The sequence below is a fragment of the Amblyomma americanum genome, chromosome 6, assembly GCF_052857255.1.
Source record: "Amblyomma americanum isolate KBUSLIRL-KWMA chromosome 6, ASM5285725v1, whole genome shotgun sequence".
Classification (NCBI taxonomy): Eukaryota; Metazoa; Arthropoda; class Arachnida; order Ixodida; family Ixodidae; genus Amblyomma; species Amblyomma americanum.
Window position 1 is genome coordinate 55,399,359 of NC_135502.1, and position 66,353 is coordinate 55,465,711.

Sequence of the window (66,353 nt, forward strand, 5' to 3'; positions counted from 1 at the left end):
CTTGGTACGTAAAATTCCTCAATCGAATCCTTTCTCTTGGTCCGTAGCGAATAAAAATTAATGTTATTTATTTTATATTTAAATATAGTCACGAAATTAATTAAATTTCAAACGCATGCACTGTCACGCCGTAATTATGGGGCGGAGTATGTACCTTCCCAGAAAATTGATGGCGCTGCCGGTGCTCACTGCGACCGAAAAAGACGGCGATAACGCTGGGGCATGGACAGCTTTTGTTCAAAAGCTCACTCAGTTCAGAACTACACTCTGCCGAATTTGTCTCAGGAGAGCAGGGTGTTAGGCTTATGCTCTATTTTAGATCGGGTACGGAGGCAATCAGAGTTTACAGTGTGCGATAGCATAGGCACTTCTCTGAGCCCTTGGTGGAATGCAGAATGTTCAAACGATTATAGGCGGCGCAAGGCAGCCTGGAAGAAACATCCATAATCAATGTCCCCGGAATTGGATCGATTATAAGTTTCTTGCAGCTACCTTCAAGCGCACAGTCGCTAGGGCAAAAGAAAAATATGATGAAGAGAATTATGACCATCTATCAAAATTTAATAACAGACAAGCCTTGTTTCACTTTCTGAGGTCAAGGAACAGGCTGCCACTGCCTCACAACATTCCCTCTAATGTGCTGACTCCAGTAGAGCTTGCCAGGTCATTAGAAGAAATTGGCAAAGGCTTGGAACACCGTTTTTCGGCTGCGCTCTCTCGCCCACAACTGCTTGGGAATCACTATGATGATTTCCTTAATGTCTCGGTTTCTGAGCTCTCCCAGGTTATAAATCGGTTACCTTCTGCAGCTCCTGGTCCTGACCGTGTCACCTCTGCGATGATTAAAATACTGTTCGACGAATCCCCCAATGCTATATTGGAGCTGGTAAATTACTCTATTAGAACCCCATGGATCCCGGATGTATGGTGTGTTTCCAAAATTATCCCGGTGCTTAAAAAGCCAGGCGAAGGGTTGGTCTTAGACAACATTCGACCAATTTCATTGACATCGAATCTGGTGAAATTGGTTGAACGCGTGCTGTATGGACGAATCATGCCCATTATTACTGAAAAGGGACTACTTAACCCCTGTCAGATTGGTTTCAAGCCTGGGTGTTCTATATGGTGTGCGCATACTGAACTCGAAAGCCGTGTCCGACTAGCGCGCCGGCGTCGACAGTATGCTGCGCTGGTAACTCTAGACATCTCGAAAGCATATGACAGTGTCGAACATGGGCCTCTGATGTACAGACTACGGGCTCTGGGCTTGCCAAGTTATTTTGTGGAATGGGTGTCAGCTTTCCTGGCTGACAGAGAATTTTATTGTTGTCAACGCGGAGTTTCTACAAGGAAATTTCATCAATCTAGAGGTGTGCCTCAAGGTGCAGTTCTCTCCCCTGTTCTATTCAACCTCTTACTCAGTTCGATTCCGACTTCCCCTGACGTGACTACGTACGTGTATGCAGACGATATAGCTTTCTTTGCTGCTGCGAGTGATTTACATTCTGTGTATATGGTTTTACAGTCATATTTAAATTCCCTTGACCGATGGTTATGTGAATTACACTTAAGTGTCTTAATGTAAACAAGTGCGCTTTGTTACCTTTTCCGGTTACTCAACAGGTACACATTTCATTGTCTTATCGTCATCATGTCATTCCTCAGGTATGTTCCCTAAAGTATCTCGGGGTAACTTATGACTCCTCTCTCTCTTGGCGGTCACATATAGATCAGATTGCTGCGAAAGGGATTCGGGCGGTAGGCCTTCTGCGAAGGATTAGTAGCCCTCGCTGCGGTATGCGCAGACATGCTCTTCTGCTGATTTACAAAATGCATATCCGGCCAATCTTGGAATTCGGTTGCGTTTTGTTTTCTGGAGCAGCTGCATACAAACTGCGCCCACTTCTGCTCTTAGAGCGAGAAGCTCTGCGCCTGTGTTTGGGTCTCCCTAAATACGTGGCAAACAATGTTTTGTATCTGGAAGCGCGGGTGCCGTCTCTTACTGCAAGGTTTCGCCTTTTGACAGTACAAACGTTATTAAAGTTTTGCAACTCGGAGCAGCATGCATCCGAGTTGATCTTCCTAGGGCAGCGAGCGGAGTTCTTGGATGTCGGATGGTCTCGCCTTCAAACTCCCCAAATCTGTTTCGTTGAATCTTTGCTGGGCCCACTCAACGTGCGAATACCTGAAATTGTTCCGGTGCGGTCCATCCCCGCAGCTGTGTCTATCATCTACGATGACATTTATCCATGTAATGCAAAATTACTGCCTTTCTCATGGTTAAATGGTATGTTGCAGGGTTATTTGTCGACCTTCAGCTCACATGTTGCAATTGCGACTGATGGCTCGGTGTGTGCAGAAAAGGCAGGTGTAGGTATTTACTCCCAGTCCCTTGACTGGTCTTTTTCTCTCCGTCCCCAAGATTTCACTCCTATCTATCTGGCTGAGTTTCTAGCAGTGGTTCTCGCTCTGCGCAAGGTACCAATTACTTTATCAGCAGTAATAATAATTACGGACTCATTATCTTTATGCACTTCCCTCTCGGCGTCCACTGAATCGCAGATCTTTCGCATACTAAAATTCCTGATCCCTCCACACATCACATCAATTCGATTTCTTTGGGTTCCTGAGCACAGGGGTCTTCTATTAAATGAATCAGCTGATGCTTTAGCGAAGGCAGCCCTGAGTGGACCGATTGTTGACCCGCTTCCAACAACTGCTTACATCACGGCGGCACGCTTTCGACGGTACACTGTAATGAACGAATTGGGCGCATCAGCGCTTACTTCCTTAGACGACTTCCAGCACCTACTGTTCCCTTGGAGAAGCTCAGTCTGGCGATCACGCAATCTTGAAGTTTCCTTCACGAGGCTTCGTTGCCGGGTGCCGCAACTAAATTTTTACCTCTACAGGCCTGGTCTGGCGATCTTCCCATTGTGTCCGTATTGTGCGGAGCCGGAAACAATAGAGCACTTTCTTCTTTTTTGCCGTCGCTACTCATCGATTAGGAGGCGAATATTAGAAGTTCCAATACAGAATCTCAGTTTGCGCCTGTCTTCTGCGGTTGTTCTGTCTCTTGGCGCTTCTATGATTGGCCATACCAATGGGAATGTTTGCTCTGCCGTTCAAAATTATCTCCTAGAATCAAAACGTCTACCATCATGAGCTTTCGTCCTGCCCATCCCATTCTCAGCTTCTGTATTTCGGTTTTTACAACCACCTACAGTAATCTCTACCCCTTCTTTGCCTAAATTTTAGTTTGTATGACCCCCCTAACCTCCTGCAACCACCTCGGCTACGGAAACTGTGCGATCCAAATTTTGGTAGGTCATATCATGCTTGCCACATGCAACTAGTCATTTAAATAGTCACCGCCTGGTTATGGCCAATCCCCCTGGTGGGTATGTGCCATTGTGTGACAACAACAACAACAACAACAGCTTTTGTTGCCTCCGGCCGTCGCTGTTTTGCTACTGAGCAATCATTTCAATCAATCAGTCAGTCAATCAACCCGATACCACGCAGCTGGCAATTCGACCTCTGCATGGCTCTATACGCAGCCGTTGCCGCGACGCCACCGTACCCCTTCTGGTCTGAGCGTTACCTTCGTGAAGGCAGTCGCCGCCGTACCGTGACCAGCGCTCCACCTTAAGGGTATGACGCTATAGCTAATGGGTGAAGGCCCATATATGCATCGGCGTTTCGCTACTTAACATTCATAGATCCATGGGAGTCCTCGTATCACTCCTGGCGCGGTGGTACAGCGGTTAAGTGTTGCGCTATCACCCTGGGATGGCATATGCTGCCACCAGCGGAATTTGTGCGATCCAGGCTACTCTTCCTAAGCAACTTCGAACGACCAACCATGAATTTAACCACTACCTGCCAGGTTGCATGAGGAGGCCATATTTTATGGGTGCCATCGAGTGTTAACATACACATACACGCACACGCGCGCACACACACACAGATGGGTTTTCGCTCAATGGGGCAAGTAAGGCTTACGCCTGCTGTGTGCTGTGTGTTCTGTCTCGGTGATGTTGCAGTAAGATTGGCTGTCATCCACATAAATCGAAGGGCTCGCCACACCTACATCTAAATCCTGACGGCCGGCGGGAACTTGGAATTCGCATATTTTCGTCCAGAAAAAGCCCCCGCCTTGCATGACTGCACTCTATTCAGTATATCTGTCCATCATCTATTGGCCATACCTTTAGCGCCTCTGTGCGTGCCTTTCAGTCAGTTATTGAACAGAGTCCCGCGCCTGGGACTACGCAAGGAAAGGTTACACAACCCGCAACAGGCGGTCTCGATATGCAGTCACCGTCCATCGTCCACCTTGGTCTGTTGTTCTTCGCCAGCCGTGTGTATACAGCTGCGTCGTGGCGGACCCAACGAACCGTGACTCGCGCCAAGCAAGGAGGCTTTGCGTGCCGCAGCTTCTCTGTCTGTCTGGCGTTGTCTGCTTCAGTAAGACAGACGTGAGGGATGGTTGGCTCGACATGATTCTGTTGAGCATCGCAACGGAAAGAGGGGCAAAACAGGCAACAACACGTGCGCTGAACACAGCGCATAAGTTCTTACTTTGTCGCTCATATTTCGGCCTGTTTTGACACACAGTATATAGTTTATTGACTCAACCATGAGTATACGCTAACGCACGTAGACGCAAGGAAGTACTTGCTTGCCATCACGCGTGTCTCATGCATCATGCAACAGGACTTGGCAAGGCGAGCGTTATGCGCCGGCTCACCAACCTATCTCGCTTTCGTTTTCCTTGTGTTATTTCGTTTTGTTTTTCCTTCCGGTGCCCATTCAAAGGAGTTGCGTAATGCTTATTTCCTCGCCCACGTGCGGAACGTTTTCGGGGTTCCTCTGCTGGCCCAGATCTCCTTCGCTTCCGGAGCAGCGTGCCCTAGGTGGTAAGACCCTAATGCTTTCCTGTGAACGCTTTGCAGATTGAGCTTAACGACGCCCAGCGGACCGCTTCATCAAGGTGAGGCAAGCACCCCAGCGTTGACATCCACGGCGCAATCTTCTCCGGACAAAGTGACGCCGCAGGGACATTCAGAGCAAACGGCCCCTGGCCTCGGCGGTGTAGGCGTAACGCTGCTTGCGCGGCGTCTCGGCAAGAGGTCTTGAAATGGAGTCAGCGTTGATTTCTCGCACGCTGGGGACTGCTGCCGCGAGGACGCCGGCTGTTGGCATTATACATCGCCTGCGCTGACGGCAAGACGCATCGCATTTCATTATGAAGCAATCGTTTTGAACTTGCTCGCCCGTCGTATGATGAAGCACTCTGCAGCGTGTTGAATTCGTAAGCAGGAAGGTTTAAGAAGGGAGCGGAGAAGAGCACGGGTAAGAGCTTCTTCAGCAGCGTGCGCAGAAATTTTTATGACCCTGACAAATCCACAACCGCTTCTGGGCATTCTTCTAGGCCTCCCTTAGGTGTGACGGAGTTCAATGTATGTAACCGGCTAGACTAATTACTGTTTGTCCTGCGCAGTACGCTAACATAAAGGTCATTATGTAACCTATGTTACGTCAGCCAACCTACCTCAGACAACCTACCTATACCTGAGGTGCCTGTTTTCAGCCCAACAAACGCAGGCAGGTTGGTTGCCAGTATTGCCCCAATCAAACGCATAAATGCGCTGGCCCCCGTTTTTTCTACGACGAAGGTTCAAGAAATGCACTGTCCAAGTACGAAACAACCTAACAACCCTCACCAAGCACTGCCCTTAAATCCATCTCTGACGTCACGCCACCCACCACCGTCACGAAGACAGACGGTAGGAGGAGGCTATGAAGAAAGCAAAGCCGTGGCAACTGTGTGTCTCCGGTGGACACCTGAACCGCGCGTTGAGTGAAGTGATGATGGGAGTGCAAAGCGCGGTAGAGAAAGAAGAGCGGTTACAACAAATCCTACTTTTATATCGTCTCTGAAGAAGAAAGGGAGTAACGGGTAAAAGGAGCGCAAGCTGCAGCATGCGAGGCCCGTTCTCTCTATGTACAGCTCGTCAGTAGGCGGGTACGCAATCGAAAGATAAGATTGTAGCACATTATTTCGGCGGTTATCTTGCCTTCTCATTACATGCCCTGCCCAAGCCCATTTCTTCCTCTTGATTTCGACTAGGATGTCATTAACTTGCGTTTGTTCCCTCACCCACTCTGCCCTCTTCCGGTCTCTTAACGTTACACCTGTCATTTTTCTTTCCATGGCTCGCTGCGTTGCCCTTAACTTAACCTGAACCCTTTTCGTTGGCCTCCGTGTTTCTGCCCCGTGGATGAGTACCGGTAAGATACAGCTGTTGTGCACTTTTCTCATGAGGGATATTGGTAACCTGCTATGCATGATCTGAGAGAACCTGCCATATGCGATCCACCCCATTCTTATCCTTCTAGCTGTTTCCCTCTCCTAATGCGGATCAGCTGTCACTACGTGCCCTAAGTAATTCTTTACCACTTCCAGCGCCTCGCGGCCAATTGTGAACTCCTGTTGCCTTGCTAGACTGTTGAACATTACTTTGGTTTAGACCCATCGTTCTGCTCTTCCTGTCTAACTCATTGATCACGATTTGCAGTTCTCCTTCTTAGTGACTCAGGCCATGTCATCAGCGATTCGGAGATTATTTAGGTATTGTCCATGAACTCTTATCACCAACTGTTCCCAATTCAGGCCTCGGAATACCTCCCGTAAACAGGCGGTGAATATCATTGGCGGTGAGTAGCATTGGATTCCAAGTGAAGGCAAGCCTAGCAGGGGCGCCAGAAGGTTAGGTGGGCGGATGAGATTAAGAAGTTTGCAGGCATAGGTTGGGCGCAGCTGGCAAAGGACAGGGTTAATTGGAGAGTCATGGGAGAGGCATTTGCCCTTATGTGGGTGTAGTCAGGCTGATGATGATGATGATGACATTATTCAAACTTATAATGCATTCTTCGCCCAACTCACTCGTGGCCTGGACCATAGTGCCACAACTCACTATGTGCCTTCATATTCAGATGGCCCTAGGGACAATGGCTGGAAGTGTAAATGTGAGATGTGTAAAAATGCCTTGACACGGGACTTCTTTTATTTCGACTTACGAATTCTGCCATTAAAGTAAAAAAAAAAACACAAACCTATAAAAGAAACAGAAATCCCCTTCGAGTTCGACATATGCATTTTCGACTTTATAGTTTTGGCTTAGCCATTCAGCAGAGAAAGTCAAGCCGTGCTCATCCGAACCAGAGGAATCTGATCTGGCCATCCGTCGCCTCCGTTCTCTCTTCCCTCTCTCGCTTTTCCTCTCATTCTCTCCCCTAAACATGGAGAGGGGAATATTCCTCTCTCCAATTTGCTACCTGCCAGATGTGGCAGGTGGCCGCCACCTGGCACGGTTGGAAGGTAGAAACTGTTTTTACTTTAACTGAATTATATTAAATAATGCAGTTGAATTATTAAGTTGATTAAATAAATGAATTAACTAAATTAATTCAGTAAGCTAATGAGGTCCTACGGCTGACTCCGTAATTCCATGGTAGAATGCAGGGCTAAACCAAAGGCTGTACGGATAAACCGAAGGCTATAAGAGCTTTCACTGTAAAAACGTTTCCAGTGCTGGCCATGGTGAACACTTAAAGATCAACTTCAGTGCCTACCTGAATTGCGTCGCTGCTTTGTCAACCTGGATATCAAATAATGTAAGCAAATGTCTGTGCTGCCTCCGCGCCTCGACGCGTTGATGGTTTCCATTAATTGAACGAACAAAAAAAAAACTAAAGGAAAAAATCTCTAGGTTAACGGCACGGGAGGACAGTGAACGCCTTTACGCTTCGCTCACAGAGCAGCGCACCCGACAATGAGTAAAGAATGGCGCGAAAAGGGGATGAATTCCAAGGAAACCAGCCGAATAGAAAACACGGGAAAGCTTGTCAAACGAACTGTACGCCCAGAAGGTATGCTTTTGTTCGCTCAAGGAGCCCGTGGCGCACGAATCGCGGAGCGCCGCTGCCTCTAGCTCGATTGGCATTGATGCGGAAAACTGATTGTCGGGGCGACGCGGTGCTGCGTACACAACTGTCGCTCTAGACGTGCCCCCCCCCCCCCCCCCCCCCCCGACACAAAACTTGTTTTTCTCTCGAATACATCGACCTTCTCAACGCGTTTCTTTTTTTTTTTCTCCCTTTTCTCAATGCTCTCAGCTGTCTCCTTTCGTGACTTTAAACATGCTGTTCAACAGGGCGTGCGAAACGATATTGCGCCTTCATAAGTGCCGCGAAAACTTGAGTCGCGCATTGCCTGCAGCTCATAATTTTTGTTTTTGTTGTTATCTGGGCTCGCGCGAGCGGAAGCACTTGTACGTTTGCTGAAAGCGCGTTCCGCTGTACATAACGCTGCGATCGAGCCCGGGGGGAAAAAATCACGAACGGGGAAAACAGGATGGCGCATAAGACCCGGAAGCCCGACATAGAAACAAGGCAGAATGGGACGGGGAAGCACCAAGAGTCGTCTTCCGCTTGTCATGCGTGGCATTCGATTTTCGTTAGCGCGAACGTTGCCGGAAATTACTGTCGCTTTAGGCGCGGGCGACCCAGAGCTCCCCTTCTCCACACTTGTGGGCACGCCCTCTAAAGGCCTCAGCTTATGCTCCTCCTCAGCGCGCCGTCCATCACAGCATCTTCATATACTTGTCTAGTTGCATCGGTTTATCGCTTTAGTTGACGATATTTTTTTAACGCGCGATTGGACATCAAGCAGAGCCATGTTTCGTGGTGCGCTTCATTGCGTTATATATTACCTGCAGAGTGAAACAACCAAGAACCAACGGATTGTGCGTGTCCTGAGGCCGCACAGGCGAGGGTGGCTCGATGCACTCTAAACACGAATACGCCTATATGGGAGTAAAAAGGGAGTAAACTCTCCTCCAGCGCACTCCCTATTATAAAAGGTGGTGCTCTAGAGGACAGCTTACTCCTTTTTCACTACTCTCTGTTTAGAGTGTATGGAGCGCAAAGCACGTGCCCACAGCCTACAGTCCCCATTCAACGTAGCGGTTAGGGCACATTCATCTAAACTGGGGGTGTTGTCTAATAATAAACTCAAACCGGTCCCTTCCTGAGTTAAACGAAGAGATTTTAAGCAAACTATTTATTGGCCTGGCTGAAGCCAGAAAGTTAATTCCTGACGGGATCATGGCACCATTTACAATCCTGGTCTGGAGTAATACAATAAATAACGCAAACAAATCAGGTTGTCTGACATTCAAGGAAAAAAAACAATGATCGTACTTTTTTTTAATGTTACGTGATGTCACTTAATACTACTTCTGGTGGCTTTCTGGGAGAACTAGAGCCTTCGGAAAAAAGTTATAACTTACGGCACAAGCCAGACGTCGCCACACGTGCCAAGCGAGCCTTCTCCGCTTAAAGGAATATAAAACAAGGTAATATTTCGTCACGCTGAACACCATGAAAGAGCTTGGTTTAATAATAATTGGTTTGTTTTTTTTGGGGGGGGGGGGGAAGGAAATGGCGCAGTATCTGTCTCATATATCGTTGGACACCTGAACCGCGCCGTAAGGGAAGGGATAAAGGAGGGAGTGAAAGAAGAAAGGAAGAAGAGGTGCCGTAGTGGAGGGCTCCGGAATAATTTCGACCACCTGGGGTTCTTTAACGTGCACTGACATCGCACAGCACACGGGCGCCTTAGCGTTTTTCCTCCATAAAAACGCAGTCGCCGCGGTCGGGTTCGAACCCGGGAACTCCGGATCAGTACTCGAGCGCCCTAACCACTGAGCCACCGCGGCGGGTAGAAAGAGCTTGCAATCGTCGCATTTATTGCAAGGAAACTTTCCCTCCAAAAGAGCAGGACCAGGGGAAGGAGGATTATGCCTTGGAGTACGGCCTAAGCTCAGTCCTAATGAACACATCGGCCAGTGAATCAAAAGTTGCACAATCTCATTATGGCAGGTGTCATATAAGTATACTGAAGAAGTTGGCGCGGAAAAACGAGGACAAGCGAGACAAACAAAGACTTCTTCAGTATGCATTTCAACCAACTCGCCCAACTTTCTGCTCTCCTAAGTCATATAAGTACCTCAAACGCTCGATCAGCCGCTTCAACACCAGTGGAGCCCGTAACCGCCGCGGCAAATGCCGGTCAATTTGAGGAAAGGCGTTTCGAGCACTTGAGGGTTCACACCCAAACATTTACTGAGAATTCTTTCCTTGCACAGTCTAAAAAGGCCGCGCGTTAATGTACGTCGAGTATGTAGGCACGGAACTGCTGAAGAGTGATACCTCAACAGCCGGAATAACAGTATCCTACCGAATTTCAGGTGAGAAATATATTGGTTAATTCCATAGGGGATATCAATTTATACATTATAAATACTTCCCAGTGTTGTTGGAAAGCATAAGCGCAGATATTTCATGGGCGTGTCCTGTAGTACCCAGATAACTTCTTTTTTTTCTTTTATGAAAGGCTAGCGCCGTCTGCATTGCACCAACAATTTCAAGGACATGACCGCTTTCGTCAAGAACGGAGATGCTTAAGACACGAACCCAGTGACCCTGCAGCTTTCCAGCTTGCTAACAGGATTAGGGCTACATCCAAAAACCCGCCAGAAACGGAACAAATAAAGTCCATGGTTACCTTGCCAGGGTCCATGTGATTACGCCAAGCTTCGTTAGTCAGGAATGCATAGACCCTCCCGGAGCGCAGGCTTAGCGCGGTGTAATTGGCTCTCAGGAAGATCAGTTCGCGCAATACCTCCTAAGCAGTCCGAGTGTTATACCTGAGTGATGTTGACGAAAGACAACGTGCACGGGGAACTCAGCGTGCTCCTTTCGGCATAAATACACACGAAGGGCACACGACCTCTCCGCGTGCCTCTAACGAGGTCCATGGCCTTTTAAAATGCGGTGACATATTCTTGATGTCGCATGTAGCATATGAGATTTGTATAAACCACGTGCGTTCTATTTTTTTATATTTTGCTGGCCTGACTTCGCGGCCACTGCACACAACGCCATCGCAACAAGCCTCTTGAATAAAACATGTCGATACATAAAGGGTAACCTCGTCTGCCCTCCGAGCCCGAGTTGCGCCCCGCGCAGTAAGTTCGAGAGTACTGCAGGGTACGCCGGCGCGCACGCAGCCGCATGCCCAGAGCTCGCCGGGAAAGAACACGGCGGTGCATCACATTATCATCACCTTTCTCACCGACGCGAAATTCGGTAGCGTGTATAGTTAATCGCGTCAGTTGGCGGCAGCTCCGAAAGGACACTTTCTATTGTCCATACATTTTGCTCCAAATAGTTCTCAGAGTTCGTAGTTCGTAATAGTTCGTAGTTCAGCCCAGTATCTGCGAACACCAAAAGGCATACACGCCACACGTCTTATACTCATGTAATCGAGACATGCCACCGCAGAGTCTGCAGCTCTCTACACAATAGCAGTGGGAGGCCACGCCGCTCAGCTCGGACCCGGAGGTTCAACTCCGAGTCACGGAGCGGACCGAAGAGGTCGCCGAACGACATCGTCGGTCGGCCACCTGGCGTCCGGCCTAGAAGAGGAGCCCGCAGCGGGGAGGGAAACACCACCCCAACCCGCGCCTACAACCTCTTCTTGAGTAAAGTGTACCTCCTCCTACCCGCACATTGTTATCGCGATACCCTTTGGTCGCGTCAGCTCGAGGAGGGGACTTTCCCTTTCATCTGCCATTCACTGCATTGTCACGTTAGCATGCTCATGAGAATCGGCAGACGCCATTGGCTGGATGGGGGTCCTTTGACGGAAAAAAGCCACTTTGTTCTTGTGTTGTACCCTACTATAGGCACCTACTGACAAATAAAAGGAACATGGATTGAAGTTTCACTATACGAATTGAATAGCTCGTTTTATTAACGAAGAAGCTACTTGCACGCAAAACGCAACTTTTATATGTTATAAAAAACGAAAAGAAAATTCAATACAGCCATTGACGCCACTGTCCGTTTTCATAAGTAAACTGTGGTGACGTCAGTGCTTATTTTGTTTTGTGTGAATCTGTGAAGCTACATAACGCTGCCAATATTTTAACACCACTGATCACGGACTCCTTTTCATCACTTGACGTCCCGAGTTTGAGTCCAGTGGAGGAAAAAAGATGTTCTATTTCTAGACCTATTTTCTCAACAATAAACGCGTCTTTTTTCGGCCGCACAAACCTCAACATGACAGTAAAGAATAAAACAAACAATTTTTACCCTGAACAAAGACTGGGTAGAGTTGTCCTCACAGTCCCTTAAATGCATGACCAGCGAAGAAAACACCCTGATCGAAGGGTAGAATTTTTGCCACCGCGCCGCCTATAGGTTGTGTGGAAACATCGGAATGGAGCTCTATGAACACGCATTCACGTGTCGCTGCTCCAGCGAAGATTTCTTCTTCACATCTCAGTCACGGTTCATCTTAAATAACTGGCGAAACATTTAGGCAGGCCTCTCTACGAGCCTCGCTCGCAGAGGCAGCTGTAGCAGCCGGGGCAGCTCATTAACGTTCCTCCTTCCCTCGTCGCTAATGAGCCTGAGTCGCAAGCGCGTCCGTCAGCAGGTTTCTGAAGAAAAGCCTAGCACTCTCTGGGCCACCCAGATTCCTCCGACTACACACGTGGCGTCGACGACGGAGGCTGAAGAGGGAGGAGGGAAGGGCTTGGATTAGTACCCGGCTCCAGCTCACCGGCTCAGTTTAACTTTTTGGTGCTCCGCGTTATCACCGCTCTGCCGTAATTACCCCTTAATTGCGGACGTCTTTAGGATTGCGCACGCATATGTTCGTTTAAGTTATCAATCATGCATCTCAAATGACTGAGCGACTTAGCATTTTGCAATAGAAAGATTAAAAATGCATATCGATTAATGCCAGCGCATAACGCGGCCGTTTACCGCTATTATAGTGGCAAACTGAGACCATTGAATAGAACCAAAACTGCCAAACTTAGAGAAAGAGATTTCCGGTAAACACTTCTCCAATAAAAAAACAGGCTCAGGGTTTATTATTATCGGGTTATATCACCACACGTACGCACGCTAGCGTGTGTCTGTGTGTGTAGCAAAGCTGTAAGTTCATGGCACTAATCCAAACATAGTCCAGCTGGGAATGTTTGCAAAATGCCCCCCCCCCCCCCCCCCCCCCCAGAAGTGTTCTTGCTAAGCATGCCCCCCCACCCTCGGGGCTTCACCCTATATAACTGCATGGGGCCCCTGCCGAAAACAATTTCTGGTTACGTGCCTGGCAGCAATCATACTGCAGTATTTGAATGCATCATGTGGTCTCAACCCTACTAGTGAGTTGTGACATGATAGCCGTTCGGTTGCTGAAACTGAAACCAAAACTACATGAGAGAAGACGCAAATTATAAATTTATTGGGCACAGAGGAGTAGTTGTTCGTGTAATTAATTTCTTGCACATCGTTCCAAATAAAGGACGTACATGGAAAATTGAGTATCGTCATTCCTTTAAGGCATCCAAATTTGGTTGTCACTGTGACAGTCATCATGATAAGCACTGTGCGCACGGACGTCCCACTGATACGCATTGAGATATGCGCTATGCCTTCCTTTCCCTCACCCAGTTCTCACATAAGTCATGTGACCGTTCTGAGTGTATATATTGCGCGACGAAACATTAAAAGGGGTCATGTCTTGGTCACCACCACGAGCGTCTGACTGGTCTGAGAGTCACTGCGCATCGTCTTGTTCCGCTTCTGTAATGACTGTACTAGTGTGTCTAACTGTACCTTACTCTACCGCCATTGCATTCCATTTCTTCTGTCCTCAATCAGAAAGTTAAACCATGATCGTCAGCACAACAGCAGCAGACATTCAACATTGCTTTTGAGGCAGTGGCACCTCACGGCGTAGAACTAAAGCAGCTCTGCGTGTTTTTCTTTAGCACCACTAGGTAGAGGCACCATATACTGCTCTGGAGGTGCCCTGGCTATCCTGAAAAGAAAATGAAATGGCATTTATTAAGGGCCACCAGCAAACAGAAGGCTCTTAGCGACCATCCATCTATCCGAATCAAAACCTTTGGATCAAATTTTGCTCCGAAATCTGGCTATTCACCGTGGGCATTTCGCAACACGTTTCGCAAAGGGCAGCAAATGGTAGCACCGCCTGTGCGTGGAGCAGCCATCTATTGGTGGCGCTGTGCAATTTAGGAGCGCTGAGCAGTTCATCTGAACCATGGTCTGGATACCGCATGTGGCGCAACCTCCATATTAACTCCGAATTTTGGTTGAATGGAGGCGAAACGCAAAGGCCCCCCTGTGCTGTGTGATGTCAGCAATGTCAGTGCACGTTAACGATACCAAGGTGGTCGAAATTATTCCGGAGCCCTCCACTACGGCGCCTTCTCTCTTTCCTCTTTCACTCCCACCTTCTTCCCTTTCCTTACGGCGCGGTTTGGGTGTCCATCGAGATGTACTCTACCTGTGACATGTTTGAGGCTTCCCCTGAAAATTCAAAAAATCACAGGTTGGCACTGGTATCCTGATAAGATTAATCGTGAAACAATTATTGCAGTTACTGCGCCGTTTCCTTCCCTGAAAAAAATATTTTTCAGAGCTCCAGATTCTGGTACGCATGCAGGTATGACGCAGGTTCTGTCGCTAGTAATCAGTACGCCCTGGTTTGAAAAAGCTAAGAGTGGCGAAAGTTGGCTCTCAATGATTCTCTGCTGGTTCGCTCGCGCTCAAATTTCTCTCAGAAGTAGCACATTACGGTCGGCTTTGATTTTGCGCGTGTACAGTCAGGCCGGAATGAAAAACGAACACACGTACATATGTCGTACTTGGCTACTTTGCAGCGAGAAATCTATTTAGAAAGGGTTTATAAATGTGTACTTCGGTAGCTCTTTTACCCTGAAACATGAATCAGGCTGGCTGCTGTTGGGATTCATGTAGCGTGACTGGGTCGGAGAAGAGACGAGGACGATCGGAGGAAGAAAACTTGGAAAACTTTATACAAAGACTATTTACATAATGTACAAGTAATGGCAACTGAGAGTGCCTCTCAGTAAAAGGAGCTTCTTAACAATCGGGAGTCTCTTCCAGCAAAGGGTATCTCTCAAGAGGGGGACTCTCCTCTGGTACCAAACCAGCAGCTCCTTAAATACTCTTCGTATTCCCCAGATCCCTATCGGGGGAATACAGTTCGAAGAATGATGTCCAATCACACGATGGCACTGATGGTACCACCCACGGCAGGGCGGTCCTGATGTTCTCTCGCAGCTCGGTCGAGGGAAAGCGAACAGGACCCGGTCACGTTGTCGTCCACGCGGCCTCCAGGTGGGCGCGCACGTGTGTCCGGACCGCGCCCATGTGGACCCGGAAGGCGCCTGGTGGTGGTGGTGGTTGTGGTTCTTAGTTTTGGAAGTAATTCTGTGCAGCGCGTGCAACTGTCTCTCTATTTTTAGAGATCACCTTCGCTGCGCTGCACATGGGAGGGGGATGGGGGGAGAAAAGAGATGGGGAGAGAGCAGGTCTGGTCGAGGGAGAGGGGCACAAACAGCGAAGGTCATTGGCGCCTGCGTGACACAGGAATGCAGGCTGTCTCCCAGCAGGGGTTGAAAGATCTTGTACTGATGACCGGAACGCGGAACCTCTGTCGAAGGCGCGGCACTCGGGCAATTGTTCAACCCCAGCGTGACTGAAGAGGGCAACACTGATCTTGTACTTCGTCGTCTGAGGACCGGAACTAACACGTGGGGACGCTATTATCATCGCTGCTTCCGGCATTCCAGCCACGTCTCCACCAGAGGGCTCACTCACCCTGGCGGTGGTCTTCAGGGAATCCTCCCCATGTCCAAATTCGCCGAACTCAACAGCAGGAAGGAAGCGCGAGCACAACACTGCGTACTGCAGCTGAAAACACACAGGTAAACTGTTTTATTTTGTTCATAGGCGCTGTTCGCGTTTCATTCCGGTGCTTGACTATACGTGGTACCTGCTTGTTTTCTGCAAAATACCAAGTAAACAAAATCCCAAACACACACTGCCTGCGGCGATGCCTGACGGAAGACGCGAAGTTTCACTGTAGAAGAAAAGGTTGCGGCATGTGTCGTTGAAGCGGTAAAGTGAACAGCGGATACGTCCTGTTTTTCAGCAGCGCAGTGGACAAAGGACGAGACAAGTGCACAGACACGGTGCCGTGTCTGTGCACTTGTTTTGTCTTTTGTCCCCTGAGCTGCTGAAAAACAATGTCACACCAACTTGCTCAAGCTTCTACAGGATACGTCCTGGCTCCAGTTTCTAACACGCACAGTTCTCTAAACATTGTTATTTCAGGAAGGCAGGGCCGCAATTCGTCCCAAACTGTGCTTCAAATCTATAGCAGTTTCTTCAGCATCAGCATAATCACGAAATGTGGAAAAACGAAAAGAGGGCAGATGAAAGTGCAATGAAAAGATGTGCAGATCACTCGAAGTTCGCGGCAAATGACAGCGGCAGTTGTGCTCTGGCATATGATGTTGAAATGTCTTTTTGAAACGTGATTGGGAAAAATTGTTCTAGGCTTGACGATTGTCACGTTATGAGTGAACGCTACGTGGCACGTGCATGCCTGGCGAGAATCGGACTGATTGGCCTTCCACCTATCCTGGTGGCAAAACGCGGCTGCGAAGGTGAGGGAGGGGAAGCTATCGAGTACTGCTGTCCACACTTCTCACGCGGCATTTGACGTCCGGTAGAAGTCCGACGGTTACTCGCATCGGACTTTCGAACTTCCAACGGTCGTCCTGTTTTTTACCCGAAGTCACCCATCGAACGTCCGTCGGACAATGTTTCAAAACCGCCTATCGATGCGTAGCTCACACGACGGACGTCCGAACATGGATATACGGGCATTTCATAGAATACTGGGGGGCAGCAGCTCTAAAACGTTAAAAATACGTTCTATGCAGTATTTTTGAAGCGTTATTGAACCCTCAGAGAAAATGCGATAGCATTTAGGTTCCTTTGCTGCGCTGTCTACAGTGAGTGTCTAATTTTCTTGCGATTTTCCCGCCAATATTCCGATTGGAACCGGTTCTATGCCTTTATAGGGTATGCACGAGTCCCCACCTCTGAATGTGCAAGTACTTTCCATTGGATTATCATATGTAATTAAACCCACTAATACGCCTTATTTCATTTTCTGGGATGGGCCTACTTTCAAAATTTTGGAGGTCTAATGCCGGCGCTCATATACGGCCTCGTTAGTTTTGTTATTATTATTACATTGGTATGAAGGGGTTGAACACCGCCGGACTGCGCAGAGCTCTCTCGAAACTTTATTTTCAGCTGGGGCCACGTGTGCACGCACAACCGTCCACCCGAGTGGGCATACCGAAGCAGTATTGTCTGTGCACTCAAGTGGCGAGCTGGATGGATGGATGGAAGGTAGGAACGTCCCCTTTGAAACGGGGCAGTGGTAGTTGCCACCATGCTCAGTTTTTTTCCTTTATTTTTGTTTAACTACGCTGTAAGTTGTTAATAAAATTCGCCATTTTCTTTAAAATACGTATTCCTACACTTTAAAACTTATGTCACCTCTCTGCTTTTGAGCCACAAATCCTCCGATCGCTTTTTGCTAATTTCCACCGCAGATTTATTTACATGACTTGCTATATCTAAACCCTAAGGTCCAAGGAAGAGTGACTATGCCTGCATCGACATCGGGATGGATACCATGACGATTTAGAATGAGGTGTTCTATTGTTTCTACAGATTTACCACACACAGCACATGTGTCATCTTCTTCGTTAAATTTCTTTTTGTAGCTGCGCGTTCTAAGACAGACACCCTGACCTAGCTTCAAAGAGGAGGGCACTGCCTCTTGAGTTATCATAAAACGTTTCCTTCCTGATCTGTCTTTTCCAACATCGATATAGTTCTACACTATGCTTTTTCATTGAATCTATCCAATGTTTACCTCCGACGTTTTTAACCTGTTTTTTAATGCTCTTTCTCCTTCCTCGTCTCTGGCAAACTTACTGGCCAGCTTTCTAGTTCTTTTCTGCCACTGTGTGTCAACGCTCTTTCTGTACAGGTATTTAAATACCTTAGCTGCCCACCTGTTATCGTCCAATTTCCTCAGGCGTTCTTCGTATAGTACTTTACTCTGAGCTTCCCGTGCTTCGAACGTTGCCCAGCCCATATCCCCCTGTACTGCCTCGTTTGTGGTTTTCCCGTGGGCACCTAGTGCTAATCTTCCAACAGTTCTCTGATTTACTTCTAATCGCGACTGAACTTCAGCCCTTAAGCATAGAACCGCATTCCTGAAAGTAAGCCCCGGCACCATTATTCCTTTCCAAATACCTCTGAGGACTTCATACCTGTTGTACCCCCACAAGGCCCTATGTTTCATTACCCCGGCATCTCTTCGCCCTTTTGCTATGAGAGACTGTTCGTGCTTTTCCGTGTACATATGTCCTTTGTTTACCCATACCCCGAGATTTTTGTACTCGGGGTATTTCATGGCCGTGTATTGTAAGCTCCTGATCAGTTGTACCGTTGAAAACCATCACACCTGACTTAGTTGCGCTAAAACTGAAACCTAGACTGTCTCCTTAGTCTCCACAGCAATTCACCAATGTTTGCAAATCTACCTGGGTTTGCAAATCTTCCTTCTGCTAACAGTACAATATCGTCCGCATACATTAAACCCGGTAGTCGTTGCTCAACAACCTTTCCGCCTAATGTGTACGACAGATCATAACCTAGATTGCTTCCTTGTAGCCTTCTTTCCATACTTATCATATAAAGCATGAACAGCAGCGGTGACAGAGGACAACCTTGCCTTAATCCTTTGTGTACCTGGACAGTTGTTGTACTCTTGATTCCTTCCCATGTTATTTTAACTTCATTTTCTCGATATATTTCCTGTAGAAAATTAATTACCTCATGACCGACACCTTCACCTTTTAATATGTTCCACAGGAGTTCCCTGTTCACGTTGTCGTATGCACCGCTTATCTCCAGGAAGGCTAAATACAGAGGTCTGTTTTCCGCCTTAGCTATTTCTATGCACTGGGTAAGCACGAACAGGCAATCATCTAAGCGTCTACCACTTCTGAACCCGTTCTGAAGTTCTCCGAGTATTCTATTACTTTCTACCCATGACTGCATTTTTATTTTCACCGCCTGTAACTTTTGTTATCGTGATCGGTCGGACGGATTTTATGTTCGTCTTATTGCCTTTCCCTTTATAAATCAAATTCATTTTACTCTGTTTCCAGCTCTGCGGAATTTGCTGGTTTGTTATGACTGCCTCCAATACTTTTATCAGCGTTTCCTTGACTCTTGGGCCAAGTTCATTAATTAGCTTGATTGGAATTTCGTCGATCCCTGCGGACGTACATCTTGGAATATTTGCTTCCGCCTTTTTCCAGTTAAGATTAGTCAGTTCCACGCTGTTTTCTATTGAGCTGTCCTGTGTTGCTCCCTCATTTGGGGTGATTACTCTATCGTCTTTCTTAAATGACTCAGCTATAACTGATGAAATGTAGTTCACAGCGTCATCTCCCTCTAAACATTTTCCCTCGGCATCGTGAATCTGTTCCTGCTTTCTGTGATTCGCTTTGCCCAGCCAGCTCATATGGTTCCAGAATTTTCCTAGCCCCCCTTAAGTTGCATCGCGAACTTCAGCCAGTCAGCGATCAGAAGACTGCTTTATTTTAGCCTGGACGAGGACCTGCACTTGCTGTTTCTTTTGTCGATAAGATACCCATTTTCGGCCTATTTCCTCTTCAGATAACTGCGCCCTCTTTGCTTCTCTGTGTTCCCGTGCTGTCAACCGTCGTTGCTCGATGGCCTCCCTAATTTCCTTATTCCACCAACTTCGTGGCTTCCTCTTTCCTCTCCAGTGGTTTACTCCTTTTACTTGTTCTATTTTCGTACTAATGAGTAGTTCTAACTTATTATAATCCCACTTTTCCATGGGATGTGTCTCTATTGCTTCCTCTATGCAGGCCGCTATTTGCGCTATTTGTTCATTTAATTTTGCGTACTCTTTTTGACTCCCCTTCATTTCTCTTTTGAGCAGGGCTCCAAACTGTATATAGACTAACACGCTTATGATCACTACCGAGGCTGTACTTCCCCGCTTCGTCTATTTCCATCATTGCGAGCTTGCTATACGTCCCCTGCGAGGTAAAGCAGTAGTCAATGGTCGTTTGTCTGTTACGGGATTCCCACGTGATTTGTCCCTCATGCTTAGTTTCTCTATTTACAATAACTAGGTTGTGTCGCTCACAGAAGTATAGCACCAACTTCCCGTTACAATCTGTGTATCCATCCAGATCCTCGATGTGGCCATTCATGTCCCCCAACAGAATAATACCGGCGCTTTCTCCAAACTTCTTTAGATCGTCGTTGAGACACTTAACTAGATCCCTGCTCTCTTGCCTGCATTTGTCCCCTGTCCCTAAATAAACTACTCCTAGCCATGTCCTTTTACCGGCATTTGTACCCTATACCCAGACATGTTCTTTGCAAGTTGACTTTATTCTTTGCCAATTTGTTCCTTGATGTATCAGCATACCTACTCATCCTCCCTTCCTCTCCGTTGTTGTTCTGTTGCAGCCTTCCCAGACGTAGCCATCAATAAATGGTGGGTCTTCTAGATCCCTGTGATGTGTCTCTCATAGCGCGTATACACCTACTTCTTCGTCCTTCAACTGCTGTTCTATCTCTAACCACATCGCTCTCTCTACCGCCTTGCATGTTTATGTACCTGATCCTGATGTTAAATTTCTTTTTTGTAGTTTTCTTCCTGGACCTCCTAGTGGCCATTTTATTGGCGTCAGCCTCCATTGCTACACTTTCTACCTTGCTTCTACCTACCCCTACGCCCTGAGCCGCAGTGGACCCCCTAAAAAAGTTACTGCCCGGCCTGCCAGGCGCCACCCGATCTCGGCTCCTAGCCTTCCATTAAAGTGGATGCCATCTCGTGTAAAGCCTCCGCCAAAGCCTGCTCTATGCACTTCCCTGTTTGTGTCTGCCACTTCAAAGCCTTTCTCCTGGCTTAACTTCCTTATCTCCCGATTAACAGCCACAACGTCCTTGGCAATTTCTCTGTTCCGTCCTTGCACTTCCGGCACTGTGCACACCACGATCTGGTGTGATATCGCCCTGTGATATCGCCCTTAAATCGTCAACTCCCTCCGCTAATCTTTCCACTACTTTTGTGGCTTCACCATTCGAGACATCATTTAGCCCCGCCGCTATCACGACCAAACTGAGCTCTGCAACATTCTTAGAAAGTTCGTTTTTTGTCTCTCTCAGTACTGCGTCCATTGTCCTGCCTGGGAATGCCCCGACTGCTACCCGCTTATCACCCTTTACACGCTCTATTATAGCTCTTTTGCACCTACTCATATTTGAGTCACCACCGATAAGCACTTGGCTATTCCCTTCCTCCATCCTAACTTCCGGATTATTATGCCGCCTCTTATTTGTGACTGCGACCTCATTCCTGGAAGTTAGCTTGTTTTCCTTCTCTCCATCTCCTCCAGACTTCCTAGCTGCCACGTGTGCTTAGCTGTTCCTGTCTGAACCTGCCTGACCTAATTCCTTATCGCTGTCCATGCCAGCGCAGGCCCCATCCACGTGGCTGGCGCTGGAATGTCCGCCAATGTGGCTTCGCTTGACGGTGTCAGCCATTTTTGCCTTCAACACTTGACTAAGCTGTTCTTGAAGTTTCTGCTTCTCTGCCCTCTCTACCTGCAGCTCTTTTTCTAGGGCATCCATACGTAGCGCTAGGCTGGTGTTCGCTTCGTCAGCCCTGTCCAGGCGTGCGCTTAATACGCAGTATTTGCACATAAAATCCGCACCTTCGGCCTCCTCTACAGATTCGAACCGCGTTTCCTTCAAATTCACCGACGCCTCACACTCCTTGCATTTAACCTTCAGTTGCTTGACCGTCCTAGCAGTACTCTATTATTACTACCACAAAATGCTAGAAAAAAAAACACTTGCAACCACGTGCTCAAAAAAAAATTATGCCTACCGCAGCAGCCAATCACCTAGAAAGGAACACTAACTACCTGTCTAAACCAGTTAACTCACAAATGAGCCCTGCAAATCTATAGCTGCCGGCCGGAAATGGCCCGGTCATTAGGTCACTGACCTACTCTTTCTCGAGCCCTTCACCTAACTAGCCTAGATCTAAAACTAGCCTAAATCTAAGCTCTCAAAATATTAAAGGAAAGAACTCATCGATCTGTCGCAGTCACGGCGCTCTCGCAGTCGTCCGTCCGTCAGGTCCCGGTCACCACGCGTAATCCGAAGAGCACCGAAACAAGCGTCTGCACCGCACGGCTGTCAACTGTCAACTCTCGTAGGGCGTCAGCGACACCTACCTACAGTGTACTAGAAGGGCGTACACTGTAACCTACCGTTGGTCTCTGCGCTCCATAGCTTGCCCCCAAGTGTGCATTCACATTGAAACCATTGATACCCAACGAGAATATTCATGCCGCCAAGTATCCAAAGCAACAAATCAAAGACCGCATTCAGGCCATCGTCTCGCAGACAACTTGTTAAGGGCAGCGCAAGTACTGGCGCACAAGGTCAAAACAGGCTTTGCACTTACCTCCAACATCACCAGCAAGCAAGGCAGGATCAAACACACCGAAGCAACCATGCAGACGTCCCAAAAGTAATGACACGGACACCACACGTCAGACACCTCCTCCGGCGGTACCCGGGCACAAAAGAGTTGGTCACGTATGTAGTACTACTTACTATCGGACCACCACAATATAACGTGGGACCGCAAGTGGCTTTTAGTACAGCCCGCGCCGTATGAGAGCGCCCACGATAAGCTGCCGACGTGTGCGCGTTGCTCGACCTATCAGTTCCACAATCCCTGTCTGTCTAGCACCGGTGCTATAGCCGCCTCGCTTTCATTCCAATGCTCGCCGTGTCCACGAGTAGAATGATCGACGCTGCCGTTTTCGGTAATTTTGCCGACTGCATTATTTCTTTCACGCACGCATGCAGACTAAAGATTGACCAGTCACTGAGATTACGCCGAAGCAGCAATCGCTTGCACCTGCATGATCGACTATTCAGCCCCAAAAACCTCATCATCGCCTCGAGAGACAGTGTGGCCGGCAAAAGGAGAGCAAACGGCAGCGTCATACGGTTCGCCCCACACGCGCGCACGGCGAGCGTCGGAATGAAAAGGTGAAGCGGCCAGCGACATTCCGGTGCTAGACAGCGGTAAGAAACTGGTAATTAGAGCGACGACCAAGGCGATAACTATCTTCATAGTATGCTGCAATATCATTGATTGTATAGACCGGATTAAAATCGGGTTCTTGATCGGGTGGGGAGGAGAAAACAGCCCGGTGAGAGAGCGCGCGTGGGCGGCTGCGTCTGCTGCCTCGTTTCCTGCCAACCCGTGGTGAGCAAGGACCCATATAAGGTAACGGTGTGCGGGGTCCGTATCCCGTATGCAAATTAAGTAGATTCGATAGGCTAGAAAGGGAGCCCAGCCGACATTCCGACAGGCACCTCGCGAGTCGGTGATTGTGTATTTTGAATCGGAATGTGAGGCCGCGAGAGCAATGCGCGACCTCTTCAGCGTGTGTTCCACTGCGGGCTCTGCATGAAGGTAAGGCCTTTAACTGTGTTGCTGTTGTGAACTACCACAGCCGTGTACCATCCCTCGTGGTGAGGGCCGGAGGCGCCCGCGTAGTATGCACCTGTTCTGTTGCCTCGGGGTAGAGCTTCCGCTCGCGTCAGGCGCCGACCATTATGATCTTGGTGTGACATGTTGGCTTGAAGAGGTCGCACAGTTCTGCAATGCGAAACCTGTCTTCCGTGAGAGTGGTGTGTTGGATATGGAGTCGAGCAAGGAGGTGATAACCCGACTCCGTTTCCGACAAGCGCGTGTACTGGTTTGTAAGGTGCGCCTCCCGGAGCTTACGGAAAGTATTTACCACCCCAAGGGCCATAAGACGGCTGTTTGAAGTACTGATTGAGAGGTCCAGGGCAATGCACGCTTAATAGTTCTGCGAACAATGACTTCAAGGGCATCCTAGCTCCTCTAGTTTCCGTAGGTGAAGAAAAGGAGACGAATAGAGAATTCGACTGGTCACGAAGGCGTTTGCCAGCTGCAAGACATCCTTACATCATAACCCCCCGCGTTTGTTGGAAACCCGAAGCAAGCGGCACCTGGTCCCTCACCTTACGGAGTTTGGCCAATGTAGTGTGTGGCTGTAGGTGTTTGTGGATGTCGAGTCCCAGTACCCGTGTCTCTTCAGTTTCGCGTATGGGACGTACCACTGTCAAGAGAAAGATTTAAGTTGTGCACTTTGGCGAGGGGACAAATTCCGATTTTTGAGGGGAACATTGAAGACTGCAGCGGCGGGCGTAGCGGTTTACTATCGTCGCCGTTGTTTGTTTGCAGGCTGGTTTCATTGTCCCCTACGCTGCCTTGCGTGGGACACTGGGTGACGTCATCGGCGTACGTGCTGCACGCCGGCGACACCACCAAGCTGGGCCGACAGGGTGCCGTAGTAATCTCCGGAATAATTTCGACGTGCACCTCAGGATGGTCTTTGAAAGCTCTAATAAAGTTGCAGTATGCCTGGGATGTTAAAGGACGCCGCTTCAAAAATATCCTCCAGCAATTTTTTTATTACGCTTTGTAGAAGCTGTTATAATTGGTTTTTTGGGGGAAAGGAAATGGCGCAGTATCTGTCTCATATATCGTTGGACACCCGAACCGCGCCGTAAGGGAGGGGATTAAGGAAGGAGTGAAAGAAGACAGAGGTGCCGTAGTGGAGGGCTCCGGAATAATTTCGACCACCTGGGGATCTTTAACGTGCACTGACATCGCACAGCACACGGGCGCCTTACCGTTTTTCTTCCATAAAAACGCAGCCGCCGCGGTCGGGTTCGAACCCGGGAACTCCGGATCAGTAGTCGAGCGCCCTAACCACTGAGCCACCGCGGCGGGTCGTTATCTGTTAGCAAAATTTGAATTTCACCGTCTTCGCGCCTTTCTCTCTCCTCTCGTCGCTGAAGGTGCAAAAAGAGATTATCGATTGCGGTTCAGGAGGACGAGAAAAGTTATTGTTGCACTGTATTAAATTGGGAATGGGAGGTGGGGATTGTTGTTACGCTGGGTGGCAGTCCCTATTCCGGGACGCCATTGGCCGCCGCTGCTGCCCGTGCTCTCTGGACCAGAGCCCGCTGGACCTCCAGGTCCGAGCTGGACAGGGCCGCCTCCCAGCCCTCCCTAGTTGGCTGAATTATAACGGCTACATGTGTATTGTACCAAGTGGTATACGTCAGCATACTGCCCGCATGCAGAATTTGCACCTGCCGTTGAATGTAGGGTCCACGTGTTTTAGTACGGCGGATTTAGGAAAGACCCGGTTTGGAGTTGTCTAAGATGGCACCCCTCGGTTCTGTGGAAACCCTTGGCAGGTCTCGGGAGTACACTCCTGCAGGGGCGTAACTGGTTTGTAATATCCGCGTAAGAGATTATCGGGATTGCTATGGTTGCCGCGGCAGAACCGGCGGATTAAGTGGAAACCGGGGAAAGGAACGCCCGGGCAGCCGCGTGAGCGCCCTTGTTCCCCCCTCAACCCTTTGGTGACCGGGCACCCATACGATGTTTTTACTAATCGCCGAATTGCTCTCAACTGCCAATAGTATTCTGCGGGCGTGTGCATTGCGCTATCCTGATAATTTTGGGGGTTGGGTTGGAGATGATGAATAGAGCGATGACTGCCTCCTCGGCGATATCGGGGGAGGCCATGGAGGGAGGCAGAGAAAGTGGGGCGTACGGTACGGTCCGTTACCGCGAGCGCAAAGTCGTTTTGGTGGCGGTACTCGGCGGCATCCACATAGGCCGTTGCCGTAGTGTCTGTAGAATAACCAGTTCTGGCGTGTTTGAATGTGATGTCAGTGAATAACTGCACTTCGTAGATTAAATCTGCCTGTCCCCCAGTGGTCGCACCCAGTTTTCGACTTCCACGGCCGCCGGCGTCCCCACGTTTCGCGATGCGACCAAATGCAAAGAAATTGAGTCGCGTTTGGGCACTGCCCGTCGGTCGACTGGCTGAAGTGTGCTACCAGGGTCAATAAGATATTCCTAAAAGATCACAGATTAACCCGAACACGGTGAGCTCTCTGTTAATGCGAAAGCACTAATCCGGAGGTTCAGAGCATAGCAAAATCGTCCCTTGCCGATTGTATGTCCGAGAGGCGCGAGCGCTCCGCCCCGTAGCACTGTCCACCCATCTAGTTATCTACGTAGCGTTGCACTGATCAGCGCTTTAGCACATATTCGAATGTATAGCAAACATTGTCATTTTTCGAAATATCAAGCCCAACCTCAATGCCCTCTCTTACTCTCTCATTTGCTAGCCTTGGTGCCGTGAGAGTGTACGATCGAAGCGGCAAATTCCTCTCAGAGGCGGCCCTCCAGCCAATGGCGTCGAGCCGATTGTCATGTCATCCCGGTTAATCCCCTGAGATGTCACGCTGGTAGGTGCGAAGGGTTTAGCCACGTGGACAACCTGAAGTGGGGGCCAGCACCATTGGCTGGAGGGCCATTCTTTGAGAACCATTTTCAGCTTCGAGAGTCTGCCATCACGTGACCACACCCGGGACGTGCCTTGCACTGCCTTTGTAGTCTTCGGGCACTTCAGAGATATAATTTACGAGACATGTCAGCAGCTGGCGTCATGCCGTAAGACACGGCTCTAGCTCTGCAAATGTCCCATCACAATGAGTAAATGAACGTGGAGGCATCCAAGGAAGTCCCATTGCGAAGCGCGTGGTGCAAGTACTGTAACACTGAAACAGAGGCGAGTGTAGGTACAACTTGTTGCAAACGTTTCCAGGACAGAGCACCCACGACCGTAATAGACAGAGCTGGATGTCGAATTAGCCACTGCCTCTCAACGGTTCCATGAATAGCAAGTGTTGCACCATCGCTCTCAAGCTCGCACGAAAAACTTAACGAAGCCTCTTCAACAAGAGGTGCGTAACAGGTCACGGAAGCACTGGCCTTGATCCTTTGCAACATGCATGTCTTCCTATGTGTCCTATCTCTAATATCTGATGCAGCTCTGGAAGGAATGAACACACACTCGGAAACCATGGTTGTCATCATTTCGCTTTTTTTTAATTATATCATCACGTCTCACAATCAAAGTGGCGATAAATAACCTCTCTCACTCGTCTCGCAGCACCGAAACAATGACAAGCAAACCAACACACATACAAAAAGGGGTGAAAGAGAGAGAGAGAGAGCAAAATAAGTTGGCGGACACATTGTTCTTCCACCAGAACAGTGACATCGCCACACACGCTGTACAAGTGTCTTCGCGCTCAGTCTTTATTTTTTGTTGTTCTTTACTAAAAGATGACGATAGCAGTCGCTTCGTTCGCCACCCGTTGCATTCGAAACCTCCGCTGCATTCGAGATGGGTCATACTGCGTACACTTGCGAGAAATGCTGCTGAATTTTTCTTTTTTAACACAATGCTTTCTTCTTCGCTTTGCTGGAGTTTAATTTTGGCAAGGATGCAACAAGCAGACAATGCGGGAACAACATCTGCAGCAATCTATGTGCAGCTTGCCATTCCACATGCTAAAGCCAATCAGTAGTGCTGCCAATACCTCACAAGAACCCATGGAGTGAATGCATGAAAAATCCAAGTGCTGCCTCATATGTACTAAAGTAATCCACATATACTTCTCCACATAAATGTTAATTTCCCTAGTCTTGTTCCAAACTAGCAAATTGTTCTCTACCTTTGGCGCAAGGCATGCACAGCAAGACGTTCGACGTGAGCAGACTGTCTAGTGGAAAAAAAAATTTTTAAAAATAACCGGTATGCAACTGCATTCGTACGAGCATGACCCACCGCAGGTACCCCACACACACAATATACAAACACACCAGAAGGCATTTCTCATTCAGTGCCCCTGTGCATGTGTCACAACATGCGAGGCTCCCTTTGTTCTCGGTTCACGTTCTGTACAAAAATCACCGTTCTGTGCCATTCAATACATTACCCGTTCTTCCCAGCGCTCTGTTTCATCTGCAAAGGCCAGACACCCCTGTCGTCGATGTTGGCAAGTGAAGCCAGTGTGGAGGCAGGGGTGGGAAATGCGCAGGGGAGGTGTCGTAAAACCGACACCTAATGCGCAGCAACAGAAAATGAGACGCCGATCCAGACATAAATTTCAGTCGCCATTTGCAGTGCCAACGCAGTACCAAAAAATGCTGCAATAAGGTGAAAAAGTGTCATCAGCATAGTGCCCTACATTTCTGCCTACGTAAACAGCAAACAGAGATGCACATCTGTCAATATAGTGCACATCAAGAGTTGCATCAGCTTTCTTTGCTTGCCTGAAAGCAAGTCATCTGGATGCTCAATAATTTCGCCTACCAATTAACAGTTCCAGACACGGAGCATTTTTTTAGACACTAATAAGGTTAGGACTCCTAGAATGGCCACAAAGCAGACTTCCCACCTCTGCCTGTACACAAGATAATGCTCTGCCTCGGAAGCTTACGTGATGGTTCTATTTTGCACTCTCCTTTCCACAGTTTTCATCGAGAGCAAGTGTATGTACTTCATTACTTCTACTGTACATCTAAAATATGTGCATAACTTTGAAGGTGCATGTATGTAGTGAAACTATGTGTGTGAGCTCACAGGGAGCTGTAAAAGCTAGACGGCTTAACCTCCTCAACCTCCCTACCTCTGCAAACCCATTGGCCATGTTGTGCCTTCACAGTCAGTAGATAAGCAGACAATGGCAAGCCTAGTATAAGAGGAACAGGCAGGCTGACTTCAAAAAAATGAAAGTGATCCGCAGTGGCTTCAGAACAGGCAGCATATGCACTGTGTAATCAGAACCTGCCCCCAATGTTTCAAGGAGCACAGAAGACTTCAACAGAAAACTCGAGTGTAGACTCAATGCAAGGCTAATCATGAAAAAAAAATTAACATCTGATGGGGTTATGATAATGTGCAGTAAATAAGTGTCGCATCCTTTACATTATCCTCTACAATTCAAATTCAGTATTTGCAAACGGTAGTCCTGATCTAAAATAAGAGCATATCGGCAGTTGCTGCTGATACACACACACACAAAAAAAACTAAAGTCTATGCGTGACCAGCACACATAGCAAGATTTTAACTTCAAAGGAAAGAAAAGATAAAATCATTGCTGCTAACAGGTGAGACTGCTCACAAATGAAGGAGGTGTAGACACAAAAGAGTTGCAGCAGAATTGGTCAGATACAAGCTCCGAAAGGGCTAACCACGAGAGGTCCTAATACGGTCCTCCATACACATCACTAAGTAAGCGATCGATAAGCAGATTTTTAAATGAGATGCATCATAAAATCATGGACATACGGCCAGCTGATCAATCTTGTGCTCTACAAAGCCCAATTTCAATGAACTCATTCAAGGAATTTTTGTTCACCTAGAGCAGGCACTGCAGTGTGCTACAGTTCAAATCTCTGACCTCTTTTAGGCCTTTAAACCCCCAGGCAGACAGAAGCGGCAACCTCTTCATGAAATTTCACCAGAGCAAAATAAGAAAACGACGAAAGCAGGCACCCAGCATAGTAGCAAACATGGTTGAGAACTATGTCAGAAAAATTTGGTTGCTCATCAGGCATCACTTTCAGAGCAGTTTCATACAAGGATTCGAACTCAGCCTGACCTGCAATGCAATGATAGCAGCCAAAGTGTACACTCGTACACTGGCATACGCAGCATTACGATGCAACACAGCAGGTGGTGCCAAGCATTGTGGGCACTGGTGGGAACCCCCTCACTTCAGTTTTCAGCTTGATTCATTACTCACAAAGTCTGCCAGGCAAGCACTGGCTTGTAAAGAGATCTGAGGCAGCAGCATGTGCAGTGCAGGTCATACCAAGTGCAATGTTCAATGCAATTAAGCTACCTCTCTGTGAACAGCACTGACCAAAAGCCAAATTTCATGCTGTAAAAAAAAAACAAGAAAAATTAAACGGAAAAAGGAGTGTGCATTGCTGTCTCCAGTTCAATATTGCTGTGACCAAATGTCTCTGAGCCTAGAATAATAACTCGCAACATTTCAAGTGATAGCACCTCAACAGCGAGCTTGGGGAGGAAACAGAGCTTCTTCTAACTATAGTAATTTTGGACAGCGTGCCCTTTGATGTTCCTACAGCTAGATGAAAAGGTTTAACAACACCCACAGGCAAAACGCAATCTGTCACAAATTATCTATCCATACCTGAATGGGCACTGTTCAAACGTCAGCCACGTATCACAGATTTGCACGCCACATTACTTGGTGCTGGCTGCTAGTAACGGCAACACAAACGCAAGGTGTGCAACTCCTAGTCCACCATTTACAGCTGTTTGCTTCAGTTTACACACCATAATTCCTTCAAAATTGCACTCAACATAAAGGAATGCCTAATATAGCCAGAAAAAGAATGTTTTAGCACGCCGGTACTGTATAATGCTACTGTTGTCACTTCTGTCAAGTGCCACCTGTGCGCATGTATTGTGCATGCGTGCACGTTTTGATGCTGAAACATTCCAAAAAAAAGCAACACACCCAGAGAATAAGATCAAAAGTAAACAATCAAGTAAAGCACCATAGCATTTTGCTTATGTTGATCACTGTACTTCAGTGCTTCATTAAAATATAGACAAACATATATGCCCTACACTGCTGACATTTTTGCACATCTACGTAGAACATCATTTGTTCAATCTCAAAAATAATAATAAAAATTTGCCTGTTACGATGCGTAAAACACACTATTTGTTCTTTGACTTAAAAGCAATGAAACGGAGACAGAAAAAAATTATCCGTAGCCATAGTTATGCCACACACACGATAAAGACAAAAAATATAAGCAAGGAACAAAACATGTACAAACAATCTACATTTTGAAGATTGTTCAATGAGCTGCATAGTCAAGGTAGAAATGTTGCCCAATTTAACAAATGCTGCAGTGACAATACTGTGCGTGGTCACCACTGCCAGCCATTTCAAATGCTCGCAACCAAGTGATCGTGTGCCAGCTTGCTTGCGCATAAACTGCACCTTAAGTGCAAGTTATCTCTACCTACCCAAACCTGATTGTGCCGTTCATGGTGTGTTCACATTTATACAGTAAAGAAACGTCGAACCCCTGTTACACAAGCAGTTTTAACTGCCTTTCAACTAAACGGCCATTTGGCTTTCCAACTGCACATGAATGTTCATGAATGGCAGTAGACAGCATTTACATGGCAGTTTCAATAAAACTGAGTTTAATTTTGTGTTTGCATGCTCATGCCACATATGGCAAATAAAAAATAAAAATATGTTAGTACTTAATACATTTAAATACCAAAAATTTAATTCAAACTTCATTTTACTAAATTTCAGTTTCTGTGCAAGGCTTTTGCTTTGGACATGCCACAGAACACCAAGGCAATCCTGTAGAGGCATGCTTGGCTTCAGTGCGCGACTCCGGTTTTCCCATGCTGCCTTCCACATTTGCACGTTTGTACATTATTGAATATTGTATGTAGCTTTGTGTCTATACTCACTAAGTCAAGTCTTTTTGCGTGATATGCAAACATGTGACAGAGCAGGAAACAACAGTTTAGCTGATATGGTGGAAGCCCTAACAGCCATCTGTCAATACCGCTCAGCTGGAACCAATGATCTCAGCTGAGCAAAACTGTGACTGAACGCTCAACAACAGTTGCCACTGCAGTGCAACACTGTCCAACTGCCATTCTGAAATGCCATTAAAACAGTCATGCAACAGGGGTGTAAGGAAGTACAGAATACAGCCTTCTTGGCAGCCTCTCAAAGAGCAAGAACTGCTCAATTCTCACAGGTAAAACCTGCACATGGACATGAAACACTCCATCCCAATATTAAGTAGTCATCAGGTTCACTAACATAATGACAGCACAGTAAGGTTAACAAATAGCAATTACAATATTTTCAATGTAGTTCAGCCCAAAGAACATGTAGCAACAAAAGCACCACCAATTAAATTTAATAGATTAGACATTTAATTGCAAATGGCCAAATCACTAAAATGCTAACCCGTTTCCATAAAATGTAAGCTGACAAACCGCAGAAAGACAAGCAGAGATTTGTTCTAGGTAACGAGTAAACCATTATGCATCATAACCCACCAAAATGCATTGCATAATATCCAGAACTTCACAGCCAGGAGTCTCAGGAACACATGGACACATGGAGAAGGAAATGTGAAACATTTCCGCTATGCACCCCAAACTGTTTAGCCACAAAACCCGACACGACATCAACTTGCTTGCTATGCCGAACAATTTGGTCGAATTAACTAGTCAAACAAAAAAGCCTTGCCCAGGACTTGGCTACAACTGTTACTGTATATGCAATCGCATACTGAAAGCACAAACATGTATGATGCACTGCGGAAAAGAGGGACAACATGCACTTCAAATGAAGCCTCCAAGTGCCTACATTGGCTTGCCTATCTTTGAGCAGTATTAGCTGTGGAGATTGCCAAAGCAATTTGTGGAACAAAACTCGCAGAAAGCAGTGTAAGGAGTCAAATGTGCATAGCTTCACGGTCTTTTCTTTCCCTGAGCCTCAAAGTGAAGAAAAATGTTCACTCGCCCTGAACAGTGCATCTACTTAGACACTTAAGAAACTCCTGCCTTCACAACAGCCACACGTGACAAAAGATTCTCAGTACCCAAGAAAAGCTGCAAGACAGCCACTGAAGAAAATTTTAAAAATATAACACTACTTGTGTGTATCCCTGCGGCTTCCTTAGCTTCAAGGCAGCTGTCATGCCATTGCTGTTTCAGTGCAGGAAGGAAAATATGTTTTGTTTTTTTTACAGGGAGCTATCAATGGCGATATAACAAAAACCGAACAAACTATGCCTTAACGTTATCTTTACCACATCTTGCATGTTTGTTTTGACTTTTTGATCGTTTGTTTGCACAGCTTCTAAAAAACAGAGATGGCAGGAATTGGCCACACAGTTTGTAGCACAATGTGTGGTCTGTAAAAGAAAAAAATTGTTCGAAGGACCCGTACAAGAAAGCAAAAAATAAATTATTGCAAACTCAAGCAACCCCATTAGCTTTAGCTTCATATGGTACACAACAAAGACATTAAACTGAATATTTCTTCAAATGCATTTTCTGCCCAGTGGTTAGCACTTCCTGATAAAAGATTCCAATCTGCATTCAACCAGCAGTGCAATGATGTGAACGGTTTGATGTTTGAGAGACGTTAGATACCCCCAATAGTCAAAAGTCCCCAAAGATCAAATAGATGTGTTACGAGATCTAAACAGAGGACCTAGTTACTATTGTTAAAAAAACACAAGTTTACAACAGTTAGCAATGCTGAATGCCAATGGCCATCTAGACTGTCTTTCAAGACCAATAATGGCTCAGAAACAGCTTTGAGATGGAATGCCACAAGCAGAACACCTGTGAAAATAAAAGAACGCCTTGCCAAACTGCCATCTACTGGTATGCATCAAAAACACTGCGCTTGGTCTCTACCTCACCGCTTCACAGAGCTCAGCAGTAGGCCAGAAATGCTGCCATGCCGTCAGTGTTGCGACAAAATGGGGAGGGGTGCCTGAAAACAACAATGAAGTAGAAAACTTGGATCTAATGTGTTTCTAACCGTGCCTTATGTACAGGGTGTGCAAGCATGTGCTGCTTGTGTGCAATTGTGAGAAAACCCAGGGTCAAAGGTGCTAGCAGGCACTGCAGCGAGATCCCTAGCTCCAGGTGCGTGCAAGGCCAGATCAGAGGCCATGTTTTAAAACTCTGTGATACACTTGTCACATGACTTCAGCTCTGCATATGTACAGTTTGGTGCATATTGTCAGTCTCTCTTCAGTTTTCTTCTTTTTTCTCCTTCCTTACAGGAAACGCAGATTCAGCAGCCTTAAGTGAAAACTGTCACAGCAGTGGAAAAAGATAATAAAAGCATAGCATCGGTATGGAGGCTGTTACGTTTAGGACACTCCTCTCTAATTAAACATCATTAAAATGCTCCAAGCACTTTTTATCTTCTTTACCTTCGGTCATATTTACAAGAAGAAAAAAAAAGTGGACCCAAAAGTCACTACTTGCTTCATTCTACACTCACAAGACTCTGCTTGTGTTAGCCTAGAAGGCCCCTATAAATGACAAGCTAATGCTTCTAAACTCTTTGTTCTTCCCACCTAGCTCACTGAAAAGAACCTGCAGCTAAAGCCAGATGAAGAATAGAAAACACAGGCAGTCTAAGGATGGATACGACAAAAAATACAAGGCAGAGGACTGCTTCTGCTGCTGAGATAATGCACTGCCCTGGCTCACACTTGCCCGCCGTCCCAGCCAGAAAAAGACAGTCACTGCATTAAAATTATGGAAAGAAAAAACAAAACAAACAAAATGTCTCCAACACAAATCACAGAAGGGTGATGCAGTCTTAAGACACCAGTGGTCGTCACGGGGGGGGGGGTCGAGGGGTGGCAGTGCGCTCCCCTCCGGAACTCACCGAAAGACGACGCCACGTTAGCGACTCGCGTTGCTGGCAGTGTCCATGCAACAACAAGAAGACTGGAGCAAGAAGGCGCTTCTCGGCACGGCCGTCACGTTTGTGCGTCTCAAGTCTTACAACCAAACTGACCCGGAGAAACGCCATGCCACAACAGCAGGTGTCAGTCCCGCCTGGAGGAAGAGGTCCCCAAAGCACCGACACACTGTCACCGGTCTGAGGGACTCTTGCCACATATCGAGTTCTCCTCTCATCTCATTGCTGTCTTCATTTCCAGTCAAGCTATGGCTCCATGCACACACACACACACGCATACACACACACACGTGATGACAAGGGTAAAAAAAAAGAGTAAAAAGTCATGACGACTGAGGAGGGGGACCATTCGTAGAAGGGACACGAAAGCAACACCCCCTCCACACTTTTCCTCACGCAAAAGAGAGAAGTGTCACATGTTAGCGTCACGAGAGATGGCCAGAAGCACAGCCTGGGAGCCATGGCGACAGACGCTCGCTTATTGCTTGGCGGTCCGGCCCCCTCTTCTTTTCCTCTGATGGCGGCGCCTAGGCCTGTGTCAGTCTTGCATCTTCTCCTTCTGACTCAGTGCAATGTCAGCCAGAGTCGCCAGGCTGCTTGGGAAGTCCTCGTCCATGACTGCACCTACAGACGAATGGCCTATGCATTACTTCTGGGAAACACTGTTCCTTCTCCAACAAAAATCCGTGAGCAGCAAAAAAAAAAAAAAAAGCGCGCATGCTATCTCTGAAATGCTGAATGCTGGCTCTCCCAAACAAATCAAAGACAATTAGGAGTATTGTAAAGCCTCTTGTGAAACCTAATTTTAGTTGCATGTTTTCTTCTCTCAAATGATGTGTTATACACTAGTAACATTCCTAACTGCCTTCAGCGGAAAACTAAATTTTCCAGATGCAAAAAATAAGAATGTGTGAAGTTTTGTTAGAAGTGTAAGCACATGCCTTGCATGCTGCAGAGGTCCCTCTTCTAACACTGAAGATAGCTATAGCTGCGGTAACTCAGCATCAAGTAATGTTTTCCTGTTATCTTCACTTAAAGAATGGCGCATATTTGATACTACACCTCCTTAGCGACTGAATGTTGAATGGTTCATCTGCGTCAACAGAGTTGATTGTGATAGATATTTGACAGCGATGAAGGGGAGTCCTAGGTCACTAATTCCATCATAGCAGCCAAGAAAGACAGCACATCAAAATGTTCACCTTGTTTGCCCTACTCACAAAGGAAATGTTGTTAGGTCTCTATAACTGAATATCAGTTCTTGAGCAGGTTTCAGGCACACTTGCTACTCAGCAGCTAGGACTGGTGATTCTTGACTAAGTCCAGGCAACAGTGTTGGCATCCACCCAACACTGGGTGGATGCCAATGAGTAATTACTACCTTATTACAAATCTACTCCACCTTGGTGGCTTCGCCTGAAATATCTGACCAACACCCCACCCACTTCCGAGTTACTGATCAATTTGCTCTCACCCTACCATAAACTCGGTTGGTAGAGTGCTTTAACTACGAGGTTTCTAAGAAACCTGTATAGCTTTCCTTTGTGGCTGTATGACTGCACTTGGGTAAATGTCAATGAGTAATTATTCCCTTATAGCAGTCACTTAATGTACTTCTGGACAAAGTGACTTAAATTTAACTACTGATCTCGTCAGAGAAAGCAGGGACAATCAGCGAGAAGCGCCTTCCCTAGGCAATTTCAACAACCCGGCTATCAAGGGCTTCCCTGATGGGCAATCGCACTGGCACTTTCTACACAGTCGCACTGCTGTTTGTACGCAGTGATGTAAACGAAAGTACTGGAGTGCAATCATCCTGATCGGCACATGGTAAATGTTCAGCGGTGTACTGTTATCTTCAAGCACTCATTCAGCTAGTACACAAACTATTTGCTAAACAAACAGGGGGTATCGAAATTAACAGCCACAGCTGACACAGTCGCACGCCGCAATTGTGGGTGGGGCGAAGTGATGGCGACAGCTAGTGGTTGGTGCAGGCTGTGCTCACGTTTCGAAGGCATTCTAAAATGGCGAATGCCTCTCCGGAGCTCTGTCGCCTCGAATTTCATATAAACTGAATGCCGTTGAACAACATCTACCAGCACAAGTTCAGCAGTTGAGTTGAATAACATTCAGTCGGACAGCATTCAAAGCGCCCATGTAGCAAGGGTATAACAAGAATCGGTTGCATCATGCTAAATTTAGTTCGTAAAGGCTAGACAGCGTTTGCTTGCGTTTGAGATTAGAACAGTACGACAATTACTTTTTTTAGCGGTAGAGCTCCACCGCTACTGCGTCTCACACGTCACAAGCGGCAATGTTGAGTGTCAAGAAGCCTCACTGCACAAAGTGCGAATGGCACGTGACAAGCGTGCAGTCTCGACGCACTGGAAAAACCACGCAGGTGGAAAAGCTCGGAGGCGCAAAAGCGGCAAGAAAAAAATGGGGATAGAAAAGTCTGATGAGACACCTTAATCAGTGCCCGAAATGGTACGCAGCAGGGCTTGGCTGGCTGGCTGATGCAGGCTGGCACGAAGTTTAGAAAAGCGAAACCATAACTGCGCAGTGTGACTGCTCTTGGAGACCGAGCTCTCCGTTCATCATCGCACCTACCGTTGCACACATGTCAGAGTGTGAGTGAGTGACACAGCCTACCTTCAGGAGCCCGTTCGAATTAACCAGTGTGGGGCACACGGTGTCCGAATTAACATGTAATGCCTTAGACTCATCCGGACTTTCAAATTAATGAGGTTTGAATTGATGAACTTTTACTGTAATGTCTTACGCATCATTGCAAAGAAGAAAACATGCAACCCAAATATGGTGTCTACCACATTTTTGCCATGGCTGTTAGTAGGCTTGTGTGGAATTCGATCCTTTTTAATATTCAGTCGAATAGTAAAGCATGCAATAATCAATTCAGTCCAAATGTTTGGTTTTAAAAAATCTTGAAATATCTCTCACAAGCGAATAACATTTCTGGAATGCTTGCTTTGCATTATTTCGGTGCCTCCTGTGAGATGGCATTACAGCATGCACATAAACTAAAAGCAACTCTCATGCAATTACACAACCACAATAAAGATCAGCGGTCAAAGATGAGTGGCAACGAAAGGTGATCAAATGGCACAATATATAAGCCTTCCAATCATGCACAACCTGGCAGCTAAAAGCAGCAAAGCGAACTGCCAGCAGTCTTGTAGTTAGGATCCGACCAACGCAAGGTCCGGATGTGACCGTAAAAACAAAAAGTTTGCTCTCACACCACTTATCGCTTGTAAGTTAGAAAAATACACAATTTTTAAAACACCTATTGTTCCATTCAACCTCTTTTTTGAGAGCCATAAGTATTTGAAAAATTCGTTTCAAAATTATTCGAAGAAAATGACCGTTCACTTCGAATAAAAAAACCACTCTATTCACACAAGGCAAGCAGATGAATAAATACCTTTGCGTCGCTTTCTCTTGTCCTTTTTGGGGCTGGTCCGTCCAGCCTCCTCAGATTCTTCCTCATCACCGCTATGCCAGTCTCGCACCCCGTTCTCCTCTGTGGACTCTGAGGCCCCCGCATGATCAGACTCCGTCCCCGAGTCATCAGCCTTGGAGTCTGCACATTGTGACATGCAATACAATACCGTGAATGCACTGCACTAACATGAAATCAGTTTTTCCATATGGTAAACGCACCCTGAAATAACATTACCTTGTTTCACCAAAAAGAAGAAAAGAAGAAATGGTATGGAGCAAGATTTTTCATCTCTGGTAATCTGCCCGGGCCTCTTCAATATTTCAAACTTCAGCAAGGAACTTGCCCCTCCACTGAGGCTTCACGTGCCAACATCAAAAACTTTTTGCGAAAGTGGGCATTTTAATGAGAGTGCATTAAAAAAGCACTGCAAGCATTTTACTACAAAAAGGATGCGTTAGGCGTCCAAGAACATGCCACAATGTGCAACACTGGGGAAAAAAAAATTTAACTTCATTGCCATCTGTGAAAACAACCTAGAATGGGTACATGTAAGCTAATTATGGGTGTGTCAATTGCATACTGCATCCCAAAACCCAAAGCTGTGTGCCCTTGACAGAAAGAAATTAAAAAGTTTCCTGAAGTTACACTGCGCAAAGGCCGAGAGGCCTTTACCTGGCAGTGCCACTTCCTCAATGCTAACTGGTCTTGCCTGCACATGGCCACACCCACCTTGTTTGCCACTAGAAGAGCCAGAGTCACGTCGCAGCTCCCTTTTTCGCCGGCTTAAAACTTCAATGTCGCACTTTGGAAGCGCAGCAAGGTGTTCATCCAGGTCGAAGTCCCTAGAAAATGATGGAGAATATTTCAGCTTAAAAAAACGTTGATCAAAAACTGGACCAGGGACATGAATATATGAAAACTTAAAGAATTAAAAATTGATGAAAACTCCATGATGTTGTCTATCATGCACGATGCAACAGAGAAAAACATTTCAACAGAACTGTTTTCAGGACACAAAAAGCGCCATGTAGTCATTTTGTTGCTGTACTAGATAATACACAGCAGTACATCTGCATAATTCAAAAGAAGAATGATCTGGTCACTTATACATAAAAGAATGGTCCTTCACTGCTTTACCTGCTGCCTGTAGGACATAAGCCACCTGAAGCCTTCTACCAGGTGTTTGTGGGAAGACTAAGCAAGTTTTAAAAAATATGCTTATTGTGATAAAATTATAATTCCTTCACAATGATAGCAATGGCATTGGCAGACATCACAAAACATGTGAGGTAAGTTGATCTAACTAAGATCTGCTAAATAACTTCTTGCCTTTAGCAGTTGCACTTGGTAACAATTAGAGAAATGTAGTGGGCCACCAGGCCATCATCATCAGCCTGACTACTGCAGGGCAAAGGCCTCTCCCATGTCTCTAGAATTAACCCTGCCCTTTGCCAGCTGCACCCACCATATGCCCGCAAACTTCTTAATCTCATGCGCGCAGCTAACTTTCTGCCACCCCCTGCTATGGTTGCATTCTCTTGGAATCCACTGTTACCCTTAAGAACGAGCGACTATCTTGCCTTCACATTACATGCCCTGACCAAGCCCATTTCTTCCTCTCGATTTCGACTAGGATGTCATCATTAACCCGCATTTGTTCCCTCACCTACTCTGCCTGCTTCCGGTCTTTTAACGTTACACCAATCATTTTTCTTCTCATAGCTCGCTGTGTTGTCCTCAACTTGAGGTGAACCCTTTTTGTTAGACGTAATAAGATAAAATGTAACTGCCCTTGGTGCTATTGGGCGAGGAATTTCGGCTATACACCATGAGGAAGAGGCGTGCGGCAGCAATGCACCGGGCGTAGCCATGCCTCTCACGCATCAAAGTCCTTTAGCTCTTTCCCTCTGGCTCGAGCAAGAGAAAAAGATGAGAACGTGCCTACGCACCCTTTGTGGCAGCTGCTCAACTCTCCCATGCGTCCGGAGAGCCGAAATTCCTCTCCCCGTACGCCAAGGGTAATAACATTTCTCAACATCTGATAATTAATACTGGATGCCCCGTTGGCCCCACTACAATCCTCTAACTGCTATAAAGTGCCTAGCTGCTAAAGAATGGCTAAAACTTTTTAAGGTATTCAAAATAGCAGCGCTGGCAGCAGGTTAAAGCCAATACCACGCAAACACTCTTGCTATATAAGCCATTTATTTACACTTTTGTCATGCTGTGACGACGGCGACACTGGCGAGTGGAAGGGAATCTCGAAATTTTGAGGAAATGCTCATTTGCTGGCTTTGCGCTACCAAAATATGAGACAAGCTGTAAGCGGCCATACAATAAACGAAAAATGGGCAATGATAGAGAACATGCAGCAACATGTGCAAAATAAAAAGCGGTAGGGGTTTAACGTTGTTAAACCGAGTAGACGTGCAAAGCACGTATTTAGCCTGGCTGTCTGCTGGTTTTGCTTTGCTAGGCCGCTGGTACGTCTGGTGACGATGTTACTCAGGTTACGCTCTGATTGAGGTTTAGCCAATCTGATATGGAGTCTACCTGTATATGGAGTCAACTTTGGGGGGGCTACAAGTTGGGAGTAGACTTTTAATTGGCAGAATAAGTATGTCCGATACAGGTAGGCGCATTCTCGCAATGAAATTTTTTGCCCGCGTCTATTTTTTTTTTATGCTTAATTCGCTTAATTCGAAAACCTGGTTAATTTGAATATTTTTCGCAGTCACATTGACTTGGGATTGATGAGGCTTTACTATAATCAGTCAGTTTTTATGCACCAAGCCTCTGCTACAAGCTATTAAGCAATTAATGAGTTCAGGTTCTTGTTGCATACTAACTGTAATATCTGCACTACATTCATAAATGTTACCTAAAGGAGTTCTCAGCAGCAGGTGCTCAGTGGTCATAGTGTGGCATAGCAGTGCAAGAAGTCCGTTCTTTACGCATAAAAGTTTTTATCTCTCATTCTTCGCAAATTCAATTGAACATCATCCAGGAACTGCGGCCAACATGAAGCCAAAACCGAGGCCTCGCAAGAAACCAAACCTGGGGCCAAACCTAAAGTAGAACATCTCGGCAAAATTTCTTTTTAATTTTTTGTCTGAATGGCAGCCAGCAGAAAAAAAAATTAACCATACCACTGCCCCGAGTGGGATTACAACCAGCAACAGAGCAAGGAGAGCAGCTAAGTTTCCCAGTGCTTCAGACTGCTCAGCCATTTCCGCAGCCTCTCGCCTAATGTGTTCTAATTGGTAGCCTCAAACACAACAATTTTTGAAGAAGACCATGTGCACTGCCCAGGACGAATGCGGCAGCCTGTACAGCATCCGAAGAACCTGAAAAAAAACTTGAGTGCGGCTATCTCCATCTATGAAGCACCCTAGGATGTGCCAGCCCTTCCTGCTATGGATTTCATGCTTACACCTACTCGCAATGACAAGGCAGACTGCTAATTTTCTCTCTCTCTCACCTAATGCAACACATCTTCAACCTATTAAGTGCATGAGGAATGGGCCTACTTATATGAAGTATTCAGAATAATCAATTCTTTAAGATTCCAACACCTTTTCAAACAAAGAAAGGAAAGAAAATTTTGCCTTTTGTTCACTGCTGTAAAGGTGCCAGAACCATCAACAAATATGAGCGGAATAAACAAAATGCTCTTTTTTTCTTTGCCTTGTTTGTTGATGCTGCCACTGAAAGCAGTAGCTAGCATAAAAAGTCTCCTCACCTAGGCATCACCAGGTGCTGCACAAAAGCATTATGCAGCGGGCCTTTAAAACATGGCGAACACTGCGTTTCAACATCTTTTACCAATAAGCACATAGATCTGCAAGAACATACCCAGTCTTGAATTTCCGGGGGGTGGCAGAGGAGTGGTCACTGGGTGAAGACATGGGTGGCGGGCTAGAGGGGTCGTCGACAGTTGCCTCATCTGTGCCTGAAGCACCCGATTCGCTGCGCTGCCGCATGCCCCTGGCTGCACCAGGCCTGAAGTCGAGGTCCTTCCCACTGCCCAGTTCTGCTGCGTCAGATGAGACACGGTCATCCCTGCCCTCCTCCTCGGGTCGGCTAGCCTTCTTCTTGCTCTTGCGCCGCGTGAATGACTCCATGCTGCATTTGGGCAGCGCTGCTATCTGGGCGTCCAGGTTGAAACTGCCACTGCGCAAGGGATGAGCATGACACATGAATGAATTGGATGCTGAAGGCATATGAACTGATGAAACCCTGCCCAGCATAACGTAAGCTAGCTTGAAGCGCTTTTTTTATATGTATATAGTTCAGTGTCACTTGACATCCCACTGACTATCACATCACGGTATCCAGCGCAGTAGAACCCCACTATAGTAAACTCAGATAGAGTAAACTAAAACTGCGGTCCCGTTTTGCCTTCCACAGAATACTGTACATTTTTTGCATTTATAGTAAAGATTTCTTTACAAGAAACGGCTAGAGTAAAGAGCATCTGGCCGTGGCGACGCACTTCCTGCAGAATGCTGACACTGCGGCACGCGCAAAGTCGAGGATCGGAAGGCCAACTTTTGGAGGCAAATGAATACAGATAACAATAAAACAGCACTTTTTGAGATGGCTTCACCATCAAGCTCAAGAACGTGAGGAGAAGCCAACTTTTTGAAGGCCTCAGGGCCATGAGGCAAAGTACGCAGCGCGTGTGGAAAAAAAAAGTCAAGCCAGCTATGAAATGAACGCACAAAGAAGGCCGCCTAGTTCGCTAGAAAGGAAGGCTAGTAAAAGTGCAGTGATGAATAGAAAAGGGAAGAAATGAGCGAACGTTCACAGAACGGCAGCGGCAGCACTACGTGGGTGGATTTGCCGCGCTTGACTGTATCGCGCTCGTTTCTGAGCTATTGCCTTTTAATGATGCTGAGGCTGTGGAAGACAAATGCAGTGCTCACGCAAAGCTTTGGCTTTTGCATGAAATCAAACTGGCGTTATAATCATAGCCACGTTGTGTTCATGCAAATGCAGTACTTTCCACAAGACGTAAATGAAACTGGAAACCTGATAGCATAAAATGAGAACTGAAAATAAATAATCTGATAAAGCTTTGATAAGAGCAGGATGGAAGGTATTTCTGAGCATTTCTTTTATAAGCCAACACTTTTTACTCAGCAATCGGAGAACACCCTCAGAGCCATGCTATCAACAACTGATATAGTAAAGAGCCTGATATAGTAAAGGTTTCTGCTGGTTGGAGCGACTTTATTCCCTAACTGTTCTGCTACATGCACAGGCACTCAGGGGTCCACAGGCCTGTCTTCAAAAGGATTGCTGGCCTGTATAATCTATGATTATGTGTCAAAGTTCAGGCATGCCTCAGATATTTGAGTCCCTGGCCACTAGCTATCTTGGTACACATCATATTTTAACAATAACAACTCTTCCAGCAAGCTTATGAATTGCTTCGTTTTCACCAGACCTCAGGACTCAGGGAGAGAGTGATGCGAGCCTCACCTGTTCTTCCGAGCCATCTTGACCCCATCATCCCTTCTGCCACTGCCCAGCCTGCTGGGCTCGTCGTCCCCTTCTTCATCCGACTTGCGGACTAGTCCCTTGCGTTCCTTGGAGCCCGGTAGTACGCCCTCTGATAGCAACGCCTGGTAACGCTGGCCTTTACATGACCGTTGGCTCTTCCGTGCTCTCTCAGGGCTGCTGCTGCCATCCTCGTCCCCTGCTGAGGACGTGTTGACCCGTGCACGCTTGCTCGGGGAGCTCCCAGCAAGCCCTTTGCGTCGCATGCCACCTTTGTTGCTGCCAGCCACCTTCTTCTGCCCATCATCTGCATCATCATCCATATCGCCACGGTAGAACCCGGCATTAGGCGTCGGCACCGTACCAGGAATGGCAGCAGCCACAATGGCGGGCACAGCCGGACTGTCATCAGGGTGGCGTGCTGAGCCATGCGCTGAGAAGACTGTGCCATCCAGTGGCTGCACATTGCTGGGCCCACAAAGGAACTTGTCAATGATGTGGTTGATGATGTCCTGTTGGCAAGCCTTGATAGTTGTCATGGGACGTTCTTTGCACAGGTTCAGTGGTTGCTCTTCGTCACCGCGGTTCAGCGACTGTGCCAGATTCAGAGCCGAAGTCACACTGAAAAACCGCTCACGCGATTTCGACGAAGATCCTCCGCTGCCACCCAATCCACTCGAACTGGTCGGCGGGGTGCTCGTGGATGATGTCGCCAGCGTCGTGAAGGGTGGCGGGGGCGGTGTCGCAGACGAACTGCTGCTGGCAGTGGTGGTAGGCTGACTGAATGCCTGGTCTATGATGCGGTTGGCTGCACTCACGTCAAACATGGGAATGGGGCCAAATCCAGCCGGCGGAACAGCACCACCACCACACAGGCCACTGCCGCCATTGCTACTGCTGCTGCTTGTTGATGTTGTCGTAGTAGTGCTCGTGGCAGCAGATGACAAGGCATTGGTGCTGTTGTCCTGTGACTTGGCATTCAGTTCACCAGGTTTCTGGCGTGCTCCTACAACTGGTGGCTTCTTTACACCCTGGCACCCCTGAAAGTGCACACCAATAAAGAACATAAATAAGACATTGCCTTTAAACACGCTGTGGACTAGACTAACCACAGATAAGCAAAATTTTGGAGCTCATTCATATTGTGGGTAACACATTGTTTTACTGGGTCAACAGCAATTTGTTTTTGGCATCAAAAATAAATTTCATTGGAGTTACCAGTGAGAGGCCTTTTCATCTGTGCTCAGGCTCTACCTTCCTCATGAGCTTGAGAATGGCTTTGAGTGGCAATTGAAATGCCTAGATTACCAGAAACCTACATCAAACTGTAACTCAGCTTGTTTTAAATGCAGTGCACACTGGGCTGCCTGCCAATTGCAAAACACAGCTACCAGAAAAAGATGCTTTTCTTAACGTTGCATGCCCAAATCAGGTAGCTTACTGCCAGCAGTAAGCTACAGTTTATGCTTGAAGAGTGCACCCCTGTCTACTTCACACACCTATATGCCTGTAGCCACTGTACCTTTAACTACTACAATCATAAACAGTGGACCCAAAGTGGCAGTTGTAAATGAGCTGGCTTGTCAAAATACTGCCACACGTACAAACACCATGCCAACGAAAGGGGGGGCATGGAGTCATAAGACTTTGCAAGTGCTCCCTGGCAAGTGTACAGCCTATAAAAGCATGCAAGCTCACCTCCTGTTTTGTCTACTCTGAGCACTTTAGGCAAAAATAAATAAATGAACCAGTTTTGCCTCATTAGCAAACGAGACTAGTGCCATGTCCTCAGCAGCTGATAGCAAATGTAGTGAAGCAGAAACTTTCACATGAAGCTGGCCCAACCTTACTGTACTCACATTTGCAATGCAAGCTGGCATGCCGTACACAGCCAAACCGGCATGAGTGCTGCACACCCTGGGAAGCAAGCACTGCTGTCCTGTCTGATGGTACCATCACACCGAAGTGTTCGATATCAAGAGTGAGTGAAAACCACCACCACCAAACTGCTGCGGCATTCGCACTTGACACGGCCAAGCCACCAATGCAGGGTTGTACAGGATATTGACCGGCAAGAAATTCAACCTCCACACTGCAATTTTATTTTATGGTGCCGAGTGAACAGTTCATTTTTCTTTTTGCCAGCAAGAATCAGTTGTCCACTAATCGCACTTTTATTTTTGTTGTCTACCAGAATGTGAGCCACCATGACAGATTTCGCTCACACTAAGAGGCTCATCATGATTAGTTGCAGATGAACTTCTCCTAGTTCCCTGTGCTACAAGCAGCCGCACCACCCTATCCCAGTAAACTTCCTAATTTCACCTCTACACTTGACTTTTGCTTATCCCTAGCAATGTTTTCGGTTACTTGGAATCTACCCAGTTATGACCACTAGTTAACTCTTGGCTGCATGACACGTATTTTGAGCATTCTTCCTGCGGTGACAGTTGTTAAGCGCCCGGCCCTGGATTTCGAGTTGTAGTAGTATGTCATTGTCGTTAGCATAACTGGTGGATGCGTTGCAATGGGAACCACTTGGAGGGTGGTGGTTACCGTGCAAGGAGGAAGGTATCACATGAGCGAAGAAATGCGCAACTGGTAGGTGGTTACCACAGGAACCATCTGGAGGGTGGCTACCATGGAAGGAAGTGGGTATTGGGTGATTGGAGGAACCAACCAGAGGATGGTTACCCTGGAAGGAGGAGGGTATGACGAGAGCGTAAGAAGGCGCAACGATCGGTGGTTGGCACAGAAAGCACCCAGAGAGTAGTTACCCTGGACGGACAAGGAGGGTTACCATGGAAAGAGGCTTCATAGTGAGAGCGTAGGAAAACATATTCAGAGGGTGGTTACAAAGGTAACTGTCCGGAGGCGATTGTCATAGAAGAGGACAGTGCGGCGACAGCGAAAAAATCCCCAATAAGAGGATGATTACCATGGGAGGAGAAGGGTATGGCAAGAGAGTGAGAAGGGGCAACTAGTACAAAGTTGACATGGGAACCAATCAGAAGGTAGTGACCCTAGAAGGAGGAGGAGGGTTGCTGTGGAAGGAGGCTAAGGAGAGAGTGTAGGAAGGACACGGTAACCATCCAGAACGTGGTTACCGTGGAAGGAGGAGGAATGGTATGGAGAGAGTGGAGGAATGTAGCACAGTCCATCTGAGATAGCTGCTGCAAAATGCCCCGCCCGAAGAGAGGATAATCGGTGGCGCTGCACTTCTAGAGCGGCGGAATGGAGAGCAGACCTAGACAAAAAACGACTATGTGTGGAAATCTAAAAAAGAACGCCCTAGAACTATACAGATGCGAGGTCACTCTAGTATTCTCTAACACAACATATTGTAAAGTACATACTTTATCAGCTGTCACTGAATCACACATTAACCAGTGGTAACCATCCTGCAACTTTTCCCCCTCAATTCGCTCTAGAATAATCTAACTCTAGTTAGTTTTCTAATCCACATTATTCTCTACCTGTCTCAAGCTTAGCCTTACAATTTTCCTTTGCATGGCTCACACAGTAGCCCATTTATTTTTAAATTCTTTTACATTAGCCCCCACTCTTTGGCTTCGGAGATGAGTCCCAGCAAGATACAAATGTTACCGTAAAAACCGGAATATAGGTCGAACTTTTTTTCAAAAAACCATGGTGAAAAGTCGACCCCCGCCTTATATACCGGTCATTGGCGGAAAAAATACGGAAGTCTTGTAACAATGGGTGGCTGAAGTCAGCAGCCTCCATCACCATCGCCATCAGCAGCAGTGCCGCCATTTTGCATTTCAGTAGATGCAAAGCGGAAGCTAACGGCAATTTATCGTCGCCTTCAAGAAAAACATGATTGAGTACGAGGAAGCTCACGGGAACCTGGCGGCACAGCGCAAATTTGGAGTATCCGTAAAAGAGCATTCAGTACTGGCGGAGGCAGAAGCTGTGTATTACAACTTGCAGCAACCAGAAGAAAACATCATTTCGTGGGCAGACCGTAGTGTATCGAGAATAGGAAGGAAATGTTGCGCTGCGAGCAAGATCGCTGCCTGTGACTGCCGAATGCATCCGCGTGAAAGCGGCAGAGATCGCGCGTGCCTCTAGACTCACGAGGGCGCAATTCAAAGGCTCGCCATCCTGGTTGCGGCGATTCATGAAGAGGAGGGCTTTGCTCTACGGCGCCGTACTTGCCTGTGCCAGAAACAAACACGCGGGCCGATTGGTGCGCGATATTGTTAAAAAATTTGCCGGGTGTACATACAAGCAGCGTTTAAATGAAATTAAATACAGTCACCATTGTGCAACCTCTCGAGTCGCATTTGTTTCAAAGTAAGGATGTCTTTCGGTACTTTTCCCATTGAAAAATATCTTTTTCATTTTTAGAATTGGTTAGTTAGGGGATCGACCTATATTCCGGTCCGACCTATAGTCCGGTTTTTACGGTACATACTTTCATTTTAAGGGATGTAGGTAAGTTAATCATTGTAAACCAAAAGTACCTACCAAATTCACTCCAACCCATTCTTATTTCCACAGTAACTGCATTTTTATTCACGAGAGACTGCACAGAAATGATAAAGAAACATGTGTTGGAAGCATTCACTTCTTGTCACCAGCATCACCCACCTCAGCAAGTTCAAGCAGGGCTGAACAGGCATTGTTAGTCTGCTGATCTGTGGAGGCAGCCCTTTGCAACGGGGCACAGGGCACAGGCGAAGGCGTTGGAGATGGCGACGACGAAGACTCCGACTTTAGCCGACCTGTGCCGCCCCCTCCGTATGTGCCATTCTCAAGGTTCTCTAAGTAGCGCTTCTTGGGAGGCTTGCAGCTCATTGGCGGGTTTGGGGGAGTTGGGTTGGTGGTGGCAGACTGCTCGGCAGTGTTGCTCCCGGTCTCCGTCATCGGCTTTGCCAGTGGAGGCTCGTCCAAGGAGTTCGAGCCCTGCTGAAGCACTGGGCTACTGTTGTTTTGCCTCGAGACACTCAGTGGGTCCTCTGCAATTGGAAATGAGTGGCAACACCCAGTAAGCTATGAACAAGGCTATATCACAGCTTGCAAGATGAAATTACATCTTTGTTATGGCATTTGTGGGGAAGTACAAGCAGCAATGCATATACTAAAAGATAGCAGTACTACAGTCGAGCCCACATATAACGGCCCCACTTAAGATGAACTTTCCCTTATAACGAACAAGACCTGCACGACCGTCAAAATATAATTGTTTCAATGCCACAAAATCACACGCATAACGAACGTCATTAAGCCCTGCTGATCTGTTACAGCGAATGGACGGCGTAAACACGGCGCCGCGATGCGAGATAACCTGCCTCCGACACTTAGTGCGCCCAGCACGCTCTTCGAAGGTGAACTGCCCGACCCGTTTCATGACGCTCTCAAGCGAGCTACCCTTTCCCCGTCGACGTGCCTTCCAAGATCGCCCTCTCACCCTTCTTCACAACTCCGCTCCTCACTCTGCGCATGGCCTCCACGATCAACCGCGCCACCGCCGGTGCCGATCGCTGAGGCCACGCTCCATGAAGCAGGCCTTCCGTGGGAGCCAAAGGGTGGCTGCACTGACGCTCACGGACGCCCCTCATTGGTCTCTCCGCTGGTGCTGTGCGTCTGTATCTTTAGCTTGATTGGCTTGATTGCCATCTGTGCATGTTGCACGTCTACACCATCGCGCGCTTTTGTCACTCTTGTTGCGGTGCGGGCATTTTTTTGGCTTCGTTCAAATCTCGGGCCCTGGTTGTAATTCGGGATGGTGGACAGGAACACCATGCCCATTTCCATTGTATTCAGCGGTAGAGATGATGAAAGCGGCCTGGGTGGAGGTGACGGCCGCTGGGGAACTGCTTCCGCAAGGCCGGCTTCGTCGACACAGGGTCTGATGCAGAGCCTGATACTTCGGAAGACCAGCCTGGCGGAGATTTGTGGCAGCGCGTCGTTGACTCCCACATCGGGGGGTCATGACATTTGTTGGAATGATTTTAGTTCTGTCGATGACGACGCCGGCACCGTGAAACCGTGTACGGATGAGGGAATTGTTTCTGAAGTGCGAGGCGAGAGTGATGCGGAGGAATCAGATAAGGATTAAACTTCGGAGCCAGCACCTATAAATAAGCGCGCCTGTAGCAATGGGCTACATAGAAAGCCTCAGACCACTTGTCTATTCCAAGGGCCTCGGCAAAGAGCACGCTTCTGCTTTAAATAAACTCGAAACCTCCCTCCTCGTATCTCTGCTGCAAAAACAGACGTCCATCACGGACTTTTTCGCAAAGAAAAATTTTTGTGTTCACTTACTACGAACTTCGGGATATAACGAACGGATGCCATGTGACGCTCATGTTCGTTATAAGTGGGCTCGACTGTATTTACAAACCTGTGCCAGAAAGAATAATAATGCAGGCTCTCTGCTTATAAAAACACTATGTAATCCACAGAGACCTTCCAGAGCACAGGCACTCTCCACAAATCCTGCCCCCCCCCCCAAAGTGTCATCTTAGAGAACTGCGAGAATCATCATCATCATCAGCTTGACTACGCCCACTGCAGGGCCAAGGCCTCCCCCATGTCTCTCCAATTAACCCTGTCCTTTGCCAACTGCGCCTACCGTATGCCCGCGAACCTCTTAATCTCATCCGCCACCCAACTTTCTGCCGCTCCATGCTACGCTGGCCTTCTCTTGGAATCCAGTCCGTTACCCTTAAAGACCAGCGGTTATCTTGCCTTCGCATTACATTCCCTGCTCAAGCCTATTTTTTCCTCTTGATTTCAACTAGGATGTCATTAACTCGCGTATGTTCCCTCACCCATTCTGCCTGCTTCCAGTCTCTTAACGTTACACCTATCATTTTTCTTTCCATAGCTTGCTGCGCTGTCCTTAACTTGAGCTGAACCCTTTTCGCTAGCCTCCACATGAGAATATAACGCAGGAATTATACGATACTAAAATTCTCTTCCTTTTATATGTCAAATTTTTGCCACCAGGAAAAGATATTTCGCACAGTAGTAACATAGAATGCATTCGCATCACGATTCCCACTTTTAAGTTTCATCCATATCCATGGTTTTCTGTCCAGGAACAACAATAATAGGCCCAACGTAACCTAGAATAAACAGCACTGAAGTACACTGCATGCGCAGCCACGAAGAAGAAGACTGGTTGATGAAAATGCATGTAGACCTAAGTACACGCAGTTGGCCTAAACACATAGATACTGCACACAAAAAGTAATTCAACATCTCGGAGCATTATGTCTAGGCACGTGTGAATAGTTGTTTTTAGGTTCGAAGCAAATTTGAAGCAAACAGTAATTTTCTTCGAATAATTTTGAATTGAATATTTCGAATACTTTTGGAACACAAAAAATGCTGAATGGCACAATAAACATTTCCAAAATCATGCATTTTTCATACAAACAAGGCTATTACATGAAAAATAGAAAGTATACATTGAAGCTTTGTCACACATATTGACTCTGTGTAAAGTTTCTGCAAAAATGGACATCAGAAATTGGGGCCTCCGACCTCTGCGTGGTACCACAGTATATGTGGAGTCTGAGACCTATATGTAGGGCCTCCAACTGCTGCTCTTAATGCGACTGTGTCGTTGCGCAGCTGTTGGTTTTAAGCGGCGACTCTGCGACACCTGTTAGACGTACGCACCGTGTGCCTAGCGCCACCCCGCGTCAGGCGTCGAAATATGCTAGCTCCTCCTCGTGCTCGCGCCGTCGCTCCTGATTATCAAATTTCATGCTGAGAAGAGCGTATGCAGCAGCTGCAGTCAGCTCAGACTTGTTCCGTGGAAGTGAAGGGAGCCACACATCATCTCATTAAGAAATTTAACAGAGTGCGATCCGCTTCTGCGGGGTGCCACTGTGCATAGCCAAGAGGAGGATGCCACACCGCACCAAGTGCCGGCCAGCTGTTTGCACGCCTGCCCCGTTGGAACCAATCAGTGCGCAGAAGCAGATCGCGCTATGCTAAATGTCTCTACTGATGCATGCCGCCGTGCTGGTTACGGCGCGTCCACACCGCAGGTAGCGTGGCTGCATACGCCTAGCAAGTACAGATCTGGACGCCGTGCTTCGATCTGCTCGCATCTATACCCGCAAGCATGCATAGAACAGCTCCAGAATACGCGTAGGAACGCAGTCACGCGGCGTGCAGTCGGGGCTTTGGTTGCATGTGTGCCGCAATGCCATACTGCAGGAGGGGAGGTATGCTGAACCGAAAACACGTGCAGCAAGAGTTCCAGAAATGTTATTCGCTCCAGACAAATACTTCCGAGATTTCAAATACCAAACATTTGGACTGAATCGAATACTGTACTATTCGACCGAATATTCGAATTATCAAACATTCACACATTCACACAAACATTCACACAAACATTCACACTCACACAAACATTCACACATGGAGTGGACTACTCCATTCCTGTAGTAGTCCACTCTGGTATTGGCAAGGCTATGACTAAATGTTTTTCATACTGTCCTCCTCTAATAACAGCATTCACTTTTAAGGTCCACTGATGTCAAGTGATTATGATTGATTCACAAAGATTCTCTTTACCCCATTGTTGGCATCAGATGCTCAAGTGTCATTGGATACAGGTGAGGCATGCTTCAAAGATCAAATTCCAGCGATGCGTGAGTTTGTAGAATTTGCCAGATATACTGCATGCATGTTCAAATGCATCCATGCCATAAATGTGTAACACAGAAGCGTTAACAGTGATTAGTCAGATTCAATGCTTTGGTCCCTGCTGTTGTACACAGTAATCCAGTAGCACTGATATAAAACTGGTTACCAATGAATGGAGGCAAGCAACACTGACATGGTGGCTTTTGTTAATTGCTCCCACATTACACGCACGATAACAGCACACATTAGTAAACCGGCGACTAACATAGCCAAGCATACAATCTGGCTCCATAAAGGCAAGAAAGTAATTAACAAGCGCACCAATCTCACTGCTGTGTGCACAGTGGACAAAACTGGCAATGGCGCAGAGAAAAGAGCACGTACTGGCTAGGGTGGGCACCCTGGGCATGTCCGGCCGTGGGCAGTTGGTCTGCTCGGGGCTCCAGCGCAGTGTGTCTCCCTTGGTTGTGGCCCCCTTAGTGCGCGTCACGGGAGACCGCGTCGGCAAGGTGGGCATCTTGCACCATTTGAAATCCGGGTTGGCCTTCATAAAAGCCTCCTTGTACTGCAGGCAGAGAAAAAAGAAGAGCTCTAACAGAATGCACCAATTCCAAAGCATGCCTCAATTGCTGTGCTGCACAGTCCAAAAACAAAAAAAAATTATTTCAGAGACTACCTTCCAAGTAAAGCACAACCACTGATGAAGACCTCTTTCTGTACCTGGCTTTGCATGCCTGGCAGTGGTTTACACTGAAGAAAGCACAGGGGCACTGCATAGTACTTTAGCAGCACAACATTTAGCAACTAGTTCCACCAAGCACCAAGAAAGACACGTTAGGGCTAGATAAAAAATGAGCAGCTGTGGGCAAGCTCGGTAGTATACTGTGGAGTTCCATCTGCCTGCAGAAGCATCCAAAAGGGAGAAGCATCCAACAAAGGTAGTACTACAACTGCCCAAGCACATTTTCTGGCAGGCCCTAAATTAGCAGAGAAAGCCTAGAATTCATATCTCCCGACTTCGTGGGAAAGAAAACTCCCCCATCAATTCAAGCAATTTTCAAACAGACTCTTTATAGATCCATGCACCAGCAACCGTGAACTGCTAATCATACCTCCGAAAGATCACGATTGCTCACTCACAAAAGTTTGGTCAACCCATGGGCTCACTCAAACGTAGATTTGCACAGTCCCGAGCTCAAACTCGTGAACTTAGACTTATTTAGGCTCATAGCTCATGTGGACTCACTCCGACTCACGACTCATCCGAGGTCACCCATTCGTAATGAGTCTCAACTTATAACTCATTCAGGCTCACTCACTCACTCACTCACTCACTCACTCACTCACTCAGGGCTCCTTTTGGCTCACTCACCCATTTCGACTCACGACACACATGGGCTCACTGAAATTCCCAAGTGGCACGCCCTTGAGCCGCACTACAAAAGACCCCCGCACCCCATGCAGTGACATTGTGAAACTCTGTGAAAGCTTGCTCATTGCTGCACCCGCGTGAACTACCAATGGGGAAAGGACAAAATGCCATCTTCCTCCCTTTCCCGAAACCCTTCCCCTTCTACCTAGCCAATCTGCCTCGCCCTTAAATGCCTCAAGTTGTGGCAGTAAATCGCTCCTCCCTTCCGCTGCCAGCAACCGCGGGGGGGGACTAAGTCATCATCGTGAAAACACAGACCATGACATGAGCCTGAGCCCGGACTCTCACACACAACTCGAATCATGATCAGCATGCGAGTCCGAACTCACGACTCAGGTCGTGATCTGAATGTGAACCCGAATTCACTCACGACTGAGATCATGATCTTAATATGAGTCTCTGCTCACTCACCACTCGGATCATGATCTGAATGTGAGCCTGAGTGAGCCCTAATGAGTCGATTCATTAGTGAGTTTGCCGACCTATGCTGCTAATCATGATTAAGCCCATTTACACAGTGCCTGATGTGTACAAAACCAGGAGCCAGATGACCAAGAGCCAAAATGGTGTACACAAACGTGACGTTGACAAAAAGAATGCTGGCAATAAGACGTGTGTCACTCAAATGCACTGACCTGGGAACCTTTCCTAATTACACTTGAGCAACATAACGAATGAGCAACACAACAAAACCAAAACCGTGCACTGCCCCAAAGAGACAGCAATAGGTAAAGGCACGGCCGGACTGCAGTGTCAGCGGTGTGCACTTTGTATGACCTGCGCACTGGGAGAGTTTCCTGCTGCACGATCATGGCACTGCCACCCTATACTCCGTTTCATACATCAGGTGCAACGCTGTGAAAGGTACGGAAGTAGTCCGGACGGGAAAATAAAGGGAGGCATGTTACCCCGCGCTTGTTCTGTGCCCGAGTGGTCTATGGCACGAGAAAGCGACAGCGTGTTCTCAGCAATAACAGTGCATTTAATCAAGATCATGACCAATGTGTCATGTAGTAAGCCTACAGGCGAAACAGTTGCTATGTTTCGCTCACCACAAATAGTGCACTACTTTTTGGTTGCGGATGCAGGCAGCACAAACATGAACGCTAGCTTTGGCAGCGTTGCACATGATCTTTGAAACGGAGTATAGCTGTCCTCCTCAAGTGGGCCAGCCACTTGGGTGCGAAATGCCTAAGGTGCTTTTCCTGTGCAATCACACTTTCGGCACGCTACAGATTAGCTAGGAAATATGGAGGCTGGTGTGCAGTCAAGCCTGGGGCCACAGGCCTGCATGTTTCTTGCAATCACTAAGCTGTGATTTTTTAATTCTTTGCTAGCAGGGATTATGGCAACAATTAGATTATTTCTTGCCAACAAGACATAGCAAACTTGGAGTGCACAGGGCAACCTGTGGTGTGATTTTTGCCACTGTGCTGAGCTACTTGTATATTAGGGTCATACAAGATCATGGGCATGCCACAAGGCATCCTGGAAGCATCAAAGCAATGCGTTTTGGCATAAACTAAGAGTAAAATGCCACTGAGGAACACTGGGCATGACAAGCTTTTAATAAGAGATGATACATAAAACTGAAAGAAAAAAAAAATATGCTTCAATTTTGCACTTTAAAATGCCAGGATTAGTGTAGAACGTATTCTGTTAATAGCGCTGTCATGTGAATGTTGGATATGGTGCTAAACTGCACCTATTAACTGCATAAATGAGGCCTGGCTTGAGGAACACTTGGCTGACATAGCTGTTTTCGGTTTCAAGCCGAAAGCAAGGTCTGAAAACGTGTTTCCTTTTAATAAAATTGAGAGAACTTATAATGAAGAGGTTTTTTTTATTATTAAAGAGATGTTGACATTAAAATGGAGCAAGCACATCAAACTCTGAACCGCACTGTACTCTCAAAAGAGCAAAGTGCGACATCTATTTTTCACCAGCCTTGAGGTTCCCCATTTATATTGAGAGTACAAAAGCAAGCAAAAAGAACTAACAGTGCAGTGACTCTTTATAAGGACACGACAAAAGCAATGGTGGCAAAACCACAGCGCATATCACATTCTTGTGCGTGTAGATCATATACCGTATTTACCCAATTCTAACGTGCATCCAATTTAAGAGACTGAAAAAAAAAAATGCAAGCCCCAATTCTAACGCACACCCGATATCGGTGACTGAAAAAATCCCAAGCCCCACTTCTATCATGCATACAATTTCCACGGAAGAAAAAAAAAATGCGAGCGTTTTTATATCTACAGGTGGAAACAGGCTGTTTATTCACCTGAACTTCATTCACTGTCGCTCTCGACAGCTCCTTGTCACTCTCTGACCGCAACATCTCATCTTCAGTGACATCCATAGCATTAGAAATTCCGCACTTCTCTCTCTGGCACAACTCTCTGGCACGCCAAAATGATGGGCTGCATCCCTATTGCCGCTCTCTTCCGCATGTAAAATAACTTTACGCTTAAAGCTGTTCTTGTGGTGAACATGACACGTCTTCATGGCCGTTGCATTCATTCTCGGACAAGATAGCCTACGGATGGAACGACAGCACCGAACAGATTGCAAATGGCTCCTGCGATGCAGAAAGTGGCGATGGTGATGGTGATGCTTCATCACCGAAGAATGGCGATGGTGATGAGCAGCTAAGGGGTAGTTTCAGTTTGTACCTGAATCTAATGCGCATGCACTTCTAAGACCTATTTTCCCCGAAAAAAGATGCGCGCTAGAATTGGGTAAATACTATACGTTCTGCGCACTGCCATAGGCCCACGAGCAGACAAGAATAGAGTGGACGAGGAGCTTGTTAGGACAGACATTCGTAAAACTTAGTGGTAAAGAAAAGGAAACAAAATAACAGAGAAATATTACTCGAACAAATTTCAGGGAACCTTAAGGCAATATTTTCTAGAGTGAAAATTTGTTGAATTCAAATGAGCACACAGCCACTGAATTCAACAAACCGAACTTTATTTCAAGCATTCAAATATCTTGTAAAAGTGATTATTTCAGGATACCAAACAGTAGATTTATGTATTTTATACTTGGTGCTTTTGATAAAATGCCATATTTTCAGGTGAATTTTTGTAGTCACCACTAACAACTTCAGAAACTGAGCAAATTTGTATATGCTTTTATGTTTCGGTACAAATGCCAGCTAGGCAACAAAAGCTTTCAACTTCTATAGACCATTTCTCTCACCCTCGCACACAGAGTCCAGGCGAAGTCTTACATTCAATGCCCTACACCATCTGTCAGCGCTGGGGACTATTGTGCTGTGCTGGCATAACGCTTGCTTACATCGACATGTTTTTCATTCTTCTTAGTGTCTCTGAACATTATTTTTCTTTTCTTTTTTTCTCTGCCCACACTAATATATGTCTCTGTGCCTGCCCTAAGCCCGTTTTGATTTAAGCAGTGCGGGCTGGGCAATATTATTCTTATTTCTTTTACTTGCCCATCCTAATTTCTGTCTCTATACCCTGCCACGTACTGTATGTGTGTATGTTGAGTGCTATCTGTTACAATCTCCCTGCACCAGAACCTACCACAGTTATTGACCTGCATCACTGCTCTTTGCCATCATATCTGTGGGTGGTCAGCTGGCAGGTTACAAATGGGTATGTTGTGCTGTATATTCCTGTGCTAGTGTGTCATCTGCACTTACTCTCTTGCATTAACTATCAACTGCTCTTTGTTGCCTGTTAACCATAATTTATATCAGTATGTAGTCACAGTTATAGTGAAGTGCAGGAAGCAGCTGGCTCGGTAAGCTGCTAACTGTCGGCAGCTCAAGCGAAACGCGTTTTTGATGAGTGGCTGCCCACCCATGCAGAAGCCATGGGTAAACAGCATACTGTCACCTCTACTTCCTATAAAATTATCTCCTGTCAAAAATCATATCATTCTCTAATCAACACTACCATGTAAAAAATTATAGAAACTTTCCCCTGCGCTTTCCTTCGTTTGAAAGGCAGCTCGTTTCTTGTAGATACATGGTGCACTGTCATTCAAGGCACCACCCCCTTCCCTCCCACCGAAATGAAAGCACCGGCTTCACCACCGACCTGCTTGGCAAGCTCAGTGTAGGTGTGCTTCGCGGGGGCTTCAAGGCTGGCCCACCACTCGCCCAGGATCTTGGTGATGGCACGGTTTTCCAGGTGCGGGTAGCGCTCACGCACCACACTGCGGTGTCGTTTGCAGAACAGGAAGAAGGCGTTCATGGGCCGGCGCACGCCGGATCCGCCCGCGCCGCCGCACCAGTCCTCCTCCCCCCGACAGCAGCCCTCCTCCTCGCCATCATCCCGCACCACCAGGGCCTCTGGTTCAGATGAAGAGCCCGCCTGCACACCAGGGCAAGACACGCAGACACAGTGAATATAAGGTTGTGACCAATGTTACATGCAGCAACATTAAAAGCACAACCGGGCTCCCTCTGCCCGCACTTACGATATCAAATTCATTTGTACAATCGCTCATTACACTGCTTGCTTCAGGGTGCATGCACATGTATGTACAGTCTTGGTCAGAACCCTTCAGGCCACAGCGTTCAGCTGCACCAAAATAAATGTTCCTAGAATGCTCCGTGTGGCGGATCATTCAAAACACAAATCAAGCAGCAAGCTTCTAAACCGCAAGAAGAAACCGCTCGCACTATCGCTGGCACTTCAAGGCCATTCCATCTTTAGTAGTGCCGCAATGGGTCTGTTATGCGGCTGAAGCTCAGCCGAAAATAGTTTGGCCTTAAGACTTTTGACCAAGACAGTACCTCAAACAGAAGAGCAATAACAAAGCTCAAAGTCCGGCCGCAACTAGTTAGGTGTCTGCACCAAACCACTGACGAACCTCCATTCACACACAGCCGTGCTGCTTTCATAGAATTACAATATACGCTTTCCCTCGTGCATAATGTCAATTTTCAACATGGTGACTTCCCAGTGAAACTTCAAAGCCGGACCAAGCAGACAGGTCCCACAATTAAAAAAAAGAGGCCCAAAGTCCCTTTTCACTTGATTTTCAAGACCAGCCAAAGTGCAGCTGCCTATATGCTCAGCGAGCTCGCTGCTGCCTCAAGACAGAGAACTATCACATGGGAATCTGGGATGGAGCAAGCTCTTTCAAAGTGCACCCTGACAAAATACAGAGTATTAGAGAGGAGTGCAGAATAACAGGCCCCATCTTAAACGAGTGAAAGTGTGGCTAATTTTCTCGGGAGGACTAGACTATTTTTGCCATCCAGATCACACAAGGAACGGTGTAAGCTCGTCTGCTCTCCATTTTAACAATATAAACTCGGCGTTCAACGCTCAGCAGCGAGCACACGCTCAAACAAGGGTTGTCACCAGCACTCAGCCGACCAAAGTTTCACAGTGTGCTGCGACTTGTATAACAACTTTCTCATGCAAGGCACGGCAAAAACTCACACAAGCCTGTCGGTATTCTGTTCGATTCATCATAATGCATGCTTCGTCAACACACACTACAAGCACAAATTACGAGCATGCATGCATGAGAACATCCAGTACCATACATCCTGTACTCAATGTGCTTTCTGCAGGTTTGAAACTATATTGTCTATTCCTTGGCGCTTGTCCTCAGAAGTCCTAAGGAAGTCTCTTACCTACCATCAAATATGCCGAAAAGCAGTGCAGCAGGAAGCATTTGCCACCACGCTTCAAAGATTGCGTTTGACGGGAAATGTTTAGTCACATTAGCCCTGGTGCTGCTTTGTGCTAGTTGACCAATTGTTCACGGCAAGAATGACGGTTTGATGCTGCAGGAGACCGCATATACAAAAGCGGAGATGTGTGTCGTTTCCGGGCTGTTGCTAGGATTACTCAACCAATCAGACCTGAGAAGGCAAGGCATCGCTTGTACATGGCAGAACGTCTCACGCACCTAGCTTAGTTCTTTCCTGCTCAGCAAATGCTTCGTTGCTGCGAGTACAGCTGTGGTAGCCTCCCAACCGGTGGTCGCTCTAGCGACGCCGACCCTACAACACAGCCTCCTCGGGTTGCAGTCGGAGAGAAAGATGTCGGCGGCAGCCTCCTCAGCAGCGAAGCTACACAGCGCGCCCACACTTCCGTGCATCACAGCCGCAAGCTGCCGCCATCGCAGGGACGATCACGAAAACGAGGCGCTCGCAAATCCCCAGCTGCGCGTACTGTTTCGAGCAGGCGCCCGTTCGACCCAACGTCGGAGGGGTCACCTGCGTCCCCAGACCCCGAGCAGTGAACGCGCGCGGCGAGGCTACGCACATCCTGGGAAAGAGCTCGCGCTGCAGCGTCGGGGCAGCAGGTGTCTTTTGGGCGCGCGGTGCACGGAACTGGGGTCGCTCGGCGGGAAGGAGGGAGGGCGGCTGCTCGGAGCGAGACGCTGGCTGCCCAGCCGAGCGGAATATCCGGGCGCAGCAGCAGCGGCGGCGGAGACACGGCGCGGGGCGCTGCAGCAGCGCCGGGGGTCAACGGCCCGCGCCGCCGCCGCCGTCGGCCAGCCAGCCAGCCGACCGGTGGGGCCGCTCCATCACGGCGGCCCGCATTCCGCGCTCCCCTCCGCCACTGCGGCAGCCTCGGCCGCGCGCTCCGCGATAAGGACCGCGTCCTCCTCTGCCCGGGGCAAGCCGCAGTGCGTGCCCGGGGCCTGACCGCTGTCATGGCGCTGGGACGCGAGGGACACTTCGTCCTATCGCATTTTCCTTAATTATTATTCCGGATGTAATTCGTTTTTCGCCGAGTGCGCGTGTGAACTGAGCTCTCTTCGGCTGGAGAGATAACGCAATATGACGTCGCATGACAACTGCTAGAGCACAGCAGTGCTCTAGCAACTCTAGCAGTCAGGAACCGCACTGCGGCAAATCTCTACGCACGGCGCTTGAGAGCGAGGATGCGTACGTGCTTCGCACGTTCTTCGGAACACTCGCAGCTTACGAGAGAGCAGGCCGAGGCTAACCTCCGGTCCCAGGCACTCGCTCGCCTTCAAACCAACCGCAGCTAGAAGACTTTCCTTAACTGCTAGCCGGTCATTCACGTACACGCTGGCTGGAGGCTGTACGGGAGGCTTTCGAGAGTGCGTTACCGCGAAGCATGCCGAGGGCAGCCACTGTGAACAGGAAGGTGACGCTCAGCGCACTGTGCTCAAGCGTTATCAACCGCCAGTAAGCTTACCTCGTTTTATTTATAAACCCCAGCGCCCGCCGGCACAGAACGGATATCTCCTCCCGCGCAAAGGCCCGATCGAGCGGGGCAGCCCAGGCCACGTCTGCCCCAAGAGTCCGGGCCGCGCGCGAATGCCTCGGCGGCCCCTTGCGCCGCGTCGGGGCTTTCCCTCCTCGCGGGCGCACGGAATCGGAACGCTCCTAACGACAAGTGCTCGGGGCACGCATAAGCGCAAACTTCCGGTTTCCGTCCGACGCTTCACGATTTCGCCGCCAACAATATAAAAGACGGAAAGAAAAGACAGATCAACGCCCCTCCGTGCACATGCTTTGTACCTGGTGGGGGAAACGAAAACAATGGTAAAAACGCCTCGAGCTAAAACAAAGACACGTCGACCGACAGAAACACGCAGCAGTGCGGGCAACGCGCGGCAGTCCGGCCGTTGCCGTCGGAGAACGGTAGCAGCACCGGCGACAGAGAATATAGCCAGCCAGGTTTCCAACTGGCAGAGAAACAGACCCGCAGGGCACTTTTTCACTTCTTTCTGTTGCCCAACAAAACGTGTGTCAGCGAAACACGGCAGAAATGCACGCTATGCACCGAAAGAGGAGCAGTGTTCTGTTTAAATTAATACGCAGTTTCGCCGCACGGGTCACAATTCGACCCTGAGCCGTACCGGTACGGCATGCAGTACGGATAACTGCGCACATGTCTGCGGATACGCGCTCCGGACTTCGCGAGAAGTCGCGCAAAGGCCGATGAGCGAGGACTGTTTCTTTTTGTGTGTTCTAACGAAAAATGGGATGTTCCTGAACGATTCCACGTCCGACAGGCCTAAGAAGACGGCATCAAGCTCGGCGCCTGGGTTACGGCCGGTTCGCACGTTCCCGCGACGCTCCACACGAGTCGCCTCTCGAGCTTCACGTGTCAGCTGCGGACAAGATGCTCTACGCGTTATGAGTTTACCCCATCTCTTTCCTCCTCTCAAACTAGGAAGAACCAGCGCCAGGCAGGATGCACACGGGAGAAAACAAAGTCGCATGGGCGCTGCAGCCACCCGTTCCTTGCGACGAGGAGATTTCACCACCGCACAATACTATCGTTAGGAGAGGCCGAGCGTCAGCTGAGAGCGATCACGTGAAACGATTAGATTAGCACTCGCGATAAAAGTAAAAGAGCGCGGCACCCTGCCACCAGACAAGCAACGCCCGTCTTTTTTCTTTTTTTGTCATAAAAATAGATACTCTAGTGTCATACGCCACTGGCGATAGAAACGTATACACAGCAGCAAACTCGAGTCGCACTGCGCAAGTCGGTTTGGGTAGCATGCGCCATGTAGGCTGTGAAAGAAGCACTGGCTTTAACGGCAGTATTGGGACACATTAAAAAAGAAAAGTTACTCGCCGTCACAGTTACGGGCCGGGTTAACTGTTAGCTTGAAGTCTAAACAGTACGTCCTTCTGCTGTTGCTTCGCGCCGTCCAAAAGTTACTGACCCCCCCCCCCCCCCCCCCCCCCGCCTTTTTTTTTGGACGTGGGCAGCCTCGCAAACGCAGAGCCTCGAACTCCACGCTACTAGCAAAGCGCACAGGCACTGCACGCAGCGATTGCCTGGCGCCCCTTCAAGGAGCGACCGAATCACCGCAGCGCTGCCTTTAGGACTGTCGCAACACTTCACAAAGTTCCACTCCGACTACTTCCCACGTTCACTGACCCTCTTATCATTGCAGTTGTGGATCACACTCCCACCAAACTTCACTTGTCTACACCTGCTGAGCCTCGTTCAGCGTGTGTGTGTGTGTGGGGGGGGGGGGGGGGGGGGGGGGGACACGGAACAGCAGATCTGAGGTGTTAAAGCATTTCCTTTCGTTTTTCTTCCTGCCCCGCGAAGGGTGAAAACCGCTGCTGAGGCCGGGACGAGAAATACGCAGAGGACACCCGCGAAGCACACTGTCCACACACACACAGCGACTTGCCCGCTGTGACACGTGCACAGCCTGCAGGAGACAAGCGGGACGTCGCAGCGCGAAACCTTGGGAAGCCAGCCCCGAGAGCGTGCGCCCGTCGCAGTCTCGCCCTTTCGGCCTCGCCCTTCAGTTGACGCCGATGCGGCGACCTCGCGCAAGGCTCACGGCCGTGCCGGGCTGAAGCGAAACCAACCTCGACAGCCTACCTACGAACGCGTGCGTGCATGCGTGATTTGTACATGCACGCAACGCAGGCTCCTGGATCGATATCTCGACCACCTGGCGCTCTCTTGCATTGCATCCACAACGACTTGCGATGGCCAACGCAGACTCCGTACTCAAAAGCTAAAAGGCACAGACATCGAGCCACCGCAGAGGTGAGGGGAGGAATCTCCAGGTTTCTTGATTTCTCTGGCTGAACTACAGACGACTGATCGCCGATCTGACTCACGCTCAAAAGGTGCGATGCACATAACACAGTTATGAAAACGCCCTCTCTTTGAGAAACTCTGCCCTCTGAGAAAACAAGCTGCCATCGCTCGGAAGGATTTGAGAAATGGAGACGTGGAATCGCTCTGCCTGATCACGACAGCAGACCCGAGGCTTAATCTCGTAATAACAATAACATAACATGCTCATATTCTCCGAGAGCTCTGTCTGGCCCAAAGCAGCGCTGCCAACCGTTTAGGCGAGGATGCCAGAGAAAATAACCAGGTTGCCCGGTTTGCTTCCCAGTTGTACAGTGGAAGAGTCAACGCACCCATCATGCTATAAATCGCTGTGAAGTACGGAGAACCCTTTTCCTCACCTTCCAAAATATTTTTTTTGTTTTTAGGAAAGCCGTAGGCGGTCCACTAAATGAGGGAGAAGCAAACCATGCAGCCTGGTTACTTTCGGCAAAGGCTACCACTGAACTACAGTCCGATACAACTCAAGAAACCAGTGGCAGATACACCTCAAAGGAGGCCCCCTCCAGACAACGGCGTCGACCGGTTGTCATGACGTTGCGGTTTATCCCCTAGCGCGGCATCCCAGGTGGCTGGCAGGTGCCTCCGTAAAATGGGTTAACCGCAACGTCATGACAATCTGTCGACGCCGTTGGATAGAGGGCATCCTTTGAGGGCTATCTATAGCTGCTATCTTGAGTTGCATCCGACTACAGAACTGCACAGAACCCACAGTTCCGAAGCGCAGTTCCTTTGCCGCGGATCTCAGCGTGCGAACACGGCTCTTTTGCGGGGCAGTGACGCTGGCGCAGCCGCGGATTACGATAAAATGTCCCCCGCGAGGCCGACCTTCGCGTCGCTCTCTGACGTGGGGGGCAGCCGCGCGTCGCAAGGCATCTCACTTGCTAAGTTCGCAATCGCGAGAGCAAAAGACACGACCGACGCGGGAATCCGTGTCTTATCTCGAGCCAGCCTTACATACACTGCAGGGTCGGAAAATGGGAGGAGAGAAAAAAAAAAATCCCCGAGTGTTTCGACGAGGCAAATCACGTTCAGCCCTCGTCTCGTCCCTTAGATAGCGATTTCATGCGGCAAAAAAAAGGAGAGAAAAAAAAGACAGCAGAGAAAGAAACGGGAATGGACGGATAAGCTATCTCCAGTGTGTATCAACCTCCCAAAGCAAGCGAGGCTGAGTAACCGATACCCTTCATGCAGTCACACAGAGGCAGGCGTGCGAAAGACTCCGAGCTAGGGTACCAGGTTCCGACCAGGGTTAACAAACTCTGAGAAAAGGAACAGAAAGGCTCCGTCAAGTTGCTGCCCATGCACGGAAATTCACAGTTCACTACCGCCATCCTCCGCACAAGACTCGAACCCCGGTTTCCACTCCGCATAACGGCCTACCCAACGCTTCCCCGCTCCCATAGTGCTGAATAGCGGACCAGGAGAGTATTGCGCAGGCAGACTGCTCCGCCATTCTTTGCAAATGAACCTCTCCCCACCCACCCAAAACGCTACGAGTGCCCGGTATAGCCGAGTTTCACAGAGCACGGGGCAGGGTAAGGCACAGAGGAATGGAATTTTTTTTTCTCTATTATAACACTTTATAAGGACGCCCGCACACCACATGGAGGACGGTTGCATACTTGCGTCTGTCGGAAGCAACAAATGGGGAAACTGGAAAGATGGCGCGCACGGAAATGGCTACGCTACAAGGGAAGCAGTATCCAGCTGAAAAAGCGCTCAACTCCGACCGCCCTCCACTCCTTCGGGACGTGTCAGGTATCTACCAACAGAGCAACACCACCGGGGCTGAGCTGGCTGCTGCACTCCTGTATACCTTGCACTGCCACTCACCACTCTCGTCTCGATGGTCGTTTCGCGCACCACGAGCCCCCTTCACAAGCATGGGAAAAGTACGAGCGTTTTTGTGGTCTCTCGTTTTATTTTCTTTGCAGCAAATACGAGGGCAGTGGGCTGCTGAGGACGCCACTTCAGTGCCAGCTGAAGGCCAAACGTAATGCGCCCGTGCGCTGTGCGGTGCCACTGCACGGTAGGGAATCTCAGGTAACCGAAATCAACCAGCAGCCCTCCACTAGGACGTCCTTCTCGTATAGACCGTGTGTCGTTTTTGGGACGTTCAACTCCATGTACTACACCATATCACGAGCACACGTTCTTGGCGCTCGCTGAGCTGTCCGCAATAGCCGAGCCAACGATGGCAATGCACCCGGGTATCGGGCATCTCTCCGAACGACCGAGCACCACCGAGCACGCGACACGCCGGCGCCTCGGGGAGCTTATACAGTGCTGACGAAGAGGTAACAAGCGCGACCTCACCGCAGCGCTCCAAATAGATCTGAAGGGCATTTCACCAAATACACCAAAGCGTTGTAAACAAGTTCAACCCGTCAAACAATGCATATTAAGTTCTTGCTACAAAAACGCATGGGGGGGGGGGGGGGGGGGCAGCCGCATGATTTAGACAAGTATATCGTTACATCCTGCGGGTAACCTCATTACTCTCTGCCCTGAATGCGGGTTTAAATAAGTACCACGACTTCACACCAAACAACACCGTCGTAAGCTTGAAGCCTAAAAAAAAAAAAACCTGCTTTGACTAGAATTTCCGCTCCCCGATAATGACGAAAGCACGAGATAGGAAAGAAAAATTACGGAGGGCACTTAAGACTACTTGCGTGCTTTGAATGCGAAAGCACCGTTTTTATATCTATTTTTTTATCTTCCTTTATAATGACACACCTACTCATTAGTATACAGTCCTAAGGCAACGCATACACTATAGGTTCACCTTTGTTTGCCAAGGAGCAACACGGTTTTGTGCCGCCTACGGGTTGCGTGCTCGCCTCGCAGCCTGATAAGTCCTGGGTTCAATGCCCCGCACCTTCGGAAGAAATTTTATTTCTCACGGTGACCTCATCTGGGATTTTTGGGGCCACTTTTGCGGTCAATGACGACAACGGCATATAGTGCTTTAGCGTTAAAAAAAAAAAGAACGCGATGCGTCACTCCCATCCTCCTTGCTCCACAGCCCGACTGCAGGCAGGACTTGTCTCCCTGTTGTCGCACATGCCAAGGGACACGGGGGAAACAGAGGCGGGGAAGAACGATACC

The 66,353-nt window shown here is 48.0% G+C and overlaps 2 protein-coding genes across 2 annotated transcripts in view; both read right to left on the reverse strand.

The window, feature by feature from the left end:
• rsh (Rap GTPase activating protein radish) overlaps positions 1-22,833 on the reverse strand; it is a 396,216-nt gene extending 373,383 nt beyond the window's left edge. Inside the window, exon 1 of the mRNA XM_077626927.1 lies at positions 22,601-22,833. The gene's annotated coding sequence lies outside the window, so the exon portion shown is untranslated. The remainder of the gene's footprint in view (positions 1-22,600) is intronic.
• A 4,297-nt stretch (positions 22,834-27,130) lies between these two features.
• Positions 27,131-60,256, reverse strand: bbx (bobby sox). Its single transcript, XM_077626928.1, has 9 exons — positions 59,551-60,256; positions 57,720-57,995; positions 52,596-52,776; positions 48,189-48,556; positions 43,557-44,614; positions 41,925-42,242; positions 38,799-38,911; positions 38,049-38,207; positions 27,131-35,224 (listed from the first exon to the last, which is right to left on the reverse strand). The coding sequence occupies exons 2-9, from the start codon at positions 57,873-57,875 to the stop codon at positions 35,139-35,141; spliced, it is 2,439 nt and encodes an 812-aa protein (XP_077483054.1). The 5' UTR covers positions 57,876-57,995; positions 59,551-60,256; the 3' UTR covers positions 27,131-35,138.
• Positions 60,257-66,353: the final 6,097 nt, after the last annotated feature.

Bases quoted from the DNA above. Each gene is read 5' to 3' on its own strand.
- bbx (XM_077626928.1), bottom strand. From the start codon at position 57,875: ATGAACGCCTTCTTCCTGTTCTGCAAACGACACCGCAGTGTGGTGCGT. The intron at 48,557-52,595 runs GTACGTGCTCTT...TTCCAATTGCAG, and splicing joins CAGGGTGCCCACCCTAGCCA to AGGACCCACTGAGTGTCTCG. The intron at 42,243-43,556 runs GTGAGGCTCGCA...TCCCTTGCGCAG, and splicing joins AAGATGGCTCGGAAGAACAG to TGGCAGTTTCAACCTGGACG.